Source organism: Rutidosis leptorrhynchoides, chromosome 9 (assembly GCF_046630445.1).
Source record: "Rutidosis leptorrhynchoides isolate AG116_Rl617_1_P2 chromosome 9, CSIRO_AGI_Rlap_v1, whole genome shotgun sequence".
Taxonomy (NCBI): domain Eukaryota; kingdom Viridiplantae; phylum Streptophyta; class Magnoliopsida; order Asterales; family Asteraceae; genus Rutidosis; species Rutidosis leptorrhynchoides.
Window position 1 is genome coordinate 341,783,677 of NC_092341.1, and position 72,089 is coordinate 341,855,765.

The 72,089-nt window shown below is 31.6% G+C and overlaps 4 protein-coding genes, 1 long non-coding RNA gene and 1 pseudogene across 5 annotated transcripts; 1 reads left to right on the forward strand and 5 right to left on the reverse strand.

The window, feature by feature from the left end:
• Nucleotides 1-16,142: 16,142 nt before the first annotated feature.
• On the reverse strand, nucleotides 16,143-20,320 carry LOC139865687 (uncharacterized). The gene is made up of 6 exons (XR_011765062.1): nucleotides 20,203-20,320; nucleotides 19,833-20,005; nucleotides 18,500-18,649; nucleotides 17,861-17,957; nucleotides 16,519-16,574; nucleotides 16,143-16,322 (listed from the first exon to the last, which is right to left on the reverse strand). It is a non-coding gene; the product is annotated as an uncharacterized lncRNA (long non-coding RNA).
• Nucleotides 20,321-21,446: 1,126 nt separating this feature from the next.
• On the reverse strand, nucleotides 21,447-22,319 carry LOC139869134 (probable membrane-associated kinase regulator 2). Its single transcript, XM_071857456.1, has 2 exons — nucleotides 21,599-22,319; nucleotides 21,447-21,505 (listed from the first exon to the last, which is right to left on the reverse strand). The coding sequence occupies exons 1-2, from the start codon at nucleotides 22,317-22,319 to the stop codon at nucleotides 21,447-21,449; spliced, it is 780 nt and encodes a 259-aa protein (XP_071713557.1).
• Nucleotides 22,320-29,618: 7,299 nt separating this feature from the next.
• On the reverse strand, nucleotides 29,619-31,481 carry LOC139869363 (uncharacterized). The gene is made up of 3 exons (XM_071857679.1): nucleotides 30,418-31,481; nucleotides 30,148-30,306; nucleotides 29,619-30,046 (listed from the first exon to the last, which is right to left on the reverse strand). The coding sequence occupies exons 1-3, from the start codon at nucleotides 30,424-30,426 to the stop codon at nucleotides 29,747-29,749; spliced, it is 468 nt and encodes a 155-aa protein (XP_071713780.1). The 5' UTR covers nucleotides 30,427-31,481; the 3' UTR covers nucleotides 29,619-29,746.
• LOC139869136 (F-box/FBD/LRR-repeat protein At1g13570-like) lies at nucleotides 30,652-31,218 on the reverse strand. The gene has a single exon (XM_071857457.1). The coding sequence runs from the start codon at nucleotides 31,216-31,218 to the stop codon at nucleotides 30,652-30,654; it is 567 nt and encodes a 188-aa protein (XP_071713558.1).
• A 532-nt stretch (nucleotides 31,482-32,013) lies between the features above and the next one.
• On the forward strand, nucleotides 32,014-34,120 carry LOC139867103 (reticulon-like protein B3). Its single transcript, XM_071855434.1, has 5 exons — nucleotides 32,014-32,309; nucleotides 33,020-33,200; nucleotides 33,301-33,442; nucleotides 33,534-33,603; nucleotides 33,720-34,120. The coding sequence occupies exons 1-5, from the start codon at nucleotides 32,099-32,101 to the stop codon at nucleotides 33,884-33,886; spliced, it is 771 nt and encodes a 256-aa protein (XP_071711535.1). The 5' UTR covers nucleotides 32,014-32,098; the 3' UTR covers nucleotides 33,887-34,120.
• Nucleotides 34,121-34,814: 694 nt separating this feature from the next.
• LOC139867101 (uncharacterized) lies at nucleotides 34,815-40,413 on the reverse strand (annotated as a pseudogene).
• Between the last annotated feature and the right edge of the window lie 31,676 nt (nucleotides 40,414-72,089).

The following is a 72,089-nucleotide window of genomic DNA, read 5'->3' on the forward strand; positions in this document are numbered from 1 at the left end:
TACCAACTGTGACGATCGCTCCAAATCCATATGGACGAACACGTCATTCATCGATTTCATTGCGAGGTATTTGACCTCTATATGATACGTTTTGTAAACATTGCATTCTTTTGAAAAGGCACACCATAAATGAATATTTAAATCAAAGATTTTCGACATCTGATGATTTCTACATATAGACAATCACCATAAATAATAGTTTACAACAGTACTTCCGTTGATAATGCAGTCAAAATAAGATACATGGTGATGATTTGGTGAATGCAACGTTTGTGAAGACCCGTCCTAATCCATCCGGACGAAGTCCATATCGATTATAAACGATTCACAACAGTTGATTACATCGCGAGGTACTTGACCTCTATATGATACATTTTACAAACATTGCATTCGTTTTTGAAAAGACAAACTTTCATTACATCGAAAGTTGACAGGCATGCATACCATTTCATAATATATCCAACTATAATTGACTTGATAATAATCTTGATGAACTCGACGACTCGAATGCAACGTCTTTTGAAATATGCCATGAATGACTCCAAGTAATATCTATAAAATGAGCAAATACACAGCGGAAGATTTCTTTCGTACCTGAGAATAAACATGCTTTAAAGTGTCAACCAAAAGGTTGGTGAGTTCATTAGTTTAACTTAAACAATCGTTTCCATCATTTTAATAGACCACAAGATTTCATATTTCCATTTCTCATAAACATACGTCCCATGCATAGAGACAAAAATATCATTCATATGGATTGAACACCTGGTAACCGACATTAACAATATGCATATATAAGAATATCCCCATCATTCCGGGACACCCTTCGGATATGATATAAATTTCGAAGTACTAAAGCATCCGGTACTTTGGATGGGGTTTGTTAGGCCCAATAGATCTATCTTTAGGATTCGCGTCAATTAGGGTGTCTGTTCCCTAATTCTTAGATTACCAGACTTAATAAAAAGGGGCATATTCGATTTCGATAATTCAACCATAGAATGTAGTTTCACGTACTTGTGTCTATTTTGTAAAACATTTATAAAACCTGCATGTATTCTCATCCCAAAAATATTAGATTTTAAAAGTGGGACTATAACTCACGATACTGTATTTTGTAGTAAAAATACATATGACGTCATTGAACAATGCAGGGTTGGCCTCGGATTCACGAACCTATATCAATTGTGTATATATTAATACGTATAATGTAAGTTACAAAATTTCATTTATTAATATGTATTATTTATATATTATAGTTTTGTAGAATTTATTCTAACCTTTATTTTAAAACGTATACTTATATTATATTTTATATATATATATATATATCGATTTTATGTATATATATCTATAATGATTTACGTTTATATAAATAGTGACATTAATATATTTATATACATATATTTGTGGTTAGTATTGTATTTATGAAATTTTATTAGTTTGTTATGTGAATTATTAATACAATCCTAGTATATACCATAAGTATATATATATAGTGTACAAAAGATTTATTTGTTAAAATAATAATTTAGATAATAATGATTTACTAATAATAATAATAATTTTATTAATAATGATAATACTAAGAGCAAAAAAAATGAAAATGATAACTGTTAATGATACTAATAATAATAACTCTAAAATAATATTAATACTAATACCATACTTATGTTAATAATAAGGGTTCTAATATTTATAAAATGATAAATGATAATCATAATAATACTAGTAAATATTAATGATGATACTGATAAATACGATATTATTAATTGTAAATGTACTGATGATACTATTATTTATAAACCGGTACAAATTCTAATATTGATGATAATAATATATTTTTATTTCCTTCATAATAATAATAATGATAATCATAATCATAATCCTAATGATGATAAAATACTAAAATGATAAGTTTATTACTAATAATAATATTATTAATACCTATCATAATAATAATAGTAATGTCTATAATACTTTCAAATATGATAACAAGTATGATACTAATAATAACAATAACAATAACAATCAAAACAATCACAATAATAATAATAATACTAATAATAATTAATATATAATAACAATAATAAAATTAGAAAAGAAAACTACCTCACATGAAAAGAGTTTCAAAAAAAAAAAAAAGAAACTACCGTCCTCTGGACTCGATCTCGTGACCACATGCTCACACGCAAACACTCTCGACCATCCCACCAATTCTGATTCTCTGTACTAATATCGAATTTAAATTTTATATATAAACTGTTTTTCTTCTATTCCTCTTCTTCTCCACAAGTCTCATGGATTCAAAAAAACATCAATAACCAAAAAAAAAAATCGGGGTTCCCTTTAAAGCTTCAAAACATTACAGAAAAAAAAATAATTTGGGTTCTAAAATAAAATAAAAAAAATACTAAAGGCCTACTGCAGCGTCGGTTCTTGGAACAAAAAAAAAATTGATTTCGTAATAGATAACATTATAGATAATGTTTATAATACGAAATAGTTTTCTAAACATGTATAAAAACTACTGGAATCGTCAATTTGATCAGAAACATATACACGAACGCGAATTTGTCTCAAGAACAATTGTTGACTTTTTTTAAACTAAACTTTGACTTCAAAATTCAAGATCGATATAAAGATTTGAGAGTTGAGATTTTGCAGATAGATTCAAAGAAAGATTTCTAACCTTTCTGCATTTTTAGATTTTGAAACTTTATTCGAAATTGAATTAAGAGAAAAAAAAATTGGAGCGTGCAGAGAAGAAAAAAAAAAATATCGCTGTGCTCTTTAATCCCATTGGATTTCCTTTTTATTTGATTTGCAATTATACATAATCATGTTGTAATAATAGAGATCGGTTGATAAAAAATGGAGAAAATGTCAACACAGGTTCACGAGTTGGGAGCAGGAAAGAAACAAAAAAAATAATAATATTAGAGATAAAGGATACAGAGGTCAAGCGTATAATATAGATCCCTACTGTTTTTTTTTAATTAATAATAATAATATATAATAACAATACTATTAATATCTAATAATATTAATAAAATTAATAATAATGATAAATATAATATTAATGATAATAATAATTGTAAAAATGATAATAATAATAATAATAATACCATACTAATTATGATAATATTAATATTTTATCGATAATAATAATATTAGTAATAATAATCTAATTTATACATCCAATTTCATCTTTATATGATATAAAGTGATATTATGAATACAAATATTGATATCTGACGATACAAATAACATTACTACAACAACTATATTTGTATTTAAATTTAATTTATTAATATCATCTATTATTATGTAATATTTAATAATTATGTAATATGTATTGTAACATATACTGAATATTATATATTTATGCATTTTAATATAAATATATTATAATATTTATTTACATACTAATTATATTATACTTATGTATGTAATTATGAAAAATATAAATGTTTTATATATGTAAGTATTATATATATTTATTAAAATAGTACATTATTTCATCATAGATATATTATAAATTTCTACATATACATAATATAATAATTATGTATAAAATCATATATATATATAGTTATATTTATGTATATATGTATACTACCATATATATAAAATCATGTTTTAAATGTTGAGTAGATGATTAATTATGTATATTAAACAATTAACTACAAAGTATAACATTGTACATTTAATATTTTGATAACGTTGGTAAAATATGTTTGAATCATTTATATACAATATACTATATATATTCAAAATGAAAATCTTTAGTTATTAAATGTTATCTTTTATAATAACAAAATTACTTAATAGTTCATTAATACTAATATAATTAGTTTTATATATAATTATTTATATTTACATTCTTAGTTACAATTAAAGGTTCGTGAATCGTCGGAAATAGTTAAAGGTCAAATGTTATCATGAAATAGTTCAAACATAATGAGACTCGGTTTAATAGACTTTGCTTATCGAGTCGAATCATATAAGATTATGTTTAAATTTGGTCGGAAATTCCCGGGTCATCACAGTACCTACCCGTTAAAGAAATTTCGTCCCGAAATTTGAGTGAGGTCGTCATAGCTAACAATAAATATGTTTTCCTGACGAATATGAGTTGATAACTTGAGTTTTATCATCATTGAGTAATATGGATAAAAATAATTCGATTATTCGAAGAGTGCGAATGAAGCTATTCACAAAAGGATGAAATGAGAAACAAAGATTTGTTTTTAACTTTTGACGTAGTCAGGTTTGAATTTAGAAAATAAGGCGCGTCTTAACTTTTGACATTGCCTTGGTTGAATTCCGGAATTTAAGGGATTTAAAGAAAATCTTGAAGATCTATAAAATCTGATTCTTCGGGATTTATGGAAATTAAGATCTCTTTAATTAAATACGGTGATCTGCCCCGATTACTACGTCTGATATTTCCATTATAAATTAAGCTCTTCCTTTCCATTATTCTCACCATTCTTATACTTTCTTTCTTAGTTCATACATCCAAAAGATTCTGAAAATGATTAATCCAGTTCTGATCCTTGTCCTCATCCTTACTATCGCAACAATCATTCTCCTTTTCCAACTTCCACCAGAGGAATCTGCTTTCTTCTACTTCGCCCTCGGGATTATAATGTTTTTAATTCTCCCGTGTCTTTATGTTGCGATAAACATTGATATACACGGTTTGTAATTTATGTGTTGTTATCGGACTTTATATTCTCCCTTATATTTCAAAGCTCTATGCTTTTGTTTTCTCTTCCCGACTTCAAGTCAAGCGAATAATGGTCCAGAATTTATAGATATAGAGTTTCGAATGATTATAATGTTCTAAGCATGAAGGAACGTGATAGCACGATTTGATTTTCAAATTTATCAACATCACGGAAGATAGAACCATCAAGAATACATTTTCTTGATTTGTTACGGAGTTAAGTAGGATGAAAGAGTTATGTAACATGGCACATGATGACGTTATGATCTGTGAATCATCACGTTTCATTTAGAAACTCAGCATGACTTACTGTAATATAATCACGTTGATCAAGTGTCATTATATTATACTAACTCATGCATCAGTTCCCATCATTACTACAATAACATTCATATTTTAAGCTTGAAAATTTACAGAATATAGAAACTAACAGTTTCTATATGATGTAATACTGATAGCACGAAAAGATTAATGATTTCAGATAAGAATAGTTATAAAAATATCTCCAGAAATATGGAGGATATTTATAATGAAAGGTACGATAATATCTCAGAATATCTAAGATCAGAGGATGATAGAAACTATTGTCTGCAAGGGTTTAGAGTAAGGAGCAAGTTATTCACTATAGACTTTAGCAGACATTGAATTATTTGGATTCTTTGAAGTCAAACTTATTCTTTGTGATTTATCCACGGCTTTCTTCATAGTTTCGCATAATCTGCTTTTCGGTACTATATTTTCTATTGAATGTTTCCAATATATTGATACACAGGAAGCACGAAGAGGTATATAATTTCGGACGAGAATATTTATGAAAATATCGACGGTTGATGGAGAAAGATTTTCCGCAAGATTTTAACATGACTTCGGAGCAAGATATTCTCTAAAGATTTCAACGGATCCAGAATTACCTGAATCCTTTGAATATATGATTTGGTCCTTGTATTTGTCCTTGGTCTCCTTCATGGGTAACTCAATCTGTTTTTCAATACCCAATTTTTTATCGAGCGTTCCTAACACTCCTTTCTTTATCATCAAACTTTTGTCCGTTTAGACCATCTACCATTTTTATGTTTCCTCTGCATTTAATGCTATGATATCTGAATCATCGGTTATTAATCCGAGGTGGTTTCAGGAGAATTGTGTTTTTAGATGATTAAACGCTGATGGTAATATGATGGAATATGAAAGGTTACCTGGTAACAATAAAAGAGCACGCGTATATATAAACGTTATAATAAGGTTGTTTCGTACGAAAAGTCGAAGTTGACTTGTTGGAGCTGTGACAAAATTGGCTAATTTTGAAAAGGGATCGCAAAGTTGTTTTTGTTAATAAATGCCAAAGGATCTGACGCGGCTACGTGTTGAACTTTTACTCAATTGCCGAGAGTTTCTCAGGTGCATAACTATATGCATAAATCTTTCCTTCCGTAGATGAAGTGCGGTTGATTCATCCTATCGATTGAGGTGTTTTCAAAAATCATGAAAGGTTTGAACGCAGAATGTAATCGTGAAGATACAAATGAGGTTTAAGACGAAATCAAGTGGCAAACTTGAAGAATTGTTTAGTTTCATATGTTATATTCAATATTTTAATTCATTTTAATTGTCCAATGTTATTAGTCCACAGTCGATAGTCCACAGTTGACAGTGCAATCATTCATATATAGTTTAATATATAATATTTGAATTAATTAATACGTATCGTGACCCGTGTACATGTCTCAGACTCGATCACAACTCAAAGTATATATATTATTATAAAATCAACCTCAACCCTGTATAGAGAACTCGATCATTACTGCATATAGAGTGTCTATGGTGATTCCAAATAATATATATAGATGTGTCGATATGATATGTCAAAACCTTGTATACGTGTCCCGATATTTAAAGTGCGTAAAATAAATAACAGAAATTAAATGACGATAAATAAAGTGCGTAAAGTAAATAACAGAAATTAAATGACAATAAATAAAATTGCGAGAATATAAATTGCGATAAAATAAATTGCGATAAATAAATTGCGATAAATAAAATGTAATACGGAATTAACAGTTAGCTAGGAACAGTTAGCTAGGATTTTGTTAGCGTGGTTTCTTAATAAAATTTAACATTGTTAATTAGTCTGTTTCTAATCAATTTTTATTGTGTCCATTATTTCTTCATTATGCCACTTGTTGGATTCTGATAGGTCAAAATTCAAATATGAAATTGAATTTGAATAAAAATAGTTATTCTTTGGTGAACGGATAAGTATCCCGGTGGTTGTAAATAGGATAGTGAATAACTGTTGAATCAGATTCGAAGAATATACAGTGTAACTTATTAATGTGAAATTTAAATATTCCTCGGGTATTACCTACCCGTTAAAATATTTTTATTATTAACAGTTTGTACAAAAGAATTTTTAATTACAATCTTTATGAAAACATATATACATATATATTTTCTTCAGATGTAATCATGAATTTAATGAGTTAACATGATATTAAACTCATTTAGTTTTCAGTTGGAACTAGAATAAATAATCTCTAAAACATTAGAGATTACATAATCACCATGTCGAACGAAGATAACTGATGTAGAATGTCATGTTGAATGATGATTATACTCGAGGTATAGATTGAGATGTTGAGGCATGTGATATTGAAATTTGGGTTGTTGGTGGTACTGTTGGTGCCGGTGATTTGGATGAAGCTGGTACGTTTTGCACCATATTTTCCAAGACTACAACTTATGCGCGAAGTTCGTTAACTTCTTCTATTACACCGGGATGATTGTCGGTTCGGACGAGCGGATGAATGAGGTTTAGAATCTGAGATAGTATATGATCGTGATGAGATACTTTGGAAATGAGAGAGAAAATGGTGTCTCGAACAGGTTCGCCGGTAAACGTTTTAGGTTCATTGTCAAGAGGTGAATTTGGTTAGTGGAAATGATCGCCTTCTTCGCGTTTCCATTGATTAAGTCGACTACGAACCCATCTCCAATTCATTCAGAATAGATGATGGCTAATTGATCGATTCATTCCGGTTACTCTGCTTTCGGAGCTCGAGTGGAAATCCATATCGAAATAGCTGTCGGAATAACTATCGAAATAGCTATCGAAATCTGATGGACTCGAACTGGTTGAGGGATTCATCTCGTACGATCAGATGAAGGATTTTCGATAAGAAATAGATTATAGGATGTAGATTAGTACCCTGCAATACATAATTTACATATGCATATATAATACTAAAATCCCATAAGCTACGGAGGAATCTACGGAAGCTGTCAGGCAAAGGTAACAATAACAGATACGCTAAGATATGAATTTAACTATACACTGTCTATGCAATAAAGGCAGTAAGACGTGTCTTAGACTTTAAGGATGATAAGCAAATAATTTTTCGACACTAAATGATAAGCAAAACTTTTGACATGCAAACACGGTCGAAGTCCAGACTCATTAATGCATTCTTACGACTAACAGTTAGACTCACTAATGCAAGACCTGGTTCGCTAAGACCACCGCTCTGATACCAACTGTGAAGACCCGTCCTAATCCATCCGGACGAAGTCCATATCGATTATAAACGATTCACAACAGTTGATTACATCGCGAGGTACTTGACCTCTATATGATACATTTTACAAACATTGCATTCGTTTTTGAAAAGACAAACTTTCATTACATCGAAAGTTGACAGGCATGCATACCATTTCATAATATATCCAACTATAATTGACTTGATAATAATCTTGATGAACTCGACGACTCGAATGCAACGTCTTTTGAAATATGCCATGAATGACTCCAAGTAATATCTATAAAATGAGCAAATACACAGCGGAAGATTTCTTTCGTACCTGAGAATAAACATGCTTTAAAGTGTCAACCAAAAGGTTGGTGAGTTCATTAGTTTAACTTAAACAATCGTTTCCATCATTTTAATAGACCACAAGATTTCATATTTCCATTTCTCATAAACATACGTCCCATGCATAGAGACAAAAATATCATTCATATGGATTGAACACCTGGTAACCGACATTAACAATATGCATATATAATAATATCCCCATCATTCCGGGACACCCTTCGGATATGATATAAATTTCGAAGTACTAAAGCATCCGGTACTTTGGATGGGGTTTGTTAGGCCCAATAGATCTATCTTTAGGATTCGCGTCAATTAGGGTGTCTGTTCCCTAATTCTTAGATTACCAGACTTAATAAAAAGGGGCATATTCGATTTCGATAATTCAACCATAGAATGTAGTTTCACGTACTTGTGTCTATTTTGTAAAACATTTATAAAACCTGCATGTATTCTCATCCCAAAAATATTAGATTTTAAAAGTGGGACTATAACTCACGATACTGTATTTTGTAGTAAAAATACATATGACGTCATTGAACAATGCAGGGTTGGCCTCGGATTCACGAACCTATATCAATTGTGTATATATTAATACGTATAATGTAAGTTACAAAATTTCATTTATTAATATGTATTATTTATATATTATAGTTTTGTAGAATTTATTCTAACCTTTATTTTAAAACGTATACTTATATTATATTTTATATATATATATATATCGATTTTATGTATATATATCTATAATGATTTACGTTTATATAAATAGTGACATTAATATATTTATATACATATATTTGTGGTTAGTATTGTATTTATGAAATTTTATTAGTTTGTTATGTGAATTATTAATACAATCCTAGTATATACCATAAGTATATATATAGTGTACAAAAGATTTATTTGTTAAAATAATAATTTAGATAATAATGATTTACTAATAATAATAATAATTTTATTAATAATGATAATACTAAGAGCAAAAAAAATGAAAATGATAACTGTTAATGATACTAATAATAATAACTCTAAAATAATATTAATACTAATACCATACTTATGTTAATAATAAGGGTTCTAATATTTATAAAATGATAAATGATAATCATAATAATACTAGTAAATATTAATGATGATACTGATAAATACGATATTATTAATTGTAAATGTACTGATGATACTATTATTTATAAACCGGTACAAATTCTAATATTGATGATAATAATATATTTTTATTTCCTTCATAATAATAATAATGATAATCATAATCATAATCCTAATGATGATAAAATACTAAAATGATAAGTTTATTACTAATAATAATATTATTAATACCTATCATAATAATAATAGTAATGTCTATAATACTTTCAAATATGATAACAAGTATGATACTAATAATAACAATAACAATAACAATCAAAACAATCACAATAATAATAATAATACTAATAATAATTAATATATAATAACAATAATAAAATTAGAAAAGAAAACTACCTCACATGAAAAGAGTTTCAAAAAAAAAAAAAAAAGAAACTACCGTCCTCTGGACTCGATCTCGTGACCACATGCTCACACGCAAACACTCTCGACCATCCCACCAATTCTGATTCTCTGTACTAATATCGAATTTAAATTTTATATATAAACTGTTTTTCTTCTATTCCTCTTCTTCTCCACAAGTCTCATGGATTCAAAAAAACATCAATAACCAAAAAAAAAAATCGGGGTTCCCTTTAAAGCTTCAAAACATTACAGAAAAAAAAATAATTTGGGTTCTAAAATAAAATAAAAAAAATACTAAAGGCCTACTGCAGCGTCGGTTCTTGGAACAAAAAAAAAATTGATTTCGTAATAGATAACATTATAGATAATGTTTATAATACGAAATAGTTTTCTAAACATGTATAAAAACTACTGGAATCGTCAATTTGATCAGAAACATATACACGAACGCGAATTTGTCTCAAGAACAATTGTTGACTTTTTTTAAACTAAACTTTGACTTCAAAATTCAAGATCGATATAAAGATTTGAGAGTTGAGATTTTGCAGATAGATTCAAAGAAAGATTTCTAACCTTTCTGCATTTTTAGATTTTGAAACTTTATTCGAAATTGAATTAAGAGAAAAAAAAATTGGAGCGTGCAGAGAAGAAAAAAAAAATATCGCCGTGCTCTTTAATCCCATTGGATTTCCTTTTTATTTGATTTGCAATTATACATAATCATGTTGTAATAATAGAGATCGGTTGATAAAAAATGGAGAAAATGTCAACACAGGTTCACGAGTTGGGAGCAGGAAAGAAACAAAAAAAATAATAATAATAGAGATAAAGGATACAGAGGTCAAGCGTATAATATAGATCCCTACTGTTTTTTTTTATTAATAATAATAATATATAATAACAATACTATTAATATCTAATAATATTAATAAAATTAATAATAATGATAAATATAATATTAATGATAATAATAATTGTAAAAATGATAATAATAATAATAATAATAATAATAATACCATACTAATTATGATAATATTAATATTTTATCGATAATAATAATATTAGTAATAATAATCTAATTTATACATCCAATTTCATCTTTATATGATATAAAGTGATATTATGAATACAAATATTGATATCTGACGATACAAATAACATTACTACAACAACTATATTTGTATTTAAATTTAATTTATTAATATCATCTATTATTATGTAATATTTAATAATTATGTAATATGTATTGTAACATATACTGAATATTATATATTTATGCATTTTAATATAAATATATTATAATATTTATTTACATACTAATTATATTATACTTATGTATGTAATTATGAAAAATATAAATGTTTTATATATGTAAGTATTATATATATTTATTAAAATAGTACATTATTTCATCATAGATATATTATAAATTTCTACATATACATAATATAATAATTATGTATAAAATCATATATATATATATAGTTATATTTATGTATATATGTATACTACCATATATATAAAATCATGTTTTAAATGTTGAGTAGATGATTAATTATGTATATTAAACAATTAACTACAAAGTATAACATTGTACATTTAATATTTTGATAACGTTGGTAAAATATGTTTGAATCATTTATATACAATATACTATATATATTCAAAATAAAAATCTTTAGTTATTAAATGTTATCTTTTATAATAAAAAAATTACTTAATAGTTCATTAATACTAATATAATTAGTTTTATATATAATTATTTATATTTACATTCTTAGTTACAATTAAAGGTTCGTGAATCGTCGGAAATAGTTAAAGGTCAAATGTTATCATGAAATAGTTCAAACATAATGAGACTCCGTTTAATAGACTTTGCTTATCGAGTCGAATCATATAAGATTATGTTTAAATTTGGTCGGAAATTCCCGGGTCATCACAACGTTTCCTTGAAAAATATGCCATGTAAGACTCCATGCACATAGCTTGTCTAACATATAAGCAAACAGCGGAAGACTTCTAGGGAACCTGAGAATAAACATGCTAATAAGTGTCAACACAAAGGTTGGTGAGTTCATAGTTTTAGTGTTTCGCATAATCTGTATATAAAAGTGGATCACAAGATTTCAGTTGTTTCATCTAGAAACGTTTATCAAAATATTCTACAAGATTGAGCACCCTGGTAACTAAACTTTAACGTCTATATAATAAGTACCCCTGTTTTAACATACATGCAACCAACATGTACAATACACGCAAACCAACGTGTACTAAACTCAAATAGCATACGTCTGTTTTATAGTTCAGGCTAGGGTTTCTATACCTGGAACAGACGGGGATGTCAAGCCCTATGGATCCATATACTACTACTCGCGCCCACCAGTTCTTATAACCGGCAGATACTAGTTACCAAAGCTAAGGGATTTTCGGTTCAAACTCAGTATAGAATTTAGTATGTACTTGTGTCCATTGTTTTTAAAATAAAGTGCATGTATTCTCAGCCCAAAAATATATATTGCAAAACCAATTAAAAAGGGAGCAAATGAAACTCACCTTAGCAGCATATAAAGTTGTTCACCAAAATGTAACCGAAACTCGGATTACCAATTAATCGTAGATCTCAACCTAGAGAACATATGTTGGTCAATAAATGTTTATCAAGCTAGGTCTGGTCATAGTGTATCATAATCCTAATGCTCGAGATCGACATACAAAAGTTATCAAAATTCATTTCAAAAAGTCAATTTTGACAAAAGTTCAACAAAACGAGATGTACCTTATATAAGGATTCATTTACTCGGTTGGTAATATTCTAAAAATCCATTTTATCAATCTCGTAAACAAGTTGTTTAAATCTTAATTGCAGATTCAAAAGCAATTTCAATTAACGTCAATCATAATTCAGTTGATCATATCTTTTAATCCGTTCATCGAAACTATTCGGTGTCTAAATTAAAAGTTATTGATTTTTCGCCAGCTTTCCAAAAATATGTATATCATATACCTTTTACCAGTAATATATGTATTTAATTCGTGATTCATCATAAACTGTTTAACGACGAAATTTAGCATACAAGCTTGTATAAATATATATACTCGAGCACTAGACATGGATACACTATTAGTATATCAAAGATAAAATATAAATGCTTACGTATCAATATTGTGATTCAATATTTCAGAAAAGTACGTAGACGTAACGGAGATGATAAACACTAGGTTTGATTCATAAATATACCCCCAAACATTATCCATAATTTCCTTAGCTCTATCCCGCTTGAAAACCCATTTTGAAAGTAACCCACTCATGACCTCGTCATAGTATTTTATGTATAATACATAATTAATAATACTAATAATAATAAGATTAATAATAATATTAATAATAATAATAATAATAATAATAATAATAATAATAAAATAAATTAAATAAATATTACGGAGTAATAATACTAGAGAAAGAGAGATATATTCAGCCGAGCCAAAAATCGAGCAATTTATAGAACCTTTTCTGAAAAAGTACCCCATGCGATCGCATGGGATTTGTGCTTCAAGGCCATGCGATCGCATGGCACCCTGGGACAGCTCACAAATTTTTAACTTCTTGTTTGTCGACATAATTTTATATTATATATATAATATATTTAATTTATATAATTAATTATATATTATATTAAATTCACATGCATAGTTGACTTGTAATTTTTGTTCCGATAAGTCGTACGTCATCACTCGACTTATCCCGGTTCCGATTTTTCAAATGTCCTTTCGTACGCTGAGAAAACTTGTATTTTACGTTTTGTGACTCGTACCTTTGTCAAAATATAGCCTTAAATTATCCCTAAACTATACCACTCAGAGTATATCATAAACTTTCGAGTATTTTGGTCATTTACTTCTATAAATCATTGCCTCGCTATTTGTTGATATATATATATATATATATATATATATAATAACAAATCGTTTTATGAACAATTTAATATATATTTTCAACATTCATAAACACGTTTTAAATATACGTCGCAAGTTATTCATACAATTAATATTCCAACTTATCATATATATTCAAATAAATATTTAAACCAATAAGTTTAATGTACGGTATTAAACAATTAAAACTTTGTTACGTTTCCAAGTTATAGTATATATATGTATCTATTTACATATAATGGTTCGCGAATCGTTGAGAACAACCGAAGGGTACTTGAATAGTTCAAAAATTTTGAGATTCGGTTTTACAGACTTTGCTTATCGTGTCGGAAACGTTAAATCATTTAAAGATAAAGTTTAAATTTGGTCAAAAATTTCCGGGTTGTCACATCACTTGTCAGCCGCCGACTTGTGACATTCTCGTTTCAACTTAGTCTTCGATGTCAGTTGAGTGAGCACACTTTGATGTAAACAACACATGAAATAAACTATGCCTTTGAATGATAGAAATAGTCTGCCTAAATGTTTTGCAGCTCGTAACTCTTCTGTTGGTTCTTCAATATGTTTATAGCTGGGTCAGCAGTAGTCTTCTGCTTGTTCAATATTAAACTTCTGTTGGTTCAATATTAAACTTCTGCTGATTTCTGAAGAACCCATCACTTAGACTATCTTGTGCCGATAGTCTATGCAGCACTCTAACACACTAAGACTTACATTTAGAATATTTTAATAAACCTATGTTAGTCGCACATAATAAATTAGTCATATTAACTATGTTTTGTCGTAATTAAATAATTAATCATATGATTGACTCAAGAGTTAGTAATGAGATTTTGCTTTCATTATGAACAAATAGAAAATATAGATTATCTAACAAGCTTTAGATTAGAATTATCTTGTCTGGACTCAAATCTCGTTCTTATCTTATCTCAAATAGGATTTCGTGGTACCTGAGGCTTGAGTGGTCGAAATACTGAATTGAGAAAGTGATTACACGATTCAAAAGTTAATCCATGATTATAAAACAAACCATGTTTTCTAACATTTTTTATTTATTTTGCAAAAAGTGAGTAAGGTTTTATTGATATAAACCTGTTATCTAAATGTTAAATAACATTTTGAAGAGCTTTCTTTCATAACCTATCACTTGCGCTAGTATCTACGTCAAACATTAGATCTCGGATTGGAGCTCGATTTGAGGTACCAATACTATTAGCTTCAAACAAAATTGTGGGGAAAGTTGTCTTTTTTTCTTTGTAGGCAAGTTATCGGCATCACTCAAATGAGAATTAACCACCTTCGCGATTATTTGTCTCGCGCACACGCATTTTCGAGAAAAAAACTCGAATCGCATTGCATGAACCTGAAGAGGGCAGGCGGACCGAGTTTGAATCTTGAATGGATCCTGGAAAAAACTCCTTGAGGTCAATCTGTAACTCTATATTTCAGGCAGATTAATTAAGAGACTTAGCTGAGCGAGTGTCGAACTCACACCCTCAATCTCAACCCCAAACATAAGGAATGAAGATATTACTCGACTAGAAATTTGTGGCCGTGTCTGTACTTTTGTGTCTAACTTGAATTAGCAACCTTACAATATACGAGTAGATTAGTGAAACAATTTAATTTTGTTTTTTGCAAAAAAAAAAAAAAAAAAAAAAAATTAGTGAAAGAGACAAAACGAGATAAATGATTGCTTTGGTAGTTTATGTCGTTATGCATTGGATACATACTTCTCAAATTGATTTTCTTGTATCAAATTTATATTAAAAAATTTAATCTAGGTTACGATATTATTTACCATGTTAATTTAGCTAGTTAAGCTTAAAAATGTAATCATAATATAAAAAATTAGTCTTCGACTCTTCTACTCCGTATATATTACTAGCCTTTAAGAGCCCGTGCGTTGCACGGAAACTATATAAAATAGTATTTGAAAGAGTTCATATTGAGACTGTATGATACAATTACAAATTTATAACAAATTCATGCATGTTAATTTATCAAAATGATCAATTGTAAGGACACCAACAAATTAATATGTGAAGATCCATTTGATCTCTTTTGCAACACATCTGACAATTCAAGTTGGTCATTCGATTATACATCAAATATTCATTTACATAACTATATGAATCTTCATATCAATCATTAAAGACCCAATGTATTTCAACTCTATAACAAAAAAATGAAAAAAATAAACAGTTGCAATATCCCCTACAAAGATGAATTACCGACACTGCAATCTCTTCAAACATTATGTGATGTCTGGTCTCCTGAAGACAACAACAAAATTTCATTTCAATATTTATCGAAAAAACTTGACCAAACTGACCCGTTTCATTTGCATTAAATAGGTTAGCCAATTAACTCGTAGATCTACCATTCGTATATAAATGGGTCGAAATTGCCATATCTAGTTATTCCCCTAGTAATGACAACCTGTTAACATGAGATAAGAAAGAAATTTACCTTTTGACAGCTTCCAGAAAGTTGAGCACAATTGGACTATGTCTCTCACCAAGCAACTGCACAAAGGAAACTTCATGATATTTATTGAAATGAAATAGATGATAATAACAGTCAAATAACACGACACCACATGATCAGTAACTGATTAATATATTGATCTTTCATATAACGAACCAAATAAAACATAAATTGAATTTTTTGGGTACATTGCAACCACAAAGTTCCAATTATATTATATAGAACATAATTTGACTATTTAATAGGTGCATTAGTGATAGAAATATACTTGTCATATTGTAATACTAAATTGAGTATGTTCTCTTCCGCCCTCCCATGTTAAGATTTGTGCTAATATGTAGTAACATGAACCATGTCCGTAAGATATAGTAATATGTGTTAGTGATGTGGGTCAGTATCAGCTAACCCGATTCAGCCTACTCATATAGTTTAGGAGTAAAGATAATGAGTCAAACTGGATCGATGACTTTTTCATTTGACTTTTAGTAGTCAAATATGTCCAACCCACAAACATCTGATTATCGACACTGCCCATTGCAGTTTCTATTAAGAATACTTTGCATAAACTCATTATGCATATTGACCCATCTAGTGTCAATTTCAACTCATTTCTAAATGAGACCTCTTAACAACCCTCAAAACCAAACAAATGCAACCCTTAGAAAATAAGCAAATTTTGACTAATAATCCAATAAAAAATCAGCCTCTCACTAACTACTCGTTTAAAGCCTATGAGGATACTGAAAACATGTTATGTCAAATACAATTCAACTCAACCCCTAGTAAGATAAACCATACAAACTGAAAGGCCACCAAAAATTCAACTAACACATTGAAGGATCAATACGAAGTCTTAAAGATATATCTTAAATAACATAAGTAAATTATGAAACTCTATATCAACAATATGAAGGAGGGGTCATGCAACATTCGTACAAAACAGTTAAAGCATAAAGGACTATTATCTATGAATTTAGGTCCTCATTAGAATGCTAACTTTAATATACGTTCTATTTTTGTCATCTAGTACTCACAGAAGCTCAATTAAAAAACACATTGCATATTTTGTATTCCTATATCAATTAGAATGTAAAATGTAAATAATACAACAATAAGCCGGACAAATGGGTGGATTACTTTAGCAAATTATTAAAGACTGCCACATATATATTTAAAGACTCCAATGCCCTACTAATATAGTGTTGTAATTATAACTGTTTATGTTTTTATGACAATACCACTTCGGATATAAATAACATTAAAGTAAATGTGCAATACATAAATTAAAATCACATAACAAAGAGGAAACATAACACCGATGTACCTGATGACAATGAATACAGATTAAGATAAGAAAGTGAACCATTTTGAGCACTTCCATATTGATGCGCGTATAAGAGCGAACAATGAATACTGATTACCTGCACAGAAATAAAAAAAATTGTAGGTGTTTTTAATCGACTTTGAGACTATCACGATGAAATCAACAGTGACTATCGATCATGCAAGAGCAACAGTGACTATCGATTGCCAGCATATTGTCTTGTACTGATATCAGATGCTTTGTTTTCAAACTGCAAGTAGCAAGCCTGGAGGATTGTGGCAAAATTTTCAAACAAATTTCTTTTAACGTTGTCAATATGCTAAGACAACTTGACTCTGCACAATAGTCAAAAACTATTGTTCTAATGCTAATTTCCTTTATCAGCCAATAATTTTGATATATTGATTTATGATGCTGTTACGAAGTCATAAAAATCGATCATATTTATATTAATCATTGATTAGCATTCAGATGCTTTGATATACATTAGTATTGAGCAGCACGATGACCACCAAATAAACTTTTGAGACAAACTGTTTTAAATAAATCACCGATAGTTTTCCAAGTATATTGAATTAATGATTCATAGTGTGATAATGATTGTAAACAATTTCAAACAAAAATTCAAAAATTCAATACCTGTTGTGATAACCTTGATCAAACGGCGGTCCGACCATTGCAGAATGAAGAGAGGCGTTAACTATATCAGCTCGGGTACGTCTTTGGACCATATATAACATTGAAGATTGTTACCCTAATCAGATTTATAGCGACTCTTTCTACCATATACTGTATAACGGTTAAAAGTCTAATTCAATATAGCTTACCAAAAACTACAACAATCAACAATAAAAGTTTAAACCATAACCTTAAGTAACAAAAAGCGTAACAAAAAATACAAAGTCTAATCCATAACTTGTTGAGTTTATTTTTCTGTTTCAATATAAGAGTCTAATCCATAACTGCTTGAGTTCATTTTTCTGTTTCAATTTGGAAAATCCTAAACCTTTATAAAAAAAACCCATATCCGATCTCAATAATCAAAATATAATTGATTTAAAAAAAAAATTAATGAAAACCCAAAACCAAGAGTGTTTAATTTCTCAAATATTCGTCTTTTTATCACTTGTATCTTAAACAACAAACCCCAAAAAAAAAAAAAAAAAAAAAAAAAAAAAAAAAATAGTAGCTGGAAAAAGGTTGCAAGGTTGTAACAAACATGAAACCCTAAGTTTCCAGATTCAAACCCTAAACTTACTAATATCTTCGATCGCTAAACGATACAACCATCTAGCAAAAAAGGAGATCGCACTAAAGGAAACCCTAACCTGTAACGGTTCAACGACACTACCATTAAGTATAAGCCATAAATTACTCACTTGAAATCATTTTTTAGAGGTGGCTACCTCTAAAAAATGCATCTTGAAATCATTTTTGACATCAATTACTCACTACAACAACAACTACAACTTATTAGACCAAATGTAGCATTTAAACTTATATAGAGATCACGTGCATTCTTTAACGCTCATAAACACTCAACAATCTTTTCTTAATGGTTCACCAATTCACATATATTTGTTGCGTATATGGTGGTGCGTTGGTGTACAAATATTATTTTCACATTAAATTGTTACCCTAGTATTAACTCAAAAGGCAGCCTCATTTTGTTGAATCTTATGATTCTAACTCCTCAAATCTCAAAAGTCACAAATCACAACCTTTCATCTTGACCTAGTTAGTGATGCAGATCTTACCTAATGTATTAACTGGATCACATATACTATAAAACACATTTGATTTGTAAAAGAAAGTTAAAAGAACAAAAAACAAAGACAACGGAAAAAAATATAGAAAAGTAACCTGCAGATTCAAAGGAAGCAGAGAAATGATATGGTGACGAATAAAAAGAACAACAACAACAACATACACGAAAACATTATTTTTTGCAAACATAAAAAAATTATACAACCTCTTGGCAGGATCTACATTCAGAAGGTTGTTGTTGAAGCGGCAGCTAACGACGAAGAAGTGATCGGTCCACTCATTATACAGCTTGCTTTAAACTATTACAGGTCATATGAACTGCGATTTTATTCTCGACAACGGCATTGCAAGAATCAATATCGAACAAACGAAACCAAGCTAAATCACCAAAAAGAACAATGTCTAATTATGTTGAACAATGTCTAATTACGTATAATTATAGTGGTAAAAAACCTGTGCGTAGTAGCATTTCCTTATATTTCATAACATTATACCGTTCTAATAGCCTGAAATATCTAAAAAATAAAATAAATAAATAATCCTAAATCGTTAAAATAAAAATTCAATTGACATACCTATATTGAATCGCATTAAAATCCATCCAACCAGGGAATCTACACACTTAATCTCAAATTAAAAACAAATACAAATTGAAATTAGAAAATACAAAGGTTTATATGAAATCAAAGGTTTTGAATCACGAATACTTACACCATTCAGCGATAAATTTTCAATGAAATTGATGTTGAATATGAATCAAATGTTGCATAACAGGAATGGATTGAATCGACCGGAATGGTTTCAACAAACTTTGAAAATCTTTACTAATTACAAAAATTAGAAGGATCGAATATACATACCATATACATATAGGAGTAAACAAAGCTGCAAACCCCAAGATCGCTGTAAACAGCATCAAAACCGCTGCAGACAAAGCTGCATAAAAAAAATGAAAAAAAAAAAATTTACCAGCATCAAAATTTGTATTGTTTTTCATTTAATTTTTTTTCTTGGCTAATTAAATTCATCAATCATCACCATTCTCGATCGGTACAGATATATGTAGACATATAACGCTTGTATTTTGTAGAAATTTGCTCATACCTCAATCTAATTCATCAAACCCTAGTTAGAAGAATGAAAAAATAATTTGAAAAATGTTAAATAACTAAAAACACAAAATCGATAATCGATTATATAGAAAAAACCTATTTCAGCGAGGGAGATGAATAATTAGTTTATTAGGGTAAATGAGGGAAACAGACTGAATTCGTGTAGGTGTGAGAATACGATTTTTCTTTTCTTAATTTTTTTTATACAGTTTATGTTTGTTTTTTTTTTTATTTTTAAAAAAAAAAATCGTATCTGAATAAATGTAGGACTGACACGTGTAAGCATAGTAGGGGTATAGTAGTGGGATTGTTAGGGTGTGACACATAGGATTTGTATGTCATGCTTTATGTGAGGTAGGGGATTATGTACTCCGTATTAAATTCTGTGTATTTTATTTGTTGTAACGGATAAATTCTACGTATTTTCAACGGCTCCAGATGAGCGTCGTTTGTACAATTTTTAATATCAAATCGCATAGTTCAGCTTGAAATGATGTCTTAAAAACAGAGTTCAGACGAGCTACCATTTTAGAGTATACACAACAAAGCAACCAATATTATAAAACTTTCACTTCATTCAAAGCTTTTTACATCATCCTATTCCTACTACTTCTTTTATCTTTACTCCTACCAGTACTAATTACACATTGTCAGTTTAATGTTATTAATTTTCTCAACAACTTTTCCCGCCAATTCCTCCTTAATTTTCAAATCAGATCCTCATTGTTTGAAGGAGCACTTCCAGATCTCGATAGAACACAACAATCTGTAATCAGCAATTCAACCACAAATTAGCTTTAATAATCAGATGAACTAGTGAACCAGTAATTAAGACGATATACGATTTCAAGTTACATACCTTGTGAAGGCGAGTTGTACGATTTTTTACAATGGAGAATTGCGCTTTTAATCGAATCCTGCTGCTCTAACGCAGAGTCATCGCTCTTCGTTACAGGCGTTTGCAGAATTGCAGACGCCGAACGGCTTTTTCCTAAATGTTTACGCACGTCTTTAAACACCGTAACACGGCCACCGCCTCTTTTATCTTCTTTCCTAGGGGAGAAAACAGATGATGCCGGAGACGATGAAGGTGTAACTGATTTCTCCGATAATCTCGATTTTTCGTTTCCTCTTTTCGTAACCTTCGGTTTCATTAGATTCAGATACTTATTAACAACGTCTTTATTGAAACGTTTTGAAGACGACATATTCTGATCTTTATTTTCTAAATCGAATTTACGTCTTAAACTATTATCTCTGGTTAGCAACGCACCGACTTTAACGTCTTCAATTTCGCTTCTGGTTTCTGATTTCTCTAATTTTGATTTATTATTTTGAAATGAACCTAGAATTAGGGCACGAAGAGGCGATTGAGGTGTTTTCGTATGAATTTTCATCTTCGGTGATGAAAATGTGAGACTCGATTTCTTATCGATTTCGTTCTCGTCACCGATATTTGTGAAAACTAAATCGAAAAAGGAATCTTCATCGTCGTTGATCGTCGAATCGAAGTCTCGTACGGTGGCGGTATCTCCACCGCCGGCAATTTTCCAGAATTTTAGTAAGCTGAAGACGTCCATTGTAGGGAAAGCCAGTGAGAATTGAAGGAAGAAATGGTTTATTTTTGTTTTTTTAGCTTTTTTTCAAGTATAAAATAGAGAGTGAATTGAGTTTGAAAGGTTTTGAATGGTATATATATAAAGGAATAAATATTTAAATTTAAAATATAAATACAAATATAAATAATTGGGGAATTGAGGGGGAGCATGTGTGAAGTCCGACCGGCTACATGCTATGTATGAACATTTACGCTCTCTCCCAATTATTTTGTACAAGTTTCAATGATCTTATTTTTTTTTTAAAATATAGAGAGTAAGATAATGTGACAAGTGATAATTAAGTCAATAATTTGATGATTATGATATTCTAATTTTCATTATACTTCATAACCGTCATTAGCCGACCAAACCTTTTATAAAATATTTTATAGAATGTATTCATTTACACACGATCTAAATTTTGGTCAAAAGGGTAGGTTTAAGGTCAAAAGTAGTACAGTAGAATTGGGTTAAAAGAACAATAAATAAAGATAGTAAAAAGGTTATTTAGCATGGAGGTCGAGCCAAGTAAGGTAAGAACATCCAAGGCGGGTGGAGAATAAAAGAAAAGGAAGTAATGGTTAACCTAAAAGAGCCAAGAAAAATAGTAAAAAGTGAATTTGGGTCAGAAATAAAGTGCATGACAAAGTGAAGGAGGGTTAATGGTCACTTTTGCTTTTTTACTATTACTGATCAGTTACTATTTACTTTTACTATCAGGATACTATTTACTTTTACTATCACGATTTGGTATTTTTCATGCATAGTATTGAAGATGTTGCTAGAGATCACTTAAGTTATTGGCAGGGGTGGACGTATGAAAGGTTAATCGTTGTCGGCTGTTCCCGACGACTCCGATTTTTTTAATGTATTCATGTGTTAAAGTTCAGAATTTAATTACTTATATGCTAAACGCCGACATTTGTTCTAGTTTTTTTTTTTCAAATTTAGAACATTTTGCACCAATCGGAAAAAATCCTAGATTTACCCTGTTCGTTGACGGTTTAATATTGCTTTGGTCACTTTTTTTAATCATGTTCCGTGGATCCTATGTTGATTTTTTGTTTATTTGTTTGTTATGTTTCCCGTTTATTTGGATGATATTAGGTTGTTTGTTGCATTCAATTATTTGTTGTAGTTCTTCGCAATATATTCTTTTGGTTTCTTTTATCAATTGTTAAAAGATTATCGTTCTATTTAACTTTAATTCATTGTTTTCCCGAAAAAAATAAAATATCAATCAATATCAATATTCATTCAATTTCAATATTTTTTTTTTATAAAAAACAAACAAGTGTTGAACCTCTATTTTTATTAAGAGAAATATTTAAATGAAACCAACTTTTAAGTTGAGATTCAAGGGACCAATCAGAGTGCGACACGTGGCGCGATAATTACATTTGATTGAAAAAAAAATTCAAAAAAAAAAAAATTAAATTTTTTTTCGAATTTTTTTTTTGTTTTTTCGAAATTTTTTTTTTCAATCACATGACATGCAGTAAATCACATGTGATTCTGCATGTCAATCACATGTGATTGTAAAACCCAATCACATGTGATTCTGCATGTCAAATCCAATCACATGTGATTGAAACAAATTTTATTTAGTAAAATAACGAATTTCAGTAAATTTGTGCTAAAACGTTTAAACACCAAATCTTTGATCAAAACTTGATCAAATCACCAAGTTAAAGTCTGAAAATTTGAAGATATGATCACGAAACTCTAACAAACTTAATCAAGTCACCGAATTAAAGTCTGTTTCCTGTTGATTTTTTTTTTTTAAATTTGAATTTTTTTTTTCAATCATATGTGATTGGATTTGACATGCAGAATCACATGTGATTGTGTTTTACAATCACATGTGATTGGATTTGACATGCTAAATTTAAAAAAAAAAAATTCGAAAAAAAAATTTCAAAAAAATTTGTTTTTTTTTTTTTTAAATTTTGAATTTTTTTTTCAATCACATGTGATTGTCGCGCCACATGTCGCACTCTGATTGGTACAATGGATTTCAAGCAAATTATTGGATTCAAGGGATTACAACTCTTTTTATTAAATATCAAAACGAAAATTAAAAAAAATAATAAGTTGTACGTTTGTAGCAAATCAGCAAATGGAAAAAATTTGCTACTGCTATACTTGAAATATATGAAAAAGTAGAAGTTCCAAAAGTGTGGGCCTGTTGGGGCGACCCTATGAAAACGAAAGTGCAAAATTTTCTTTGGGTTTTTAAAAGTTTGACTTGCTCAGACTTTATTAGGACCAGATGGTAATTTGGTTTTTAAATGGAGTAGCTAATTTCTGTTTTGGGCCGACGGCCCATATGATTTTTCGTACACATTTCACCTTTCTGTTGACCTGAATTAATACAGCATGTATTTTCGTCAACCTAAAATGTGTCAAATATTTGTAGGGTGATGTAGAATCTGATTAGAAATTTGGCGAGAGGAAATAAATAAATAACAAATATATAAAATATTAATTCTTTGATTGGTTCATTCTAGGGGGATGATTCTCACACACACTTTTTTGATCCTCACACACCTATTTCAACCTTTTACTCTTCTAATAATACTCAATTGGTGTGTGAGGATCAAAAAAGTGTGTGTGAGAATCATCCTCCTTCATTCTAGGGGTGTTCATCGGTTCGGTTTATTCGGTTGAGTTTTTTCGGTTTTGAAACTTATAAAATCAAAAACAAAAATCAAACCGAAATCAAATTTAAATATCAAAATCATAACCAAAATCGAACCGAAAACCGAATTTTATTTCAGTTTGATTTCGGTTAAAACCGAAAATCACTAAAAATAAAAATTCTAACTAGCATAAACTTACATATAAATTAAGAATAACGGTTGTAGAATTAATTTAAGTATATAGGATATATATCATGTTTATTATTTAATAAAAATGTAATAATACATCATATATAATATAAATATATAAATATTATAATTATGAATATGTTTTAAGATGTGATTAATTTGAATTCGGTTTTTAATTCGGTTTCGGTTGACCGAATTTAAAATTTTCAAAACCACAAACCAAACCAAAAACTAAATTATGAATTCGGTTTCAGTTTCGATCGATCCGAAAACCGTTTAAAACATTCGGTTTGTTTTTTTTTTTTTTTGATTCGATTCGATATTCGGTTTATTCGGTTTGAAACTAAATGGTGCACACCCCTAGTTCATTCCCTCTCTCGCGCTTCCTCACTCTTCTGTCAAAATTGTTACTAATGCTGTCGGTGTTGTAAATCTTCTTATTTCTCCCCGAGATCTCTTTTTTGAAAGGCCGTCGAGACGAGATGTCAGTTTCTCGAGAAATCTCGGTCAACGGGGTCAAATTTGGTCAAAGTCATGATTTCTCGAATTTACTCGCTCATTTCTTGAATTTTCTCATAAAATCTAGTATTTTTCGGATTTTCTCGCTTATTTCTTCGATTTACTTGTAAAATCTCGTAAATATGTATATAAATGTACATAAATTTATTTATTTATATATATATTTATATTATGAAAATTATAAAGTCAACGTAAGTCAACGCCCGAGATCTCCCCGAGATTTTTCCAAGATGACGAGATATCCCCAAAAATGTCCAAACGAAATCTCCCCGAGATCTGAGATCTCAAACCTTGAATGCTACTGACTGACGTTGGGTTAAGTTCGTCAGCTTTTCCATCAAAAAATGGAACAACTCATCTCACGGATGAGTTTGACGCTGCTTTAAACTTTAAGGGGGTGATCCTCAGACACCATTTTTTTCTATTCATAACGTCTAACTTACTATTACACCCTTACTTGTATTTAAAATAATAATATAAGTTCAACTTCTTATATTAATCTAGAGGTATAATTGTGAGTTTATTATATAAAAGTGTAAATAGATTAAAAATTGGTGTATGAGAATCACTTTTCATTTACAAGAATTTAAGGGATAGTAATATAATTATTTTTTGTATAAATTTGTGACTTATTATTATTATTATTTTTTTTAAAAAGATTAGCTTATTTTTCAGAGGTTATAATAAGTTCTTAGCATTTTTGTCTCTGCTAGTGTCAAATCTGTAGATTGGGCCTTTGGCCCCTCCTGTTGTATCAATTTTGTTTAATAATATTTGATCTTTGAAGAAAAAAAAAAAAAAAAAAAAAAAGATAATTTGTGAAAAGATGAATATTATAAGATCTAGTGTACTACGTATAACTAATTTAGAAAGGGTGCTGTGTATAAATTTTCCTACAAAGTTATGATTTTTTTGTTTTGTTTAAACAATGAAACATCGGCTAACGTTCTCATCAAAGATTGTTAGAAAAAAACACAACGTGTAATCCATTATCACACTTATTATTATTTTTAATTTCCTAAACACTAAGACACATCGTTCATGGATTCATTCATTCCACTCGGACCACTCGCATTCTATTTTTTATAAAAAACAACAAAAAATTAACAAAAATAAGACATTTTATCAACCCAATGAACGCCTAAACGCAATATACACCACAAACCAACAAACAACAACCAAGTCTCAAAACAAAAACACCTAACAACGAAACCAACCTAACAAGGAAAAATAACTAGAAACAAACCGAACCTACAACAAGGTTCACAAACAATCAACAAAAAGGAAGGACAATTACAACGTTGCAATTGCAACTTACAAAACCAAAATCAAAAGTGTTGGACGGTAGTCCAAGAAAGTGGCTCACATTTATTGCATGGAAATATAGGAGACTATTAGCAAATAGTATGTGCCAAATAATTGTAGACTTTTGGTGGTTCTTGAAACTAAAACGTGCAAGTGTGGAAAAAGTCAAAAAGTGGCTGTGAATGTTATTTGTTTTCACATAGATTACTAAGTTTCCAGTCGGTGAAGTTTCATGTATATATATATGTGTTCATGCAAAAAGCAAAAGGCATCCAAGTGAGGATCACAAGATCACAAATGAGAGAAAAACATAGTTGATAGGGTTCATCAACGGAGTTTGTTTATTTGTGAGGTTGAGAGTTTTATTCTTGTAAGGAGTGTAAAAGGGTGTACGGAAAACTTAGATTTTATCCTAAAATCTAAGGGGCTTGGGTTTGGGTTTAACTCATAGTGTACTTTTTTTTGTACTGAGTTCTTTTATATTATAAGAATAAAGGAGACTCTTGGGGTGGACGTAGGCAGGGTTTGCCGAACCACGTTAAATCGTCGTGTTATCAGTTACTTTATTTGCTTTCTATTATTTCTCGCAAGTTTGTCTCAAACAAATTATATCCTAGCTTCCGCTGGTGTGGGTGCGCTAGGCAAATTGTTATAACAAGTAGTATCAGAGCATCCAGGTGTTTCGGATAGTTTTTTGTTTGGAGATGGCGAGAAACGGAGGTATGCAATTTAGGGTGGAGCCATTTGAGATGGCGGATGACGATTGATATATTATTGAACATATGGATGTGCTTAATGGTCTGGTTAATCAACTTGAATAAGTTGAGGTTTAAAGGAGGAAGAAGATAAGACCCTTATTCTTCTTGCCTCTCTTCCCAGTTCGCAGGATAAGACACGAAGATTCAATGACCGTTTTGAGCATGGGTTTGCTATGGTTGGTCATGGAAGGGGAAGGTTTGCCTAGAAGAGATCTAGTGATAATAGTAGGTCTAGATCAGGAGACGTCATGAAGGGTATCCAGTGCTTCAAATGTCATGAGTGGGGTGACTACGGACGGACTGTCCACTCTGGAGGAATGGTGAAGTTAAATCTGGGGGTTCATCGGCTGCGGTAGCAGTTATTGTACAGGTGGGAGATGTTCTCACAATCTCCAAAAGTTCTACTTCTGCTCAAGATGAATGGATTTTAGATTCTGGTTGTACGATGCATGTGTGTTCCAAGGAAGCTTATTTTGATAAGCTAATGTTAAAGAAAGCGGGGTGCTGACTTTAGGTGATGGTTCAACATGTGATGTTGAGGGTGTTTGCATGGTGAAAAATAAAATTGTTTCACGAAGCTGCTTACGCTCTTGGTGGTGTGGCGTACACACCAAGGATGTGCAAGAATCTAATTTCCTTATGCGTGTTGGATTCTCAAGGATACGGATATTAGGCCGTAGGTGGAGTTATGAAAATCACACGTGGCGTGAAGGTCCTGAAGAGATAGAACTATGAGGGTTTATATCGTCTGGTGGCGAGTACAAAATGTACTCGTGTCTCGAAGGTTTTGAAAGCCTGCACGCGGGAAACAGGTCGGGAACATGTTGGGACATGTTTGAACAAGTAGACGATGGTGAGAAGGAAAATCCTACTGTGGTGGAAGAGATGATTCGAGACTCCTCTCCGGTGTCAACTAGGTAAGTTGACAGGGTTAGTTGCACATGATTATTGGCCGTGTTATTTGAATCGGGGTTCAGGACCGAGGTGATTCAAGGTGTGTGCAGCGGGGATAAGGAGGCCAATGGTGAAAGTACTAGGTGATAGTATTTTCGGTGACGAAGAAGATAAATGTTCGTCAAGGTGGAGATTGTTGGACGGTAGTCCAAGAAAGTGGCTCACATTTATTGCATGGAAATATAGGAGACTATTAGCAAATAGTATGTGCCAAATAATTGTAGACTTTTGGTGGTTCTTGAAACTAAAACGTGCAAGTGTGGAAAAAGTCAAAAAGTGGCTGTGAATGTTATTTGTTTTCACATGGATTACTAAGTTTCCAGTTGGTGAAGTTTTATGTATATATATGTGTTCATGCAAAAAGCAAAAGGCATCCAAGTGAGGATCACAAGATCACAAATGAGAGAAAAACATAGTTCATAGGGTTCATCAACGTAGTTTGTTTATTTGTGAGGTTGAGAGTTTTATTCTTGTAAGGAGTGTAAAAGGGTGTACGGGAAACTTAGATTTTATCCTAAAATCTAAGGGGCTTGGGTTTGGGTTTAACTCATAGTGTACTTTTTCTTGTACTGGGTTCTTTTATATTATAAGAATAAAGGAGACTCTTGGGGTGGACGTAGGCAGGGTTTGCCGAACCACGTTAAATCGTCGTGTTATCAGTTACTTTATTTGCTTTCTATTATTTCTCGCAAGTTTGTCTCAAACAAATTATATCCTAGCTTCCGCTAGTATGGGTGCGCTAGGCAAATTGTCATAACAAAAACAAATAAAGCAAAGAAACACCAACAAAGCGACCGAATACCAGTAAAAAATAAGTAAAAGGTGGCCATAGTTATAATTACCATCTCAATAATAATGAAACAACAAAATTTACATCACATACTACATCTTGAGCATTATAATTTTATTTTTTTCCACTTTCTAAATCCAACAGCTGTAATAGTACAAGAGTGAAACTTAAACAGTGAAAATATTACTAGAGTGAAACTTAACAGAACTATAAAAACTACTGTAGTAGAGAAGATATAAGTGCATAATACCACTAAGACGAATCAATGATATTCACTTGTGCTGCGGAGGATGCTCGATGTAGTTTTAGCACCAGCTTTGTAGCAAACATCAACTTTCCATTGTCACCGTAAGACATCGTGGATGGCGACAGATATACATCAATCTTGTTTAGCATCGATGAACAAGCAAGTATATTCTTTATCAGGCTAATCTCATTCTCTGTACCTCCAAAATACATGAACTCCACAATCTGTAGGTGCAACTGCCCCATTGAGATGTGGTTCAATGCAGATGATGCAGGTGGTGGGACGGCATCATGATTATATAAAGACTACAATATTATCAAATTATATATATTTAGTTATCACAAGTAATTAATGATTATTACTGAAGTAAGTATCATGATGATGCATACATAAAATACTGAATTACCGTGATCTTAAGAGTATGCAGTTTTGGTGAACCCCAAATCATGTCAAAGGCGAACGATAACATACCATCATTGCCAAAATCTATTGGCTCTAATTGCAGAGTGCTGAGGCAGCTAAAGGAGGTACCAACCCTCCTTCCTGCACCAGATTCTCCTAATAACTATATGAAAAGAAAAAAAAAAGAAAGTATAGAAAGCCGCATCAATTCAATAAGCTATTAACTATATAATTCATAATAATAATAAAACATTCTTGCAATGGTATAGTATACCTGGCACATACGAAGATCCAAATAAAGCACTTGAAGTTTCGAGAAATGACCCACAAGGTGAAAGACTAAGGAAATTGTTGTAATCCCTATATTGTCAAGCTGAAACAATGGAAACCATAAACATTTGAGATTTTTAAGTTTGGCAATCTCAACGATTTTTATTATTCCAAAAGTATCACAGGGAAATCGGCAGCCAAGTTGCAAACACTCGAGTAATGGACATTGGGTGATAATTTATCCAAAATTTCCCTTCACAAATTCTACACAATCCAAGTGTAAGTGCAAAAGATTTGGGAAACCACATGAAGTCGGTTGTGCAGGGAAAATAGAACATCTACGAAGCGCCAAACGTTCCAACTTAACACAAGAGAATAAATGTGAAGACAACCTAAGAGTTTCTGGATACATATTTATAAGCTTCAAATCCTTAATTCCCTTTTTGGACAACAACATCACCCAATAATTAATACTATTAACATCTAGCACCTTGTCATATGGTATGAAGAGATCAAATTTGGTAATGGAACCTTTAATAAGATGAAAAATTACACTTATATTCATCTCGTTATACCAATTGTCAACTCCCAGTCCTCGCAAATAGTCATAGAATTCCTCGTCCAATACGACATGGTTGAGTGAAGTCCACTTGAACCTCCAGTTTCTTGACAAGGTAGATGTTCTTACCGCATATTGTATTGGCAAACGATTGAGAATATTAGTTATCACATCTTCCGGCATACAGTTAATAATATCTTTAGATGTTGATTTCGATGCATTATGTTTCCCGGGAGTTGAATCCATTATTCTAACAATAATCTTTGCTCTTTGTTTACAGTGTGTTATTATAAAAAACACGTTCTGTGGCTGATACTAAAATATTTGAATAGGGTTAACATGATTGTAAATAAACATGAAATACTAAAATTTGGAAGAAACCCTAACAATATGATTATTAATTGATGATACTGATATTCAATCAAATCAGTGATTGCATTTGTTGAATTAACGTAGGAAACAACCAAATTAAAAATAAACAAATAAATAAATAATAATAATAATAAAATCACCTATTGGCAAATAAGAAGGTATATGTACGGCTTCTGATCGAGGGGTCTTAAGTTCTTTGGTGCATCTTTTGTTCGTGTATCTAACTATACTGTATGAGTTAGGTTTTTGTTTTTAACTGCACGCTAGTTGGTTCAAGCTTTGGCCCTTTACAATCTGATGTACTCAAGTGGTCCAATGGACTTTGTATCAGTTTGGGTTTCTTTGTTTAGATGAAATCCCTTTTATTCAGCAAATAAAATAAAATAAGAAGCCAATAACATAAAGGGAAAACCATATTTGGGTACCAGGCCCAATCATCCTCAATGGGCTTTTTTTAAATCAAGCACATAAAATTAACTCGTTAACCCTAACGCCGTCGATTTAAACGGTATTCCCGCTCTCTACTTTTTCACATACCCACTTCTCATTGGTTCCCGTGAAAAATATACCTGCTTCAATATTACCCGAAACTAAGGCTTGGATCCAAACCTCCATAAAAACTAGATTTTTTTTTTATTCATTCCCCCTTCACACATAAACACGCACACACTTTATTTCAAAAAATATCTCATACATCTTCTCTCCCTATTATCGTGCCGAATCAGCGTCAGATCCGGTAACCGATAATCTAGAAATGGCCGATAACAACGCCGCTGATCATGAACAATCATTTGTTGAATCTGTGAAGGAAAAAATCACTGAAACGTTTCACAAAGATGATTCAGCATCATCAGATTCTGATAATGACGCTAACAAAAGCTCACCGGTTTCTGACGTTAAGGACAAAATTTACCGGTTGTTCGGTAGAGAGAAGCCGGTACACAAGCTTTTAGGTGGCGGTAAAGGTATGCACATTTTATTTAAACTGCTTATATGTATGTATATCGTATCCACAGTGTTAGATGACATAGTTTAGGTTTTAAATCAGTCAATTAAAACGGTGTGAAGTTGCTTAAGTTTAGTTTCATTTGAGAACTGAATGTGATATAGATCTGTGCCTGTTGTTTTATGTATGTGTTTAGCGGGTGCTTGATACAATAGATCCAGAGTCCAAAGAAGTATTTATAGTAATAGTTTTTTTTTTATGTGATTTGTTAAATTTGGGTTTTAAATTTTGAGATTTATGTGATGTAGATCTACAGTTCTATTGAACTACGTATTTGGACCGATGATGTAAAAATTGTCAATTGGGGTTTAACTGGCCGGAACCCTTTAGGATTAATCGTCTAAACATGGTGTTAATTGTGTACTTAATTATCAATCTACCTGGATATCACATTTTAAACAATAGTGTATCTGATGTACCTTTCCTTATTCTTGTTAGCAATTTAATTTAAATTCTCAGTTATTCACATAATTCACTTAATGTGAATATGGGTGCATACTTCCTTTTTCTATGGGTACATTGTTGTGGTGTAGCCATTTACACAACAATGCTTTGCTTATGAATTATGTTTGCTTCACATATATGAGTAACTAAATTGATATTAAATATGTTGTGAGATTTGAGGTTTTTTTTGTTTATTAACTCCTATATTTTTAAATTTTTTGACAGCTGCGGATATATTTCTGTGGAAGGACAAGAAAGTTACTGCTGGCGTTGTTGGTTTTGCCACTTTGATATGGGTGCTTTTCGAACTGGTTGAGTATCATTTGCTTACACTTATATGCCATACTCTTATATTAGCTCTGGCAGTCCTCTTTTTGTGGTCTAATGCCGCTAGCTTTATCAACAAGTAATTTATTGCTTTTTCTTTTTGTTTATTTGGTCAATTAGATATGTGTCTAATGTAACCTGACATCTGCCATTTTATGTTGATTATTTAATTTAATTAGGTCTCCTCCTAAATTCCCAGATGTTGTGCTCCCAGAAGATATTGTTCTTGGTGTTGCCAATGCCTTCAGGCTTGAAATCAATAGAGCCCTAGCTATTCTAAAGGCCATTGCTTCAGGAAAAGACTTAAAGGCTTTTCTCGGCGTATGTATTGACCCTTACAGTCATTTTTTAAGTTTTTTTTCCTTGTAATAATATTCAACGAACGATATTGATCTTGTTTTTGTTGAACCAGGCGGTTGCTGGTTTGTGGGTGGCTTCAATTCTTGGAAGCTACTGTAACTTCTTGACATTGTTTTATGCAAGTAAGAATATGTTCATAATTATTTAAGTGGTGTCAGTCTGTCACTTCATTTCGAATCACCACTGTTGGTGTTCTTTAATCTGTCTTATTAATTTTATTTACTTTTACTATCAACAGGCTTTATTTTGTTGCATACGCTGCCGTACCTTTATGATAGATATGAGGACAAAGTTGATGCTTTTGGTGAGAAAGCAGAGGCTGAGATCAAGAAGCAATATGCAGTGTTCAGTGTCAAGGTTTTGAGCAAGGTTCCAGTAGGGGCATTGAAGGCCAAGTTTGCTTAAGACGATTTAGCATTATGTCTTCCAACATGTTTGTTGTGACATTTTATAATTTATAAACTGTTTTACTCATTGATTCCCTAATACTTTAAGCAAAAGTAATCATGTTATGATGTTCTAGATGTTCAAGTCCCCATTTATGGATGGTTCTTCTTTAGCTCTGTTAGGTTTTGAAGCTTATGAATTGAAGGGGGTATAATTTTGTATTCTACGGAGTATTACTTTTTCAATCAATTTGAGTTCAATTTTTGATTGATGGTTTTTTTGATTGTAGTATTTGAAGTTGATGGTTTTTTTTCTCAAGTCATGTCCTAAAACTCTAAAAGATATGGTTTTTAGACCATTTATATCTGTCAGTTATGAATAATGCTATCCTATTTTCTTTTTTATACAAGGGAAGAAGTCTTAGAACTGGGACCCATTTAACCATCGACATCCCGTAACAAACCTGATTTAAAAGATCTTTACATATAAAAAAAAAAAAAAAAAAAAATAAAAGACATTTTTACAATCAATACAAGTACTACACATAAACATTGTGCATATTTTTGTACATTTCTTCTTGTTTGTTGTCTAATAAATAAGTTTGCACATGGTTTACTGCCCTACTAGTCTTGAAAAGATTCCATAACTTTTGAAAGCATAACTTTAACATTAACATTGTAACATTAAAGAATTAAAAGTATAGATAATAACAGTGTACTTTTTTATTCTTTATACAATTTATGTGTTTGATGAGATTTCTAATTTATAGGTTTAACATACTACTGTATATCATGAGTATATGGATCAAATCCTTCAAATTTAATCATCATTATGAGATTGAAGTGACTAGTTAAAGAATACTAAGCATGTAAAATGTATAAAACAGTATATCATAACCCTAAGGAGGCCTAGGTGGAACTAAACTAATAATCATCAATCCATATAATATACAACAAATTACATTTTTACAATTTTCAATCGACAATATACATTATAGGAATATGACCCTCTTCCTTTCTTCTACACTTAAATATCCAATAACAAACAGACCGATTTTTCCGTCTATATGTAGTACAAACCATTTAACAAGAGGATATATTTGATAATTATGTTACATTTCACATTCAAGACTCCGAGTCCTGGAATAAACAATGTTGTTGGTAGTAGTTGAAGGACCAGTACAATCTCTGTTCACCTGATTTCGATTTAGAGAAAATAACTTAGTTGCTCTTTCTTTCTCGAACCACCTTCCCCATACAAATCGTTCCATTGTTTCAGCTCACCCATTACGCATCCTTCACCCGCAAAACTAGCTGCCACCTGTCACCATTTATCAAAATTATCAGATTCCTGACTAACACCTGAAAATTCATGTAACGTTAATATGTTCTAATTTACTAAAATAAGGGTTGAACTATCTTACTTGATTCTTTGCCTGCCTCATATCTTCCATGTTTAAAGGTCTCAGTTTAATAACACTTTCACTTTCTTCTTTCGACTCACTTTCTGCTTCATCACCTCCCTTCTTGTTGTCCTTTTAAATGAAAATAAAACAAATTTATACAAGTTTTTTTTTATGCACATCAAAAGCCAAAAGTGGAATTTCATCAAGTTATAACTTACAATATCCTTTTGTCTCTCTTGCTGCATTAGCTCCCTGACTGGGCGATAAGCTGCTGTTACACATAAATTCTGTTTCAGTAGTTAATGCCAACACTTTTTCCTGATTTTATTATTATATATACTGAATTTGGTGATAGAAAAACAAACCTTAAGATCGCTCCCGCTATATCCTTCCGTCATCACCGCAAGTTCCTTGAAGTCCAAGTTTTCTACCTTTTCTTTTGCTAGGAGCGTTTTCAAGATTGTTTCTCTGTTATCCACTGTTGGTAGACCCACCATAATTCTGTACACGAAATATACAACGCTTCTAAGCAATGTTTTTTTTTTTTTTTTTCTTTCTGAATTTGCTTTATAAATTCTATTCCTGGCAATTGAGAGTCTCAAATGTGGTCAATCGGGTTGGGTCTTGAAAGAAAAAAACCTTTGTAAACCCTAAACCTTAAAAAAAGGTGTTTCCCTCCAACCTATTGAGTCCTATACAAAATGTAAAAAAAAAAGGTCTAATGGGCATCAATTCCTAAAGCTCAATAAATAGAGATAGGTCTAATGGGTCAGACGGGCAGAGCATGAAAATGATTATAAGTTTCATCCGTCAAACATTTATGAAAGCATTCATGTTATATCATTTATAATCTATATTAATTAATATTATCTTATTTATATAATGAATATAAATAATAACTAAAATAATTCTTTTAGCCCATTTGACCCATGACCCGTTACCCAACCTGACCCATTTGGGCCCTTTCAAAAATCTGACCAGTTTGACCCATGACCCATTTCAACCCAAAACCGTTTTGACCCGTTACCCAAACCGACCCAACCTGAATTGTTTTCCAGGTATAATAAATTAAAGATAAGGCAAGTATACCTGCGTTCAAAACGCCTAATAATGGCTTCATCGAGGTCAAACGGTCTATTAGTGGCTGCAAGAACAAGAATACGTTCACCAGGTTTAGTCAATAAACCATCCCAATGTGACATAAACTCATTTTTTATTTTCCGCATAGCTTCATGTTCTCCAACTCTCGTTCGTTGTCCAAGCATGCTATCAACCTCATCCACAAATATTATAGTTGGAGAAACTTTTGCTGCAAGTGTGAATAAAGCTCGAACATTCTTCTCATCTTCACCAAACCATTTTGAAGTGATGGTTGACATTGAGACATTGATGAAGCTTGCACCAGCTTCATTAGCAATTGCTTTCGCCAGCATTGTTTTACCTGTACCTGGAGGGCCAAATAGTAATATACCACGACAGGGTTTAAGTAGTCCACCATTGAAGAGATCAGGTCTTCGAAGAGGAAGCATGACTAATTCTTGTAGTGATTCTTTTATTTCGTCAAGGGCTCCGATATCAGCAAATGTTACGCCAATTTCATTTGCGGGGATAACCTCTGGCCTTATCCGCTTTTCAAACTCATTGTCTACCTGGTTATGTGGGTTGAACCATTCAATTTGGAGTCAGATCACAGTAAAAAAGGTAAAAGGTAGAAGGTTTTTCCTGTTCGGGCTGCCCCGGAGGGCGGGTAATTCGTCCTAGACAGGATTCGAACCTGAGACCTCTTGTAAGGAACTCAGGTCCGCAACCACTGAGTTATCTTGTGATGGTTGGAGTCAGATCACAGGAATAAATAAAAATCAAGTAGTTTCATTTATGTTTTATAACTGAATTTTAATAATGGTAACGCACAGAACGTACAGGTTTTGGAGGAACTGTATTTTCTGTCTCGTTATTGCTGTCAGACTTCGATGCAGCATTATCTTCCCCTTCTGGTCCCTGGACGAAAAAATGAGATAAAAGTAAGCATCAAGTCACATAAAAAGGTAGGGACGGATCTTTGGGATGGCATGGATGGGCCATGGCCCTCCCAAAACTTTATGCTATTAGTGTAAATTTTCTACTACAAGGATATATAAAATTATATATTTTATGTCATGGCCCCTCTAAAACGATATTGAAACGATTTTGGCCCTCTTACTAATGTTGTTCAAGATCCGTCAAAAAGGTATGAAATTTCTGCACAATCATTTATCAATTTACTCATTTATTCAAATATATAATAAACAAACCTTTGAAGAGTCGGCTTTTGTCTCCATCTTTAAAGTATCTTTTCCACCACAATTATCCTCTTGGAAGATTCTCAATCCATGTGACAAACTGTTACATTGTAATTGTAATTGTAATATTAGTAAAAAGACAGCATTTTGGTGGTTCTTTATTGACGAAATTAAGTCAATTAACTATAACTATGCATACCTGGTAGATGATATGACGAGATTTCCATTTCGGTACTCAGGATCCTTGTGACTCATTAAATGATGAGAAATAGCAGATATCACAATTTCTTGTATATAATTACTAATAAACACTGTATCAGCTAGACAAATTGAACTTAAATCATCACACTCAAGATCGTTTGCTGCTAACACCTCAGCAATATGATTTTTATTATCCTGAAACTGAATGTCTTTCATTTGTTCTTCTAACTGTGCTTTCCATTCTTTGAGATGTGATTCATCTTCAGGTGGTTGGATATCAATATTGTAAGGAAACAAGCAGGCGAGTTTTTCATTAACTTCAACACTTTGATCATTAGGGTCTAATATCCGTGAACCAATCACTAATGTTGATCCGGATAATTTCTTCAACATTTTATCAAATAGTTCGAATGTACGTTGTGATTGAAGAAACTTTTCTACGTCTCTGATATAGAGAATGATCCCGTTTGTTTCAGAGAAAGAGATTAAAACCTGCAATTAAATGATAATGTTGTTAGATATTATTTTGAGTGGCATCAGCAGCCATGAGTGGAATTTACCTTGTATAATGTCTGCAAAAGAACTCTCTCATCAACTGGACAGCTGCTTAAACGCTTGATCGATGCTAGAGAAGTAAACAAAATTCGAAAGATCAGTAACATATGAATACATTCTTAATACAATATCAGTAGAATAATCGATTCATTATCTATTAAAGATCAAATAAGGAAAAATGTATAGATTCTATTCATACCTCCATCATCTTCCTTCCCTGTGGAGAACGATCCAAGTAAGCTGGACATCCGCTCCAATGCCATGTCTGAAATGGATCTTGCAACAGACTACAAAAAAATAAAAAAAATAAATAATAAATACACTGGTATCAGATCATATTCATACAGAAATAATTCCAGGTGTTATACAAATTTACAAGTTGATCTCAATAATGTTGCACTTACCGAGTCCTTCTTAGATGTGCCGTATTTGCTCTGAATCTGAGGGTAAATGCCAAACATTATTATTATTATTACATCTTATAAGATAATGCAATATGAAATTAGATAAAAAGAGAAAAGAAAAAAAAAAAAAAAAACTAATAACCTAGTAGTTACCTTTGCGTAAAAGTCAGCAATGTCTAACACTAGTAGCTTTGTTTCAAACTCATGTGATAGAGCCTTTGCAAGCTTTTGGTGATAAAACTCTACAGTAGACAACATGCATATAATATAATCAATTTGATCGGGGTTTAAATTAGTTATAACTTTCACCTGTTAAAAAAATTACTAACCAGCAGGTCCTGAAAGCAATATAGCTCTACTTGCAGGTAAAAGATTTCTAGCATGCTTGGAAACATCTGAATGTTTTAAATGAACAAATGCTGCACTTGTCAACAAGCAACGTGTTCGTTCACTGTGATTTTAAATAGTTAAAAGTTAGTTACGTGCAAAAGAACAGATTAAGACTAAAAAACCTAACTAACAAAAGTAATCAGTTAGTGTTACAACTTTGTTACAACTTTAGATAGATTAGACCAAAAACCTAACCAACAACTTTAAATAGATTGGACTAAACCTCCCCAAACAACTAAAAGAAATAAAAATGAAAATAAAATAATAAAAACTACAGTTAATGTTACTCACTGCTTATTTTGAGGCTTTACAATAACCGATTATTAAAGTAAGATAATACGACATTCAGAATCAACTATCGGTTGTTCTTAGAACAGCTCTAATTCATGTAAACATAGTCAGATGCAAAAAAAGTTTCAACTTAGAACAGCTCAATTGACAATTCAAACTTACTGACTTAATATATCCACAAACATGATATACATGAAAAGAATTATACTCTTTACAAATCAAGGATACGTACAAATTATGACATATATTTCTATCTGCACGAAGCTTCTAAAAAATGCAAACTCGGTATAACAGGCTAAAAATTTGTTGATAAGTAAATTAATGGATAATGCATAAACTAAATACAGATTAAAATAAGTTATTACATCGCTCAACAAGATGGATCTATCATCAAATTACAGTAAATGAGCAATAGACGTGAATTGTTAATATTTGATCACTAACTTGTGATTTACTGATTTGTGAAGTAGATGATATCAAACTAGCTTATTTGTTCTTCCACATCTAAACATAAAACTGTCACAAAATCTATAAATTAATCCGAAATTAAAAAAATAAAAAATTCAAATCCAAAGATTTGAAGTGGATAGCAGTATTCAATAATGTCTCATTAGCTTGATAAACGTATCAATATATCAAGTAACATAACAATTATCACCTGATGTAATACGGAAATTCCTTAAGAGTAACCTTCTCATCTCTACCGTCGACAATAAGCCGGAGCAGCTCATGCTCAATTTGCGACGCCGTGACGCCGTCGTCAACACCACCGCTACTCCACTTATTGACGCCTAGCCCTAAACCAAGGCCTACACCAACACTCAATGCGGATAACATAATGTGCTTCTGTTCCATCTCTATAATTGTAAAATCAATCTGATTAATGCTTTAATTTCACCGATCTCTGTTTAATTCATTCAAATTACGTTACGAAAAGGTTAATATGATCGCCTTTGCTAGCGATAATGCGAATGAAAAAGTGTATTGATTTGTAAACTTAAATTGGGGAGCACGAAAATGAAGAAGTGTTCTGAGAAGAGTTTAGAGTGAGAGAATTTTAGAAATGTGTATAGATAGATAGATATACATAATTTGTATTCATAGATATAAATAATGTAATGTGTGAAAGAAAAGATTGATTTGATTGGTGGACGACGAAGCAATCTCTATTGTTGACTTTACTGTTGACTTAATTTTGGTGGGAACCCGAATTTCATTTTGGATCCGGCAGACTCAAATTATCCATACATACTGACATAGTGATTATCAAGGTCGTAAAAGACGCGAGTCGGAGACGCATCGGCCATGCCTAAAAAACGCCGCGTCGGATGCAACGGTGACGCAACGGGAACGCAACATGTGTTGACTAACGTTGACTTTTTAAAATATTTTTATTAAATATATATTTATATATAATATTATACAGATCGAATCTTGAAATATAAACTATATTTACCATAAACATGAACAATTAACAATTATTAACAATATTACAAAAAAAGAAAAAAAATTGACCGACTTTGACCGACTTTGACCGACTTTGACTGACTTTGACCGACTTTTTCCGAATTTGACCAACTTTTTCCGACTTTGACCGACTTTTTACCTTTGACCGACTTTTTAGAAACGACGCATCGGCCATGCCTAAAAAATGACGCGTCGGCCAACTTTTGCAACACTGCTGATTATCGTGGATGTCGGTTCAATTGCAATTACATTTCTGTAATTTGCGTTCTTTTTCATTTGTTTGGACCTAACACATTCAAAATGTAACTAAAAAATTTGCTCAATGTATCGTTAAAGGTTAAACATGTTTGTTTCAGCCAGTTAGAAATGGAATTAGTGACGGTCCACCATTAGTGGAATCATCCGATCATAATTAGAGCACACTTATCCCGGAAAAAAACTCATAACCGACAGCAGAGAATATTGCATTATGAAAAAAACCTCAGGGAGAACACCCCAACAAGATTCATACCCAAGAGGTATCATAATCTCATGCACCCAGGACATGGGCGGCACCAATCCATCTATTAGGAATTGGTTTAAAGGTTAAACATGTTTTTGAACGTCAACTGACAGAGGAATTTCCGAAGTTTTAGATGCCAACGACATAAACTCATATACACACTACATTTTTTTGGTACAAAAATAACGAAATATATATAACTGAAGTCCTTTCATCGCAGATGAAAGAAACAAACAAAGATACATCAAGGAACACATGGTCATCTTATTATTTTTGAAGGCTCTGTTTAAAAAGTAAAAATACGCCCTAATTATTAAGTCCAACAAGCTAACGCTAATTACAACCGAATCTAGCCAACGGAAACTAAACCAAAACTACATACAATACAAAATTCAAAACAAGGAGCCATTTATAAGAGACAAAGCCAATGAAACACAAAACCATACAGGATGCACCCGGAAGCATCTTAACCTTTTCGAACAACTCTTTTACCTTTGTCGCACTTGATAATCGGTTTAACCAACACTCTATCAACTTTAATGCGATTTATACATTTGTCCGAACGATTGTCAAAATGAGTAGGATGAGACATTGATGAGTCGTCTCCATTAAACGTTCCCGACAAGTAGGATATACACACTACATGCTCTTATTTATTGCAAATAATTAAATACAAATGTTTTTTAAAAGAATTATTAACTATCGTATCATATCATATTCAATATATATTTAATCCAAGAACAGTGAAAAGCGAAAACGAAGATGTCATTTGCGTGTACATAAATACATTTATCCTCATTATTATATCAAACATACATTTGGCCGAGTGGCGCGCATGCGTGTTTGACAACCAAGTGCCTCATGTTTGAATCCCAAAGGTTTTTTCCTTGTTTAAAAGCTAGTGTCATTTAACAAAGTCTTAGAAGTTAAAAGCAATTGGGCCTAGCGTAGCGGCGAAATATAAACGAGGAAACAAATGTAACACGATTGATCCATCTCAATTATCATATCATTATACATCTTCTTTTGTAATAATTTTGTGAGTGTAGACTCACAAATACAATGCGGCTGAAAAAATTTAACAGTAAATGTTTATTAACGAGCGGGAATGATTCGTGCATTGTTATCGAAAATAGTTTCGTTTCATACCTTTAACATTGTTTAAGTTGGTTATAATTATAATCCGCACATTGACCATATTAAATGAAGAGATAAAAAAATACATATACTCCACAAAAGTTATGAAAAAAGTTTAAATAAACATCAACGATTGTTATAAAAGTTTTATTGCTATAAAAGTTGAAACAAACATATGACAATTGTTATAAAAAAATTATTTTTACAACTATCATACTACGTATTAATTAAGAAGCATTTGTTTACTAATATTGTTTTAAAAATATTGTGTAATAATTATTAAAATGAATTTTTAATTACTCTTACATCTTTAATATTGTTTTACGAACATTTGTTTCACTAATGTGAATTTACACTTTCTGTTTACTCAAAAACACAGATTTAAATTAATTTTGGGTTGAATAAACGTTAGCATGTTGTTTTGGACATGGTGAGAATAAAATAATTATCATGGATGAGATAAATTATTACTCCGTATTATTATTTTACCACATCGTGAATATAAACTCATCCACTGAAATTAGTAAGGAGTTTAATATATATGTATTATTTTTTTTTTAACGGCGAATTTGTATCAGCGGATCATTTATTTCAACGACCCTCATCATTTGCACCAACACACGCTAGAAGGAAACTCCTACCCGGGCTGCTTGGCAACTAATCGCAGAAAATTGAAGAGAAAACCTTCCGCCCCCAGGAATTGAACCCGGGTTGCTTGGCAACTAATCGCGGGCCCTTCCACACTGAGGCTTAATATGTATGTATAATGTATAATTGATTTTTTTTTTCTTAACGGGATCAGTTTTAGTTCAACCAAATAAATTTCTTGATCACATGAACGCTTTTTAGGCAATGCTCATAAATTTAATATTCTCTCTGTCTCAAAAGAATTGTTCTATTTGACTTTTTAATATTTTTCAATTTACAATATTTTTGTCTTGTGTTATTATTATTACATACAATACAATTTATTTAAATGGACTGGAATTTGAACATGTTTTCATTAATATAATAATACAACCATAAATATAGAAGATAATTTAAAAAAAAAAAGACTTCAAAAATCAAAATATGTAGTAACATTTTCTCAAAACTTGTGATAGTTTCCGTTACTATATGTTTAACATATTATTATTAATATATATACTAATTCATGTAAATGACGAATCAACACGGATCCGCCAAGTACCCCTTTTCCACTGTTATACTGTAGCATCACTGTAGCAGATACTGTAGCATTTGTTTTTTTTTTTTTTTTTTTTTTTGCAAATACATAAAAATCTAATTCCAATTTACTATACAGTCCTATCGTAATAGAAGCCTAAAAATATAGGTAAAAAATGTTATATTTTTATTTTTCATCACCTTTTTCAATATACTGTATATTATTTGATTTTTTATCTTGTAAAAAACCTACTAAAATTATATGGACCATAAGGATATGCCGAATAAGTAATTTGTTTAGAAGCCTCAAAACTTAATCTGTTTTGATTCTTTTGTTGTTAAATTGAGCATTGCAACCCAGACTGTAACATATATCCAGTTGTTTACGTATTTTTCATTTATATAGTAGAATATTATCATAACAGTTGCCGGTCATTGGTAAATGGTCTGGAAAGAGTGGACAACATATTGATGACTTTCAGGCCGAAAACTGTCTAACGATATAGTAGTGTTAAAATGAAACTAATCTGCCGCGAAGCGCGGGCCACAAATCTAGTTTATTCTATAAAATGTATGAGTAGTTAGCTTATGGATAAATACGGGAAAATGTCATCATCAAAAGTTCAAAACACTTACTTTCATAACTATGTTTACTTAAATATATGTATCTACTCCGTATGACTTATACTCGAACTTGAACATCTTACTAAAGATCCGTTTTCAGCTTAGAATTGCAAACCAAAGTTGAATGAACTTTCCTAACAACTTGAACGATCTATGCTAACAACTTGTAAAGAACTTTGCCAACAACTTGCAAAGAACTTGACACATTCCAAACTTGTGTTAAGCAAAAGCGAAAGATTAAGTTTTTTGTACACCCAAAAAAGTAAGCGTAACAAGGTGTTACAATCATAACCCTTAGTTAATTTATTAGTCTATAAAGTTACATAAACTATTTTGTTTTATTTGATAAGTGCTGTTAATGCTCACACTTGCTTTCAGTGGTCCTCTCTCAAACTGTTAGGTAAAGTCATTACACAACCTTTTTGATTTAGTAACTTTAACTTTGTAATGTCACCTATATTTTCATAACCTTATATGTTACCTATTAATAATTTTAAAAGGTATGAGTGTATGAGGTCCTAACAGATCTGATAGGTATAAAAAACGTGACCTAAAATTTTCGTACGAAGCCAGTTAGCCAGATCACTTGAGGTACTAAATTATTATATTTTTGTTCTTGAGTTTTTTCGTTGAAAAATTGTGACGACCCGGAAAATTTCGATTTATTTTGAACCAAAACTATAAATGTTTCCGACATGATAAGTAATGAATTATGACAAGTTTTAAAACTTTTGAAAATGAGTTTTTATATAACGGTTGACCACCCTGTTTGTCCGACGATTCACGAACGTCGTAACTTATGATAATTATATAATTGTGTATATATATATATACTAGGCTTTGAGCCCGTGCGTTCCACGACTGCTCAAAAACCATTTCAAAATTAGTTACATATAGATATACTTATAACTTTTATATTCTATATGAATTTTGGTTTGACATACAAATGAATCTGTATTGTAAGTCGTATAATAAAGTATCTCATGAAAAATTTATCAAAAAAATAAATAACGTTACTAATTTGCTATACTAAACTCTTTGTGTGATCAACTATGTCAAACCACAAATTAAACATACAAATATGTTTGGTTGCAATGGCACCATATTTACTCAACATCAAAATAACACATCTTTAAAAAACTTTTTGATACAGATCGTATCCTCAACTAATATTATAAAATGTACTTCCGTATCACTTAAATTGAATATTAAGATTACAAAATTAAAAATGACACAATTCGCGAAGATACAGTATTAGCCTATCAGGTAAATGTTTATGCTTACCGACATTCAAAATCAAAGTGCCTGGAATGGAAAAAAGTGTTATTTTAGTTGGTACTTACGATGTATATTTGCAGTCCCCTTATGCTTCCCCCATCGTCAACTGGGTCGGGTCAAAGCAGGTTTTGGTCATAAAACGCACTTAATCTAAACATATAAACATGGGTTGATAACACCATTCCACGCATGCTGAGCAAAGCTTACTGTTAAAATTCTTTTTATTTTAAGCAAATACTCCTAATAATTATCAAACTTAAAACTTTGATTATGCTTGACACGTATGAATCTGAAACCTTAAAAGTTTACTGCATAGTCCCACATGTTCCACAAATAATAGAATTGTGGTAAATTGACCAACTTTAAACCAAATACAGCATAAAAAATGTCAATATCAAAAATTAAACCACAATATGAAACATACATCACAAACTCATCGATAAATCATGATAATTTCAACATCTTTATAAACTTTTAGATTTATATTTATAACAACATTATAGTTGGTAAAAATATTACTGACTATAAAAAATAATCAATTGAACAATTGTAGAAAATAACATGAAAATCTTTTAGGGATTGAAATTGGTGTACGAGTTTTTCATTGTTTGCTAAAGAAGATAAGATCACCGCTTCCTTTAAATTTTAAAGAAAAGAACTCGATGGAGATAATATCATTGTGTAGAAAATATATGCGTATTCCGTTAAATCTTGAGCCCTTTGATTCTTCCTTTCCTTATCTTGGTTTACACCCTTTGATTATTCCAAATCAGTTTTGGCACATGAATTTAGGGTTCGATTGAAGTTACATGCATTTGTTAAAAAGGGTGGAATAAGGTTGTTAAAAGGGATGGGGTACATCCGTTTTGATTATATACGGATTTTCCGCTTGTAAATTTAAATATCGTTAATTTATGAAATTAAATATTCAGGATCATTGAGGAATGGAAAAGTGAATTTTCCAAATGGCACAATTTGCAATAATTAAGGTGCTAGTTACATGTAAGCTTTTTTAAACTCTTGTTTATATAGATATATAGATATACGGAAACATGCGAATAATATTTATATACGAAATGATAAAAATTTACTATTGAATGATGCAGTTTCGAATTAAAAAGTTTACGTATATAATCGTTTTATTTTTATGATGTATTTTTTTAGTTTTTAAGAAGACACGAAGTTAAATCAAAGATGTACAAGTTGTAAAGCACAACGTACAATAACGTAACTTAAATAGTTGAATCGAAATTAATTCATTTACTATTCATATAAATAGTAAATGAAAATTTACTATTCACATGAAAACGACATGATAGAAATTATTAATTATAAGTTACATAAAATACCCCTGAAATATTTAATAATTACGACTTTTTAAAATATTAAAATTCGTTAATTCGATTGAATTAAACGAATTCATTAACTTACGGTGGAACAGAATGATCAGGAGACTAGTACGTACACTCTACATCGAACGTATATAGTAATTTTATAAATAAATGGACCTTTTTACAACTAGTTTTATAAAGCTTAAGACCAAAATAAATATATGTATTCAATTATAAAAAGTGGAATTCTTTTTATTTATACTTTTACCCGTCAATTATTAGCAACAAGAGTACGAAATACCGGTCCGTGAAAACTGTCGGCAGATATTATTGAATTCTAATTCACACGTTTTTATTTTCATATTATTATATTATTTTAATATTATTATATTATTATATTTATTATATTATTATATTATATATATATACTCGATCAATCTCGTTCGACTGATTCCATTCTCAAACTCTCAAATATCTCTATCTTATTACATATACTCCGTAATTATTTTATTTATTTTATTATTTATATTAATTATTATTATTAATCCAAATATATTATTAGTAGTATTAGTATTACTATTATTAATATTATACATAAAATACTACGACGAAGTTCTGCTCAAATGATTTCAAACCGAGTTTTCAAATAAGTCAAAGCTAAGGAAATTATGGGTTATAGCTAAGGAGGTTATGGGTATTGCTTGGGGGTTTTGATCGTGAATCAAAGGCTAGCCTTTCATTTGTCATCTTCGTTGCGTCTGTATACTTTTTCTACAATATTGAACCACAATATTGATACGTGAGTTTCATTTGCTCCCTTTTTAATTGCTTTTGAAATCTATATTTTGGGCTGAGAATACATGCACTTTATTTTATACGCAATGGACACAAGTACATACTAAATTCTACACTGAGTTTGAACCGAAAATCCCTTAGCTTTGGTAACTAGTAACTGCCGGTTATAAGAACTGGTGGGCGCGTGTGATGACTCGGAAAATTTCGACTTATTTAAACCAATTCTCTATACGATTTATTATTTTGACACGTTAAACAAAGTCTGTTAGATTGAGTCTCAAAAATTTTAGAACTGTTTCATATATACAATTACCGTTGACTACTCTCGACGATTCATGAACAATTATATGTATGTATATATATATGTACAAGTAAAAACGACTTTCCTACAGTAAAACACTATTTGCTACAGTAAAACACTATTTGCTACAGTGAAACCGTATTTTGCTACAGTAAACACTATTTGCTACAGTAAATACTATTTGATGTCGACGAACTAGCAAACAAAACGGGAAAGGCGGCCATGCGATCGCATGGCAAAAACACTGAAAACTCATGCGATCGCATGAGCTACAGTAAATCGTAAAGTACTATAAATACGCAGTTTGTTCGACGATGATTTTCACACATAATTATCTCTCAATATTAATATTTATATTATAATTATAATTTTAAATTTAAGTTTAATAATAATAAGATATATACGAGGGTGTTTGTAATTCGAGTTTCAAACCGCTTTAAGCTAAGGAAATATTGGGTATTGTTCGGGGTATTGTTCTTGAATCCAAGGCCAATCATACGATCGTCTACCATCATTACGTCTACGAAATTTGCCTACAATATTGAGTCTCAATATTGAACTGTGAGTTTATAGTCTCCCTTTTTAAATACTTTAAATATTTTTGGACTGAGAATAGATGCAATTTATTTTAAACGCAATAAGACACAAGTACATACTAAATTCTACACTGAGTTAAACCGAAAATCCCTTAGCTTTGGTAACTAGTAGCTGCCAGTACATAGGATATGGACTGGTGGGCGCGAATAATTGTATATGGATCCATAGGGCTTGACATCCCCGTCCGAGCTAGAGCGCTAGCCTTTTAACGGACGTATGTTATTTGAGTTTAAGACACGTTGGTTTGCGTGTATTAAAACGAATGGGGTAATTATCACTATAGCGTTAAGTTTAGTTACCAGGGTGCTCTGTTACGTAGAATCTATTGATAAACTTTTGATGAAATCTTGTGGTCTATCTTTATATATGTTTATGAATCGAGCAATTAAACCTATAACTCACCAACATTCGTGTTGACTTTTTAGCATGTTTTATTCTCAGGTCCTTAGAATGCTTCCGCTGTGATGTGCTTGTTGCCTGCATGGAGTCTCTCATGCTTTGTACAAAGTTTATTGCATTCAAAATAAAACTGCGTTGTGTAATAAATAACTGGACTGTGATGTCAACCTGTAAATTAAAGACTTATGTATTTCGGGGTTTTGCTTATACCTAAGCACTCGCCCACATGTTTATAACTTTCTATGTTTAGAAAGTCACTTATTTTAATGAATGCAATATTTTATCAAAACGTATCATATAGAGGTCAAAACCTCACTGTGGAATCAATGATTAACGTGCCGCGTCAATAGCGATTTTGACGGGTCGTTACAGTTGGTATCCGAGCTTGAGGTCATAGGGAACCAGAAATTACATTAGTGTATTTAACTGGTAATTGTTAAGATGCATTAGCGAGTCTGGACTATGACCATATCTGTTTTTACTGATTTTTGCTTATTATTTGGTCAAAAACATTATATGTGATATATTTATATGCTAACGTAATTGTTGTTTCAATTATGTGATAGATGACTTCCTCTAATCCTATCATTTTGTACGACTCGGAATCGGACACTGAATCTATTCTATCCACAACTGAAAAGGGCATTCCAATACCTATTAAAGAAGAAATTGTGTTAGCCGGGGAATCTCAATTCCCGGTAAACCCAGAGGAGGTTCCAGCTCCACCCAGCTTTAGTTTTCCGGAGCCACAGTATCGTTGGCATGGACCCATGATCCCTGGAGTAAACGAGGATCGTCCATTTCTAAACAAATATGGACATTGGTCCAGATATACCGCCGACGGGCGGGTTGTGCCGAATACGCCTGGCAGATTTCGGTTCATGACCACCGGTACATATTCTTGCAGTTCGTCATCATATTCTCCTACACATGACTCAGACAGTTCGTCATCAGACGAAATCAGTAAGGAGGAGGATTTCGCTAATGAAATAAAAGAGATCACTAAGGAGAAATTCCAACTTGCTATAGATAATAAAAACAACCACAATAATAAAATGTCCTTAATTATTAAAAAAGAACAGGACCATTCGATCCGTAACCACCCTTATTGTATTAAACCCACTGAGGCAACGGGTACCTCAAAACCCCAACTAAAAATAAAATACACTGCCAGAATGTCTGTCGGACCATGTGCACACAAACAATTGGCAGAGAGAACCAAATGGGAAGAAGTTTCTGATAGTTCTGAATAAACGAACTCGCAACCATAAATCTTCCATGCGCTATTTTATTGCTTATGTGTGCTACTCTATCTTGTTATGTAAAATATGCCTATGTAAAATATCGGTATTGTATGGTATTGTATTATTTTGGTTTATTAATAATAAATGCATGGAATGATTATTTGTATTATTACTACTTCTTATTATTATTATTACATAATAATGTAATAACTCGCTATAATTTTTCATAGTGGAATATTATTAGGATTTTAGTAGTTAATTCCTTGTACTAGCTATTATGTATGAACTTAACAGGTAGGTAATACCCTAGAAATAATTATAAAATGCTAATAAGAAGAAAAGGCTTTTATAATAATCGGTTCATATTATTAATATGCTACGATTAACTATTGACAACTCATTTTACCTATAATATTCTATATGATTAAATTATATCTGTTGTGTTTATTGAAGAAACATGTCTCAAATGTCGGATGCTGAGTTTGAGCAACTAGTCGAGAAACGTGTGAATGAAAGAATTGCTGCAGCCGAGGCAGCAAAAGCAACAGCCGAAGCAGCAGCCAAAGCAGCAGCCGTAAACACAAACTCACGAAACGGATGCTCATACAAAACTTTTCAAGGATGCAAACCACAGACGTTTAGTGGAACCGAGGGACCAGTCGGTCTAACCCGATGGTTTGAAAAGATGGAGTCCGTTTTCAAAATCAGTAATTGTGCGAACGGAGACAAGTCAAAGTATGCTTCGTGCACATTGCAAGATGGTGCACTTACTTGGTGGAACAATTATGCTAAAGCAGAAGGAATAGATACGGCATATGATATCTCTTGGGAAGAACTGAAAAAGATGCTAATCGAGGAGTACTGTCCTCGAAACGAGATCAGAAAAATGGAATCTGAGTTACGTAATCTGAAGGTTATCGGCGCGAATCTCAATAACTATGAAAAGCGTTTCATGGAACTAGCCTTGTTGTATCCCGAATTGGTGCCAAATGAGAAACGAAAGATAGAAATGTATATTGACGGTTTATCGATCAATATCAAAGGAAATGTTACATCGTCCAAACCGAATACGATGCAGGAAGCCATGACAATGGCACACCAACTCATGGACCAGATCACAGAGAGTTCGATTAAGGCACCAATTACCGAAGTCAAGACAACTGAAGGAAAGAGGAAATGGGAAGACTATAAGGGCAAAAGTACTCACCTGAAGAAACAAGAAACTTTTAAAGGTAAACAAGATGGGCCAACTGCAAGTCCAAACTATAAGGGACCCCATCCATTCTGCAAAAGATGTTACACACATCATGCAGGTTATTGCCAAGTGGTCTGTGATAAGTGCAACAAGAAAGGACATGTGGCGAAAGATTGTTATGCCACCGTTTCTGAAGTAAAGACAAAACTGACCGATGTCAAGAAATGTTTTGGATGCGGGAAGTCTGGTCACTTTATAAATCAATGCCCTGATAAGGAGAAGAACAAAGAACCCGCACGTGGAAGGGCATTTAATGTTAGTACCAGAGAAGCACGTGAGGATCCTAATCTTGTCACGGGTACGTTTACCGTTAATAATCAACTAGCTTCTATTATGTTTGATACGGGTGCTGATAGAAGTTATATGTGTAAAGACTTTAGTTCTAAACTAAAATGTGCATCATTACCTCTAGACGATAAATATACTATTGAATTAGCTAATGGTAAACTGATAAAAGCCGATAAAATTTGCCATGGTTGCGAAATGAATCTCGCTGGTGAAACTTTCAAAATCGATTTGATACCCGTAGAATTAGGAAGTTTTGACGTAATCATTGGCATGGACTGGATGTCCAAAACAAGAGCGGAAGTTGTTTGCGCTGAGAAAGCAATCTGCATCCCTCGTAAGGATGAAACGTCATTAATGATTTATGAGGAGAAGAGCAACTCAAAGCTGAACTTTATCAGCTGTATGAAGGCCCAGAAACTTATAAGAAAAGGTTGTTATGCTATTCTGGCACACATAAAGAAGATCGATACTGAAGAAAGAAGCATTAATGACATGCCGGTTGTAAGAGAATATCCCGGAGTATTTCCAGAAGAATTACCGGGGCTACCTCCACATAGATGTGTAGAATTCCAGATTGATCTCATACCAGGAGCTGCACCTGTAGCCCGATCTCCATATAGACTTGCACCTTCAGAAATGCAAGAATTACAAGACCAGTTGCAAGAATTATCGGACCGTGGATTTATTCGTCCTAGTTTTTCACCTTGGGGTGCTCCTATTCTGTTCGTCAAGAAGAAGGATGGATCTATGAGAATGTGCATAGATTACCGAGAATTAAACAAATTAACGATCAAGAATCGGTACCCATTACCGAGGATTGATGATTTGTTTGATCAATTGCAAGGATCAAGTGTTTATTCTAAGATTGATCTACGCTCCGGATATCATCAACTGAGAGTGAAGGAAGAAGATGTTCCTAAAACCGCGTTCAGAACCCGTTACGGTCACTATGAGTTTCTAGTCATGCCTTTTGGATTAACTAATGCTCCAGCAGTATTCATGGATCTAATGAATCGCATCTGTAGACCGTATTTAGACAAATTTGTCATTGTTTTTATCGATGACATATTGATTTACTCGATGAACAAGGAAGAACATGAGCAACACTTAAGACTGGTACTGGAGATACTCAAGAAAGAAGAATTGTACGCAAAATTTTCGAAGTGTGATTTCTGGTTACAAGAAGTACAATTTTTGGGCCATGTTATCAGTAAACATGGAATTAAAGTTGACCCCGTCAAGATCGAAGCCATTAGTAAATGGGAAATCCCGAAGACTCCAACACAAATTCGCCAATTCTTAGGTCTTGCTGGTTACTACCGAAGATTCATTCAAGATTTCTCTAGAATCGCCAAACCCTTAACTGCATTGACTCAAAAGGGAAAGAAGTATGATTGGTCCACAGAACAGGAATCCTCATTCCAGTTATTAAAGAAGAAGTTAACGTCTGCACCCATTTTGTCATTACCGGAAGGAAATGATGATTTCGTGATCTATTGTGATGCTTCACGCCAAGGTTTAGGATGTGTATTAATGCAACGCACAAAAGTCATCGCATATGCCTCACGACAACTAAAAATTCATGAAAAGAACTATACGACGCATGATTTAGAACTTGGAGCAGTAGTTTTTGCACTCAAAATATGGAGACACTATCTATATGGCACCAAGTGTACAGTGTACACTGACCATAAGAGTCTTCAGCATATTTTTGATCAAAAACAACTCAATATGAGGCAACGTCACTGGGTAGAGTTGTTAAACGATTACGATTGTGAAATCCGTTACCACCCCGGAAAGGCTAATGTTGTAGCTGATGCCTTAAGTCGAAAAGAAAGAGTAAAACCTCTTAGGGTTCGAGCTTTGAATATTACAATTCGTACTGATCTCACAAAGAAAATTCAAGCAGCACAGTTAGAAGCTTTAAAAGAAGAAAACGAAAAAGGCGAAATGAGCAAAGGGTTAGAAAAACAACTTGAAGTAAAAGCCGATGGAACCCTGTATTTTGCTGGTAGGATATGGGTACCAAAACATGGTAACCTAAGACAACTAGTACTGGATGAAGCACACAAAACGAGGTACTCAATTCACCCAGGAAACGGGAAAATGTACCACGATCTCAAGAAGTTTTATTGGTGGCCTAATATGAAGACAAAAATTGCTACTTATGTAAGCAAACGTTTGACGTGTGCAAAGGTCAAAGCTGAGCACCAAAAGCCGTCAGGATTACTGCAACAACCGGAAATTCCGCAGTGGAAATGGGAAAGAATAACCATGGATTTCATTACGAAATTGCCAAGGACTACAAGTAGTCATGATACTATTTGGGTGATAGTTGATCGTCTAACTAAATCAGCTCACTTTCTACCAATAAAGGAGACAGACAGTATGGAGAAATTAGCACGCCTATATTTGAAGGAAGTAGTTTCCAGGCATGGTGTACCCATCTCTATCATATCTGATCACGACACCCGATTCACATCACGTTTCTGGTAGTCATTACAAAAAGCATTGGGAATTCGATTAGATATGAGCACCGCTTATCACCCACAGACAGATAGTCAAAGTGAAAGAACAATACAAACATTGGAAGATATGTTACGGGCATGCGTGATTGACTTTGGAACCACTTGGGATCTACACTTACCGTTGGCAGAATTTTCATACAATAACAGTTATCATACGAGCATCAACGCAGCGCCATTTGAAGCACTTTACGGTAGAAAGTGCAGATCTCCTATCTGTTGGAGTGAAGTAGGAGAAAGACAACTTACTGGACTAGAAATTATTCATGAAACCACCGAAAAGATCATTCAAATACAACAGCGATTGAAAACGGCCATGAGTCGCCAAAAGAGTTATGCTGATGTAAGAAGAAAACCGCTAGAATTTCAAGTGGGCGACAAAGTCATGTTGAAGGTGTCACCCTGGAAAGGCGTTGTACGATTCGGTAAACGAGGAAAGCTAAGTCCTAGGTACGTAGGACCCTTTGAAATCACCGAAAGAATTGGAGCAGTTGCTTATCGATTAAAGCTACCACAAGAACTTAGTAGTGTTCACGACACATTTCACGTGTCAAATTTGAAGAAATGTTTAGCTGAAGAGGATGTCGTAATTCCTCTTGATGAAATACGAATCAATGATAAACTCCATTTTGTCGAAGAACCAGTTGAAATCATGGACCGTGAGGTCAAACAATTAAAACAAAGCAAAATACCGATAGTTAGAGTTCGTTGGAACGCTAGACGAGGACCCGAGTTTACTTGGGAACGTGAGGATCAAATGAAGCAAAAGTATCCACATTTGTTCACTGATATCGCTCATAAAACAGGTACTACTCAAAATTTCGGGACGAAATTTTCTTTAACAGGGAGGTTATGTGATGACCCGGAAAATTTCGACTTATTTAAACCAATTCTCTATACGATTTATTATTTTGACACGTTAAACAAAGTCTGTTAGATTGAGTCTCAAAAATTTTAGAACTGTTTCATATATACAATTACCGTTGACTACTCTCGACGATTCATGAACAATTATATGTATGTATATATATATGTACAAGTAAAAACGACTTTCCTACAGTAAAACACTATTTGCTACAGTGAAACCGTATTTTGCTACAGTAAACACTATTTGCTACAGTAAATACTATTTGATGTCGACGAACTAGCAAACAAAACGGGAAAGGCGGCCATGCGATCGCATGGCAAAAACACTGAAAACTCATGCGATCGCATGAGCTACAGTAAATCGTAAAGTACTATAAATACGCAGTTTGTTCGACGATGATTTTCACACATAATTATCTCTCAATATTAATATTTATATTATAATTATAATTTTAAATTTAAGTTTAATAATAATAAGATATATACGAGGGTGTTTTTAATTCGAGTTTCAAACCGCTTTAAGCTAAGGAAATATTGGGTATTGTTCGGGGTATTGTTCTTGAATCCAAGGCCAATCATACGATCGTCTACCATCATTACGTCTACGAAATTTGCCTACAATATTGAGTCTCAATATTGAACTGTGAGTTTATAGTCTCCCTTTTTAAATACTTTAAATATTTTTGGGCTGAGAATACATGCAATTTATTTTAAACGCAATAAGACACAAGTACATACTAAATTCTAAACTGAGTTAAACCGAAAATCCCTTAGCTTTGGTAACTAGTAGCTGCCAGTACATAGGATATGGACTGGTGGGCGCGAATAATTGTATATGGATCCATAGGGCTTGACATCCCCGTCCGAGCTAGAGCGCTAGCCTTTTAACGGACGTATGTTATTTGAGTTTAAGACACGTTGGTTTGCGTGTATTAAAACGAATGGGGTAATTATCACTATAGCGTTAAGTTTAGTTACCAGGGTGCTCTGTTACGTAGAATCTATTGATAAACTTTTGATGAAATCTTGTGGTCTATCTTTATATATGTTTATGACTCGAGCAATTAAACCTATAACTCACCAACATTCGTGTTGACTTTTTAGCATGTTTTATTCTCAGGTCCTTAGAATGCTTCCGCTGTGATGTGCTTGTTGCCTGCATGGAGTCTCTCATGCTTTGTACAAAGTTTATTGCATTCAAAATAAAACTGCGTTGTGTAATAAATAACTGGACTGTGATGTCAACCTGTAAATTAAAGACTTATGTATTTCGGGGTTTTGCTTATACCTAAGCACTTGCCCACATGTTTATAACTTTCTATGTTTAGAAAGTCACTTATTTTAATGAATGCAATATTTTATCAAAACGTATCATATAGAGGTCAAAACCTCACCGTGGAATCAATGATTAACGTGCCGCGTCAATAGCGATTTTGACGGGTCGTTACAGCGCGAATCGTTATATATGGATCCATAGGGCTTAACATCCCCGTCTGTTCTAGGTATAGAAACCCTAGCCTGAACTATAAAACAATCGTATGCTATTTGAGGTTAGTACATGTTGGTTTGCGTGTATTGTACATGTTGGTTGCATGTATGTTAAAATAGGGGTACTTATTATATATACGTTAAAGTTTAGTTACCTTGGTGCTCAATCGTGTAGAATATTTTGATAAACGTTTCTGGATGAAACAACTGAAATCTTGTGATCCACCTTTATATACAGATTATGCGCAACATTAAAACTATGAACTCACCAACCTTTGTGTTGACACTTTTAAGCATGTTTATTCTCAGGTCCCAAGAAGTCTTTCGCTGTTTGCTTATATGTTATACAAGCTATGTGCATGGAGTCATACATGCTTTATTCGAGAAAACTTTGCATTCACAAAATCATCACCATGTATCTTATTTTGATTGTATTGTCAACGGATGTATTATTAAAAACTATTATTTACGGTGATTGTCTATATGTAGAAATCATCAGATGTCAAAAACCTTGGAATTAGATATTCATTTATGGTGTATCTTTTCAAAAGAATGCAATGTTTACAAAACGTATCATGTAGAGGTCAGTACCTCACTGTGAAATCGATGAATAACGTACCGCGTCAATAGCGATTTTGGCGGGTCGCCACAGTTGGTATCAGAGCTTGAGGTCATAGGGAACCAGAATTTGCATTAGTGTGTTTAACTGGTAATTGTTAGGATGCATTAGTGAGTCTGGACTATGACCGTATCTGTTTTTACCGAGTTTTGCTTATCATTTCTTGTAGAAAATTACCTGCTTAACATCTTAAGTCTAAAACACATCTTACTGCATTAATTACATGAATAGTGTATAGACAAAATTCATATCTTAACGTATCTGTTACTATAAACTTTGCCTGACATCTTCCGAAGATTCCTCCGTAATTTATGGAATTTTGGTATTATATATACATATGTAAATTATGTATTGAAGAATACCAAATCTAAGTCCTATAATCTATTTCACATCAAAAATCATTTCTCTGATTATACAAGATGGATCCCGCATCAAGTTCAAATTTCCTAGATTCTGATAGCTCTTCCGATATGGAATTCTACCTGAGCTCCGAATGCTGTGTGACAGGAATGGATCAACCAATCAGCCATCACCTATTCTGGATGAATTGGGGATGGGTTCGTAGTCTACTTAATCATTGGAGACAAGAAGAAGGTGATCCATTCCATCCACCACATTTCCCTCTGGGCGAAGAACCTGAAGCACTTATAGGTGAACCACTCCGAAACACCATTTTCTCTCTCATTTCCAGAGTATCTCGTCACGATTATATACTATCTCAAATTCTGAATCTTATTCATCCGCTCGTCCAAACCGAAAATCATCCCGGTGTAATAGAAGAAGTCAATGAGCTTCGCGCTTGGGCAGTGGCTTTGGAGAATATGGTGCAAAGGTTACAAGCACCAGCAGCATCACCGGCATCAATGGTACCACCATCATCAACACCAACAGTACCATTACCACCACCAACAACATCCACATCCCATGCTTCAACATCACAAAATGTCCCACGAGCATCAACGTCATACACCCTGTAGATACCAAGGAATACCAACAACAACAAACGATGAAGTATTGATTCATAACTTCATCGAAGAAAAATTCTGCAGAGAATATGTAGTTTCTAAAAGTTTTAGAGATTATATATTCTAGTTCAAATTGTAAATCAGATGAGTAGGCGGATAGAAATAATAAAGTGAAACCCTGACAGGAATGGTGCGCGATTTACAAGCTAGACTTGTTATACAAGCAGCATCAACAGTACCGTCAGCATCGTCAGCACCAGTAGCACCTATAACATCACAAGCTCCGCCAGTTCCATAATCACCAACATCATCACAAATCAACAACGCGTATATTGTATCAACGAGTTATGAAGTATTAACTCATTTCTCCTGAAGAAATTATATGTATATTTTATATATATATGAATTTTGAAATCAAAATAAATCTTTTCGTACTAAGCTATTACGTGTGAATCTTAACTGGTAGGTACTTTTTTTTTTTTTTTTTTTTTTTTGAAAGGCTTAACTGGTAGGTACTACTCGGTTAATTCATATTACTAATATGCTATGATGTACATCCTTAGTTAACGACTTAACCATCGTTAACTATAATCTTTGTTTCAACTCAATGAATTTCATTTCATAATAAACCAAGTGTATTATTCTTTACATGTTTGATTTTACACTTTTATTTTTGATGTACTCGAAACTTTCCAGAAAACATCATTCGTACCTTGCGAAATTCACAAGAATTCCACATCACCAACATCCTTCACCGAGAGATATCAATAAAAATAGATAATGAAGTATTGATTACATTAGTGAGATACTCCGCAAAGATTATGTAATCTCTAATGTTTTAAGAGATTATTCATTTCTAATTCCAGTCGAAAATCAAATACGATATCAACTCATTAAATTTGTATTACATCTGGAGAAAATATACATACATATATTTTCATAAAGACTGCAATAAAATTCTATTGTACAAAAATATTAATTGTGAAAAATTTTAATGGGTAGGTAATACCTGAGAAATATTTGAGTTCACAATTAATATGTTACACAATACATCATTTGATCATTCAATAATCATTAACTATACTGCTTTCACAACGATATACATTCTTTCATAGAAATCTGAGCAACCATACTCATTCAAATCAAATTATATATTCTGATTTTAACAGATCAGAATCCAAGTCGAGATATAACCGATATCATCACTCATAGATTCCTACATTTTTCAAAGCTATGCTTTGACTTCAAAACTGTGCTAGAACACCACTTCTATTCATAAAACCCAGAAAAATATCCGTATCATTCAAGATTATAAAACATCATATGTATATTGACGATTACAATCTGCGTTCAGGCCCTTCATGATTCTTGAAAACAAGTCAATTAGAAAACAATCGAGAGGATGATCCAACCACACGTTATCTATGAAAAGAAAGATTTATGCATATAGATATGCACCTGGAAAACTCTTGAAACCTAAGTAAAAGTTTAACACGTATCTGTGTTAGATCCTTTAGCATTGTTATTACCGAAAATTACCTTACAATTCCTTTTTAAGGTACCCAGTGTTATCACCCTTCCAACAAGTCAACTTCAACTTTTCAGATCAGCCTTATTATAACCTTGATATATACGTTTTTGTTACCAGGGAACCTTTTATATTCCACCATATTATCAGCAGATGTACCAGCAACTTCGTTACTCTGTGGCGTAAGTCTTTCTGAAAAATCTCTATATTTATTCATCGAAACCCCATCATGTACCCAATTGCATCTTGTAACGATAATTACAATACCAAATACCGAGAAGTATCAATAATTATTTTCGAATTTCACAGCGTTTCTACAACAACGGTTATATATATACATATAGCGTTACCCCTTGGAATTATAATTCCGAAATTCTAAATAACATCCCAGCCTACGAATCAGTACTATGAAGTTTTGAAAAAGCTGATGAAGCAGCAAGGACTGTAGATAGCATTAACAGTCAAAAGTTTTTTCATGACCCGTCCCAATCCATCTGGACGAATACATTACATTTGGTTACATCACGAGGTACATGACCTCTATATGATACATTTTACAAACATTGCATTCGATTTTAAAAGACAACCTTTCTTTACAATGAAAGTTGACGGCATGCATACCATTTCATAATATATCCAACTATAATTGACTTAATAATAATCTTGATGAACTCGACGACTCGAATGCAACGTCTTTTGAAATATGTCATGAATGACTCCAAGTAATATCTCTAATATGAGCAAATGCACAGCGGAAGATTTCTTTCATACCTGAGAATAAACATGCTTTCAAGTGTCAACCAAATAGTTGGTGAGTTCATTAGTTTATTATAATCGATCATTTTCATCATTTTAATAGACCACAAGATTTTCATTTCCATTTCTCATAAATATACGTCCCATACATAGAGACAAAAATCATTCATATGGATTAAACACCTGGTAACCGACATTAACAAAATGCATATAGAATATCCCCAAAACAGGAATCCATCTGTCTAATAAAAACTCGAAGTACTAAAGCATACCATTTTCCAGTATAGGGGGAGTTAGTGCCCGTAGATCTACCTTTAGGATTCGCGTCAATTAGGGTGTCTGTTCCTAATTCTTAGGCTACCAAGCTAAAAAGGGTGATATTCGATTCGATAATCCAACCATAGAATGTAGTTTCGATTACTTGTGTCTATTTCATAAAACATTTATAAAAGCAGCGCATGTATTCTCAGTTCCAAAAATATATATTGCAAAAGCATTTAAAAAAGGGAGCAAATGAAACTCACAATACTATATTTTGTAGTAAAAATACATATGACGGCACTGAACAAGTGCAGGGTTGGCCTCGGATTCACGAACCTATATCATTTGTATATTTATTAATATACATAATTGAAATCGAACAAATATATATATAAATTTATTTGTTATATCCTTTTTATATTAATAGGATATTAGGATATATATATGTTTCATATATTCATTTTGTATATAAAGATATTAATTTTTGTTATGTTTTATGTATTAAATATATCCTTATATATATATATATATATATATATATATATATATATATATATATATATATATATATATATATATATATATATATATATATATATATTATTTGTTTGTCAAAAATAGTAATAATAGTAATAATATCATAATCTTAGTAATGACAAAAATAATAAAAATGTTAATACTTAATATTACTAGTAAAGATAATAATGTTAATAGTAACCCTATTAATGATAATAATAGTGATATTAACAATAATACTTGTGAAAATATTAATTTTACTATTAATGATAGTTATAATACTGATTTCAGTAATTACATAATAATAATACACGTGATAATACAAATAATAATATTTATGTTAATATTAACAGTTCTATTATTTACAAAAAGATACTAATACCAATATTTACGAAGATGATAAAAATTTGTATTATTTTTATAAAGTTAATAATAATAATCTTTTTCATCATAATGTTAGTATTATTAAAGTTATAAGAATAAATCATAATATCATGAGTAATACTAATGATAATAATAATAGATATAATACTTATAATTATGATAATAATGATAATAACAATTTTGATCCTTATAATAATATTTAAGATGGTAATTTGTATTGTGTTCATAATAATGATAATAATAATAATAATGATCATAATTATAATAATAACAATACATATGTTAATATCAGTAATAATAATAACAAAAATATTAAGTAATGATATTAGTATTAGTAATAATAACAAATTTAACAATAATAATTAACACTAGCAATAATAATCACCATAATAATAATAATAATAATAATAATAATAATAATAATAATAATAATAATAATAATAATATTATTATTATTATTATTATTATTATTATTATTATTAATAATAATAAAATAAATAAAAGGCTACATTCAAAGAAATTGGCCTAAAAAAAATATACTGCCACAAGAGGGACTCGATCCCGGGACCTCTCGCAGACCATACATGCCCCTAACCATTGATCCGTTTTAGTTTTTCTGAAATTAGCTCAACCCAAATTTATTTAACCCAAAACTACATAGTTCTATCTTCTTCATCAACACATTCGATCAGAGTCCCACCCAGTTATTATCACGTTACATTTGTTGTTTTGTTTTAAGACTGATAAAACAAAGCATACACAATTCGTTTGAGTGATTGAAACTATCAGCGAATAATAAAAAAAAATAAAAAAATTAAATAGCAGCAACATATACGGTTTCTTTCTTCTTCTTCACTTAATCAATTGACCCTAGACGTTCTCTATCACATTGGCGAGTTAGAGTTGGAATTAAATTGTGTATTGAAATGGAAACGACCAAAATGTGAGTGATCTTGGTTGACAAAAATAAAAAAATTAAAATAAGCAACTGCAGCAGTGTTCATTCTTCATACAAACTCAAAAATCGAATTTGATATTTAAAGGACTTTTAAGAATCAATTTCTTCATGAAAGATACTCAAAATCATGTCCCTAATACTCGACAATTATCAATTGATTCAGAAACCACAACAAGAACTCAAATTTGATTTTAATTCATACGTTTGACTTTTTATTTCGAGACTTTTGACTTCGAAATCCTAATTCGATAACAGGATTTGGTGACTGAAAACTTACAGTTAGTTTAAACAGGTAATTCCTAACACTCCAGAGATTATAGATTGTGATGATTAATTCTAATTCGAGCCTTGGATTGAAACCTGACGTGAATAAGGGTAGCGGTTTTGTTTTTCCTTAAACTTCTGTTTGATTTAATGGATATCAGCATGCACTTTAAAACTGTAATTGAAGGATTAGTGCAGTACCAGATTTAATCAAAATTTGTTTTGTGGAGTGGTTGGTTCGACAGGGTATCATGTTCAGAGGAAAAGAAAAACGAAAAGGGGAAGCAGGAGGAACAAGAGAACAAAACAGATAGATATCGCCTAGGATTCTGCTTTCTATATATTTATATTTATATTTATTTTAATAATTAAAATAATGCTGTTAATAATAATACTAATAAAGATATCATGATAATATTAATAAAAGCACTAATATTACAATAATAATAATAACATTAATAATAATAATAATAATAATACACTAATATTAATAATAATATTAATAAGAGTAATAACAATAATAATCATGTTTTTAGAAAGAAAAAAAAAATACGAAAATGATTATAACAATATTTGTGGTGATATCAAATAATATTAGTTATATTAATATTATTAATGATAATAATAATATCCATAATAATGATATAACACTTATATATATATATATATATATATATATATATATATATATATATATATATATATATATATATATATATCTTTGTATCTTATATTAGAATTTAATATACAATTATTAATATTAATAATAACATAACATTAATCATAATATTGGATGTAATAAAATTTTAGTATAACACTTATATTTCTAACTTGTAATTACACCTTATATATATTAACATTATATATTACAATTACACAATATTTATTATATGATAACATATGTTAAATATTTAATATTTATACATCTTAATATAAATACATTAAATAATATGTGTTTGTATATAAAATAATAATTATCTTAAATATATAAGTATTGTATCTACATTTACTTAAAATATTATAATAGATTTCAACATATATTATTTATACCTTTTATATATTCTAATAAACATAAGATAATAATTATTATAGAAATCATATATATATTTATTCATAGATTTATAATAATAATAACTTTCTAATCTTGTAAATTAGTTTACATATTTATTTTTGATGTTTCAACTATATTTTATTACATTCAATTATTATATATCCATACATTTGTATATATAAATATATATGTATATTTACAATTAATCGTTCGTGAATCGTCAGAAATTGGTCGAAGGTCAAATGGATATATGATACAGTTCAAAGATTTTATGACTCAACATTACAGACTTTGCTTATCGTATCGAAATTAAATTAGAATTAAGTTTAAATTTGGTCGAAAATTCCCGGGTCGTCACAAGTTTGATGATAAAGAATAGTGTGTTGGTAAAGCTCAGAAAAAGAGAAGGTTTGGAACAGGAAAACAGATTGAGCAAACCATGAAGGAGGATGTGGACAAATCACAAAGACTAAATCCGCCTTCAAAGAATCCAAATGATTCAGTGTCTGCTGAAGTCCTTAGCGAATACCTTGCTCCTTACTCTAAACCCTTGCGGACAATATTGTTCATCATCCTCTGATCTTAGATATTCTAAGATACCATCATATCTTTCATTATAAATATCCTAGATATTTCTGAAGATATTTTCATAACTATTCCTATCTGAAATCATTTATCTCTTCGCGTTATCAGTGTTACATCATAAAGGAAACTGTTTTAGTTTCTAAAATCTGAAAAATTTGAATTTAAAATATGAATGTTTTTGAAGTAGTGTTGGGAATTGAAGCATGAGTTAGTATAATATAATGACACTTGATCAACGTGATTATATTACAGTAAGTCATGTTGAGTTTCTAATGAAACGTGATGATTCACATACCATAACGTCATCAGGTGCCATGTTACACGACTCTTACATTCAAACATATTAAGAACATAATTTCTTGATAGTTCTATCTTTTTCAAATTCTCTGGTAATTTAACAAGTCAGATCATGCTATTACCAGTTCTTTCTTTGAACGTTAGCCATGATCATTCGAAATTCAAAGATTTAATCTACGAAACCGAGACGTCCTAATCGCTTTACTTTAAGCCGGGAAGAAAACAAAAGCATGTAGCTTCAAAATATAAGGGAAGATATAAAGCCCAACAACAACCCAGAAATTACAAACCGTGTATATCGATGCATATAGCAATATAAAGACACGGGAGAACTAAAAACACTATAAAACCAAGAGTATAGTAGAAGTGAATAGATTCTTCCGGCGACAGATGAAAAAGAAGAATGACAGATATGAAAGTTAGGAATATATCAAGAATCAGAACGAGACGGAGTATATTGAAGAATGCTTTAAAGTATGAATTGAGGGAGAAAGAAAAGAAGGTGTGAGTTGTGGAAATAACGAAACAAATGGGGTGGATTTATAGTGAAATATCAGACAGAGCAATCGAGACAGATTATCGCATTTAACCAAACAGGATTCTAATTTCCTTAATTACCGAAGAATCAAATCTTATTAGGAAGATTTTCTCTAAATCCCTTGAATTCCGAAAATCAAACGTGACTACGTCAAAAGTTAATACGAATCTTTAATTTCCTCATTTCATATTTTTTTTTTTTTGTGATAGCTTCACTCGTACTCTTCGAGTAATCGAATTATTTTATACATATTACTCTATGGTAATAACACTCTATCTATCAACTTCTATTCATCATGAAAACATTTTTATTATTAACCATGATGATCTCTATCAAATTTCGGGACGAAATTTCTTTAACGGGTGGGTACTGTGACGACCCGGAAAATTTTGACTTATTTTGAACCAAAACTATAAATGTTTCCGACATGATAAGTAATGAATTATGACAAGTTTTAAAACTTTTGAAAATGAGTTTTTATATAACGGTTGACCACCGTGTTTGTCCGACGATTCACGAACGTCGTAACTTATGTTAATTATATAATTGTGTGTGTGTGTGTATATATATATATATATACGGAAACATGAGAATAATATTTATATACGAAATGATAAAAATTTACTATTGAATGATGCAGTTTCGAATTAAAAAGTTTACGTATATAATCGTTTTATTTTTATGATGTATTTTTTTAGTTTTTAAGAAGACACGAAGTTAAATCAAAGATGTACAAGTTGTAAAGCACAACGTACAACATCGTAACTTAAATAGCTGAATCGAAATTAATTCATTTACTATTCATATGAATAGTAAATGAAACGAAATTAATTAATTTACTATTCACATGAAAACGACATGATAGAAATTATTAATTATAAGTTACATAAAATACCCCTGAAGTATTTAATAATTACGACTTTTTAAAATATTAAAATTCGTTAATTCGATTGAATTAAACGAATTCATTAACTTACGGTGGAACAGAATGATCAGGAGACTAGTACGTACACTCTACATCGAACGTATATAGTAATTTTATAAATAAATTGACCTTTTTACAACTAGTTTTATAAAGCTTAAGACCAAAATAAATATATGTATTCAATTATAAAAAGTGGAATTCTTTTTATTTATACTTTTACCCGTCAATTATTAGCAACAAGAGTGCGAAATACCGGTCCGTGAAAACTGTCGGCAGATATTATTGAATTCTAATTCACACGTTTTTATTTTCATATTATTATATTATTTTAATATTATTATATTATTATATTTATTATATTATTATATTATATATATATATATATATACTCGATCAATCTCGTTCGACTGATTTCATTCTCAAACTCTCAAATATCTCTATCTTATTACATATACTCCGTAATTATTTTATTTATTTTATTATTTATATTAATTATTATTATTAATCCAAATATATTATTAGTAGTATTAGTATTACTATTATTAATATTATACATAAAATACTACGACGAAGTTCTGCTCAAATGATTTCAAACCGAGTTTTCAAATAAGTCAAAGCTAAGGAAATTATGGGTTATAGCTAAGGAGGTTATGGGTATTGCTTGGGGGTTTTGATCGTGAATCAATGGCTAACCTTTCATTTGTCATCTTCGTTACGTCTGCATACTTTTTCTACAATATTGAACCACAATATTGATACGTGAGTTTCATTTGCTCCCTTTTTAATTGCTTTTGCAATCTATATTTTAGGCTGAGAATACATGCACTTTATTTTATACGCAATGGACACAAGTACATACTAAATTCTACACTGAGTTTGAACCAAAAATCCCTTAGCTTTGGTAGCTAGTAACTGCCGGTTATAAGAACTGGTGGGCGCGAATCGTTATATATGGATCCATAGGGCTTGACATCCCCGTCTGTTCTAGGTATAGAAACCCTAGCGTGAACTATAAAACAGTCGTATGCTATTTGAGGTTAGTACACGTTGGTTTGCGTGTATTGTACATGTTGGTTGCATGTATGTTAAAACAGTGGTACTGATGTTAAAGCGAAGGGGTATAAAATACTATTAATTTTTACAAGGAAATACGTTACAAATTACACAAGTTTTAATTATTTATTTACAAATGGGATATACCTAAACCTTGCTACAACACTATAGGCAGTGTACCTAATCGTAGAGTAGTATAGTTTTTAGTAAGTCCGGTTCGTTCCACAGGGAGCGGGCTTATTGCACACTATATTTTTAAACAACTATATTTGTACAAAATATATATAATTATATATAATAATATATAAACAGGGGTTTACCGTTTAATGACTGGTTTGTCGATTTTATATTTTAAGTTACAATTAAAACCTAATGCAAAATATAAATGACGATAATTAAAGTAGCGAAAAATAAATGACAATAAATAAATGACGTTAAATAAAATAGCGAGTAAATAAAAGTACAATGAAAAATACAATAAAACAATTATGCTTATTTAAACTTCCGTAATCATGATGTTTGACGTGTTGATTTTGGTTTTATGCCCATGGGTTAATTGTCCTTTGTCCTGGATTATTTAATATGCCCGTCTGGTTTTTGTCCATAACAGTCCATCAGTCATAAATATAAAGTGCGAGTGTCCTCGTCAAATTATCCTTATACCCGAAGTCAAATATTCCAACTAATTGGGGACTTAAACTGTAACAAGGTTTTAATACTTTGTTTAATAATTACACCAGGATATCAACTGCGTGTAACCCAAGGTTTTAATACTTTGTTAACAATTACACCAAGTGTCCTTGTATATAATTTCACCCCTGTTTTAATAATTCTAGTGACTATTAATCCATTCCCGTGTCCGGTTAAATGAACGATTACTCGTACATATAAATATCCCGCCCATCGTGTCCGATTGAGTGTATGTGGTTATTTCTAGGTACGTCCAATTGTAAATCTTTATATTAAAATTAACAAACTATCATTTAGTTAAACAAATATAAAGCTCATTAATAGCCCATAGTCTAATTTCCACAAGTGTCGTTCTTTTGTCCAAACCCCAATTATGGTACAAAGCCTAATTACCCAATTTTAGATATTTTTAGCCCAACATCATGATTACTTCGGTTCAAATAAGCATAATAATAACTTAAGTACGAGACATTAATTTAAAAAGGAGAACATAGCTTACATTGATTATTTATCGCGTAGTGTTACACGGACAGAGCTCCGACTTTAAAACCCGTAAAATAACCTTTGCATAACCCAAAACTAATCTAATATAAAACTACCCTATACTATATATATATTATATATATATTTATTATATATTACAGAGGGAGTATATATGTATATGTGTGTTTAAACTCGTCGCCCAAACTTGCAATTTATAGGAATGTGGCCTAAATTTTCGGCTCATGCGATCGCATGAGATTATAACTACCAGGCCATGCGATCGCATGGCCACCAGGATCCAGCCAAGTTGCCTTGTTTTCTAGCTTGCCGACGTTTTTATTTAATAATATAATATATAAATAATTTATATAATTATTTAAATATTATATTATATTCTTGTGCATAGTAGACTTGTAATTTTTAGTCCGTTGCGTCGCGCGTTGATAGTTGGCTCAGGTCCCGGTTCCGGATTTTCGAACGTCCTTTCGTATAATTTAATATCTTATACTTTGCGTTCCGCAACTTGTACTTTTGTCATTTTTAGACGTTTCTCATCAATAAATTGAACCACTTGGACTGTATCTTGTACATTTGAGCTTTTTGGTCATTTGCGTCTTTAAATCGTCATTTTCGCCTTTTATCTTTGCACTTATTTAATATAAATGATTACAACTTAAAATAGGACAATTATAACTAAATAATTTACATATTGGGAGGATATTGCTACTAAATATATGTTCATTGGGAGCACTATCAAATATTCCCACACTTGAACGTTCCTTGTCCTCAAGCAATACAGAACTTGAAATTAAATCACACGAATCACTTCTTTATTCTTCACACTTTATACATTAGTGATTTTGATACAACGGTATAAACAATGATAGTAACGATGTGATTTACAGTCCCACATGACTATAAAAATTTAGATCCTTAAGGAAATTGGATCTTTATGAAAACATTTGATCTTTTGAAAATTCATTCTAGCTTTTACCCTAGATAAGTTTTCCAGAATAACCCTTCACCGGTGTTTGCAAAATATTTTTGTGGGTTTCAGATTTGAAAATTTTAGCTCAACACTTGTGGTTTTGTGTTACCCACTTGCTAACCTTGTATTTAGGAAAGCAACACGTCTAGTTTACTTGTCCCGTATATTACCTTTCGGCAAACTACCGTCCGGTTGTAAAGGAAAGCGTTGAACAAGCAACTGTTAAGGCAATGTCTAATGACATGCATTTATTCATGGTCCAAAAATGTGTCGGATGCTAGTACTATCCTTTGTAGGAGCAATAGTAAAGATCACCCTATAATTTTTCGGTCTGGCACAAGGTCCTGTCTTTGACCATGCTATGCAACCACCGTTCTTACGGTTGACACCCGATTTGGTTCAGGTGACCTAATGAATTCTAGGTGAATTCCTAGGATTTTACGTTCAATGGTAATGAACGCATTGAAAATGGGTTTTTAGAAAACAAATCGGTTTTAATTTGATCAAAATATTTTCTCGTTCAAGCTCGAGTTTAGATATCATCGAATTCCATGAGTTTGTAATTCTCAATCTTTAAAGTCAATCTCAAGGATTGAGTAATATCAGGCTTAAATGCTGATTTTTAATCTTTAAGGAGATTATCCTTTCTGGGGATCTGATTCATTAGTCTTATCAAGCTAATTTGCACGGCGCCCTCCCCATTTTACGAGACAGATCCTCTCATGGTTAGGATAAGTCTGACCACTTGGCGACCCTGTTTGATGCTGAGGTCCGTGGATTTCCTGCTGATTTTAGTAATGACTTTTCTAGATTTTTCGTCAACCTACAGCTGGTCTGGACGACAACTTCCTGACCTAAATCAAGAAGCGCGTATCTTTTTCGGAAGACTTTACTTCCTTTTAATGATGGAATTGATTCATCGTGTAGATCCATCTTTTCTTTCAAATATATTGCAGTAAATCGGGTAAAACTGATTAAAATCGTCCAAAACAAAAGTACCTACAATAACTTTACAGAAACATGTGATAGATAGTTTTTAATCGAATAACTTGGTACATTCTCCCCACACTTAGTTTCTTTCTTTGCCTTTTTATTCTCCTTTATTCCATTTTAAATGAATTCAAGCGTTTTAGGGTGTTTCTCAATTTATGTCCTTTTCGAGGTAACGATAATTTCGGTATTAACACCTAGTTTTCACCGTTCATAAATATATATAAACATGATTTTAAATTCATTTAGTTAAAAAATTTTCAAATTTTCATAAAATTTGGCAAATAAACCAAGTATAAACCCGAGAGAATTTATAACCCTTCCCCACACTTGAGATCATGCAATGCCCTCATTTGCATGAAATCAGACTCTAATTATAAATTCATGAGGGTGATTAGTGTAGAAAAGTGATTGAAAATACCCAGTTTGTAATTACAAAGCTCGTCGAATGATAGATGGCGCGCCTCATCGTTCATTCCTTCTTGTTTTATCACACATGCTTTTTTTTCAAAAACGGCTGCTTTTATGAACTGTTTACTAATATTTGAAAAAGCGTCTTTTACCCTAATCATGCATTTTTATTAACGAGTTATGCATTAACCCGAACCCCTAATTTAACGTTAAGTGGGGTTAGACTTCCCCACACTTAGCTGACGACATGTGAAGTCGGTAGAATAAGTTCCACGAATTAGAATAGTGAGCCAGTTATTTACATCTCGAGTGGTATAAAATATATCAATGGGTTTAAAGTTTAGACCCACTCGATCATCACTACTTAATTCTTTTTTAAGTGTAGCTTTTAGTAAATGGATATATCTCTTTTCTGGTTCTTGGTCAAATGGATCGATATACACCGACATACATATTTCTATAGGGTGGAAAATTCCTAATATATCCTTCCATTTATTCTCAGGATCAAAGTTTTCACCTCTATTACCCAATTGGGTGAAATTCGAGGTGTCAATATCTATTACAGCTTGCAGTTCATCTTTGGTAGATGACTCGTCTATTGAGAATATTGGGTTGGAAGGTTGTGGAATGGTGAATTTCGGGATTGAAGCAAATTCTTCTTCATTAATGGTACTTATCGGTCCCACCACTTTGGTCTCGGGAGTAAAGTTTTCGATGTTATCGTTTTCCCAAGAGTACCAATTTGTCACCCTTACTTCTTCTTCATCCATTAATGGATCGATGATTTCATCGGTAGAGGTTAATGTGTCGATATGTTGTGAAATTGGTAAAACTGAATAAAAAGTATCATCGGGATAGTTGGTGATTTCGGAGCTCTCGAATTCATCAAAATTCGATGATATGAGATTTTCTTGCACACGACTCCTCAGATCAACAGATGTGTAATCTGATAGAGTTTCAGCTTGCCGATTTACAAACTCTCTCATTTGTTCATTTTGAGCATCAAGTTCTTCGAGTTTGATTTTCATATTGTCTAATAAATTTTCAGACACATAATTTTCCTCATCTACTGGTTGTTGAGTTTGGATATATTCTTGGGAATAATCCCAATTAGAATTGAATTCCTCATAATCATTCCATTCAGGTTCCATGGGCGCGTAATTTTCCATAGG

Coding starts and splice junctions, on each gene's coding strand:
- LOC139869134 (XM_071857456.1), bottom strand. CDS start 22,319: ATGGACGTCTTCAGCTTACTAAAATTCTGGAAAATTGCCGGCGGTGGA. Junction 21,506..21,598: donor GTACAACTCGCCTTCACAAG/GTATGTAACTTG, acceptor TGCTGATTACAG/ATTGTTGTGTTCTATCGAGA.
- LOC139869363 (XM_071857679.1), bottom strand. Junction 30,047..30,147: donor TGCATACTCTTAAGATCACG/GTAATTCAGTAT, acceptor ATAATATTGTAG/TCTTTATATAATCATGATGC.
- LOC139867103 (XM_071855434.1), top strand. CDS start 32,099: ATGGCCGATAACAACGCCGCTGATCATGAACAATCATTTGTTGAATCT. Junction 32,310..33,019: donor GCTTTTAGGTGGCGGTAAAG/GTATGCACATTT, acceptor ATTTTTTGACAG/CTGCGGATATATTTCTGTGG. Junction 33,443..33,533: donor ACTTAAAGGCTTTTCTCGGC/GTATGTATTGAC, acceptor TTGTTGAACCAG/GCGGTTGCTGGTTTGTGGGT.
- LOC139869136 (XM_071857457.1), bottom strand. CDS start 31,218: ATGGATTCAACTCCCGGGAAACATAATGCATCGAAATCAACATCTAAA.